This window comes from Magnolia sinica, chromosome 15 (genome assembly GCF_029962835.1).
Source record: "Magnolia sinica isolate HGM2019 chromosome 15, MsV1, whole genome shotgun sequence".
Classification (NCBI taxonomy): Eukaryota; Viridiplantae; Streptophyta; class Magnoliopsida; order Magnoliales; family Magnoliaceae; genus Magnolia; species Magnolia sinica.
Genome location: NC_080587.1, coordinates 28105274 through 28177362, shown reverse-complemented (window position 1 = coordinate 28177362; position 72089 = coordinate 28105274). Strand labels below are relative to the sequence as shown.

General features: G+C 37.5%; 1 protein-coding gene across 12 annotated transcripts; it reads right to left on the bottom strand.

Annotated features, from left to right (window-relative positions):
- Positions 1-27955: 27955 nt before the first annotated feature.
- LOC131227910 (uncharacterized) lies at positions 27956-59781 on the bottom strand. Of its 12 annotated transcripts, XR_009162591.1 has the most exons (10): positions 59614-59776; positions 49705-49814; positions 44858-44963; positions 38802-38981; positions 33930-34403; positions 32947-33024; positions 32793-32876; positions 29704-29959; positions 28659-28967; positions 27956-28374 (listed from the first exon to the last, which is right to left on the bottom strand). XR_009162591.1 is itself a non-coding variant. In XM_058223743.1 (8 exons), the coding sequence occupies exons 2-7, from the start codon at positions 49750-49752 to the stop codon at positions 32809-32811; spliced, it is 954 nt and encodes a 317-aa protein (XP_058079726.1). In that variant the 5' UTR covers positions 49753-49814; positions 59614-59776; the 3' UTR covers positions 27956-28374; positions 32793-32808. The 12 variants fall into 12 exon arrangements, 2 of the variants coding, with proteins under 2 accessions (XP_058079726.1, XP_058079728.1); XR_009162590.1 differs by lacking the exon at positions 28659-28967; XR_009162594.1 differs by lacking the exon at positions 28659-28967 and having other exon boundaries at positions 29704-29803.
- Between the last annotated feature and the right edge of the window lie 12308 nt (positions 59782-72089).

The window sequence follows — 72089 nt, the reverse complement described above, 5'->3', positions numbered from 1 at the left end:
CCATGTTCAACGTGAACATATGGCCTGGCCTGCCTGATGGACGGTCCTGATTTTCATGCATACTCATTAACAGGCGGGCGACAATGTAAGAATTCACAAATGGATGGCCCGTAGATGGGTTACCAAGACGTTTTTTAAAAAAGAAAAAAAAAGGAATACCTAAGGGTCGTGACCCATGATGGTTGGATCACGACATGTAAACGGTGTTGTATTTTGTTTTAAAATAGCATTAAAATTTGAATTTTCAAATTTTCGGTAATTTCCCTCTAATTTTGAAAAGTTGTAGTATTTTTTTGTTGTGGGTTTTGTCCCACATCGGATTTGAAAAGGTAAACTATCTTATATATAAGATAGTATTTTTGCTTAGGGCTTGAGCCCCTTTCAGGGGGCATGTGAATTTGGTCCTGTGGGGGGGCTATGCCAATAGCTCTAATCTATGCCATTGACCACACACGCGCGCGCGCGCCGAGCCGAGCCGGGTCCGTGTGCGCGTGCACGACGCGACGGGACGGGCTGGGCTGGGCGCGGGTGCGGGTGCGGTGTGTGTATACTCGCGTGGGTGTGTGTATGGGTACTCGCAGGACTGTATGTGCGGGAGTGTACTCGCACTTGCGCCTTTTCGTTTTAAACCAGAGAGATGCGTCCCTTCCGGTTGGTCGCACCTGTTGAGTTTAAACCCAACGGACCTAACCTTTTGTAAAGGGTGCTTATGCACCACTTCGGAGTCTATATAAAGACTACCGATTCCGGTTTTAATACACGAAAAATTCTTCTCTTATAAAACGCTCTCTGATATTCGGTTTTAAGCATTTTCTACTGAGTTCATCGCTGAGTCAACTCAGCACTTTCGGATTAAACTGCAAGTGGTTCGAGCCCGTGTACAGTGAGACCATCGGGACCGGGTCATAGTCGTTGTATCCTGGAGGTCGATTGCTCTGGGAACCTGTTGCACTTGGGACGCTGTCCAAGGGGAGCAAATTCGATTTCAAGCCGAGTGACTCAGTCACGCCTCGACTCATTCAATAAGTTCTTCTTTCTCAAAATTTATTTTCCTTTTTTGATTCTCGATTTTTAATAGTCTATTTAATTCAACTAAATATTCCAACAATCTTGAAATCGAAAATTGTTGAATTACATAGACTATGGCTACAGTAACAGTAAATGCTTCTACTGAGTTAGCCAAAATCGAACCGTTCGCTGGACAATCATTTAAACGGTGGAAACAGAAACTGATGTTCGCTCTGACCACCCTGAAAGTTTCATACATTTTATCTGAATCATTTACTATAGATCCAGCAAATCAAACTGAAGTAACAGATGAAAATAATTGTAAAAATTATATTCTAAACTCTTTATCCAACGAACTATATGACGTGTATGCTTCTTACGTGTCTGCCAAAGACATATGGACTGCTTTGGAAAAGAAATACACATTAGAAGATGCAGGCGCTAAGAAACATGCAATTGCCAATTTCCTTCATTATGAAATGACAGACGATATACCTGTCACAAATCAGATTCATGATTTTCAAAGTCTAGTTCATGAACTATCAACAGAAGGAATTAAGTTGGATGAAGTGTTTCTGTCAGGAGCATTAATAGAAAAGTTACCGCCCTCCTGGAAAGAATATAAGAATAGAATGAAACATAAAAAGAACGGTGTTTCTTTGGAAACCACTATCGTACACATACGAATAGAGGAGGCCAATAGAATCAGAGACCAAAAAGAAAATAAAAATGAGATAGATTCAAAGGCGAATCTTGTGGAATCAAGTCGAGCAAATAATAAGAAAAAGGGCAACTGTCATAACTGTGGCAAACCTGGACATTATGCAAATGAATGCAGGCTCAAAAAGAAGAATGCAAATAATCAATTCAAGAAAAAGGGAAACTGCTACAACTGTAGAAAGTCTGGGCATCATGTCAAAACCTGCAGGCTTAAGAAAAACAAAGATAAGCCGCAAGCTAATCTTACAGAAACAGGCAATGAGTCTGACATGATAGTAGCTGTGGTGTCAGAAGTCTTCCTTGTAAACAACTTGGAGTGGGTACTAGACACTGGTGCAACTAGGCACGTGTGCAAGGATCGTAGCATGTTTACCTCCTATCAAGTATCAGGAGATGATGAACAGGTGTTCATGGGTAATGCTAGAACGTCTCCAGTTGTAGGGAAAGGAAAAGTACTTCTGAAACTCACTTCTGGAAAGACTCTGATGTTGAATGATGTCCTACATGTGCCCGACATTAGAAGAAACTTGGTCTCTGGTTCACTCCTCAATAAGGCTGGTATTAAGTTAGTATTTGATTCAGATAAGCTTGTAATGACAAAGAATGAAACTTTTGTTGGTAAGGGGTACTGTAGCGATGGCTTATTCATTATAAATGTATCCAATGATAATAATAAGAAGACATTCAGTTCTGTTTATACCGTTAAACCTTGTTATCTATGGCATAGTAGATTAGGTCATGTGAATATAACATCTTTGAAGAAAATGAAAAGATTAGGTTTATTACCTAATATATCTAATGAAGAATTTGACAAATGTGAAACATGTGTCGAATCAAAATTCATTAGAAAACCCTTTAAACAAATAGAAAGATCATCTGTTCTATTAGAGTTAATACACAGTGACTTAGGTGATTTTAGAAATCACATGTCTAGAGGTGGAAAAAGATATTACATAACTTTTGTAGATGATTACTCTAGGTTCACTAGAGTCTATCTATTAAGAAACAAAGACGAAGCTTTAGATGCTTTTTCTAAATACAAAATTGAAGTTGAAAATCAGTTAAATATAAAAATTAAAAGACTTAGAACAGATAGAGGAGGTGAATATGAATCTTCTCAATTTAGAGAATTATGTGAAAAGAATGGAATAGTTCACGAAACTACAGCTCCTTATACACCAGAACAGAATGGAATAGCAGAACGTAAGAATAGAACTTTAAAAGAAATGATGAATGCTATGTTAAATAGTTCAGGCTTACCCTCAAATATGTGGGGAGAAGCAATTCTATCTGCCTGTTATATTCTAAATAGAATTCCTTCTAAATCTTTTGAACAAACACCATATGAACTTTGGAAGAATCATGTTCCTAGTTACAAATATATTAAAGTGTGGGGGTGTCTTGCTAAAGTAGGATTACCTGAAACTAAGAAAAGAAAGTTAGGTCCTAAAACAACCGACTGTGTATTTATAGGTTACGCACAAAATAGTGCGGCCTACAGGTTTCTAGTTTTAAAAACTAAGGATAATATTCTAGATCCTAATACAATTATAGAAGCTAGGGATGCAGAGTTCTTTGAGAACGTATTCCCTATGAAATCTAAATCTATAAGAATAGAGGAAGTCAAAGATTCAGATATTGCATCTACTAGTAAAAATGCATACGAGAAAGTAGTAGAAGAGATACAACCAAGAAAAAGTACTAGGTTTAGAAGAGAAATTAACCTAGGAGATGGTTTTTTCACTTTCTTAGTAGAAGATAATCCTACAACCTATATAGAAGCAATTAACTCTCCAGATGCAACCTTTTGGAAGGAAGCAATAAATGATGAGTTAGAATCTATTATATCTAATAACACTTGGGAAATTGTAGACCTATCACCTGGAAATAAATCAATAGGTTGTAAATGGGTGTTTAGAAAGAAACTAAAACCAGATGGGACTATTGATAAGTTTAAGGCTAGGTTGGTAGCAAAAGGCTTTAAACAAAAAGAAGGAATAGATTACTTTGATACATACTCTTCTGTAACTAGAATTACAACTATCAGGGTCTTAATAGCGATAGCCTCCATATATAAACTGGTGGTACACCAGATGGACGTAAAGACAGCTTTCCTAAATGGAGACTTAGAAGAAGAAATATATATGGAACAACCTGAGGGTTATAAGATATCAGGAAAAGAAAATAAAGTATGTAGACTAATTAAATCATTATATGGTTTAAAACAGGCTCCTAAACAATGGCATGAAAAATTTGATGGTGTTTTAAAATCAAATGGTTATCATATAAATGATGTAGATAGATGTGTATATAGTAAAATTTCTGAAAATGATTATGTTATTATATGCCTTTATGTTGATAACATGCTTATTTTTGGAACTAATATTAAATTAGTTAATACAACTAAGAAATTCTTGTCATCTAAATTTGACATGAAAGACTTAGGAGAGGCTAGTGTAATCTTGGGTATTGAAGTAAATAGGAAAAATGGTGTTATTATATTATCACAATCTCATTACATTGAGAAGATATTGAGAAAGTTTAACCATTTTGACTGTTTACCTGTCAATACTCCTTATGATTATAGTGTGACTCTCATGAAGAATACAGAAAATAGTGTGTCTCAATTAGAGTATTCCAGAATAATTGGTAGCCTTATGTATCTAATAAACTGTACTAGACCAGACATAGCTTTTGCAGTAGGAAGGCTAAGTAGATATACACATAACCCTGGAAAAGAACATTGGAATGCTTTGTTTAGGATTTTGAGATACCTAAAAGGCAGTATAGCCTATGGTTTACATTATAATGGTTTTCCTGCTGTATTAGAAGGATACAGTGATGCTAACTGGATTAGTGATTCAGATGAGACAAAATCCACGAGTGGATATGTCTTCACTTTAGGTGGAGGAGCAGTCTCTTGGAAGTCTACCAAGCAGACATGTATCGCTCGGTCTACTATGGAATCCGAGTTTATTGCCTTAGAAAAGGCTGGAACAGAAGCCGAGTGGCTTAGAAATCTCTTAGCTGATATACCATTGTGGCCAAAGCCTGTATCGGCCGTATCTATTCATTGTAACTGTCAAGCAGCTATAGCGAAAGCAAAGAGTAAAATATATAATGGAAAGAGCAGACATATTAGACTCAGACACAATATAGTGAAACATATGTTGCGTGATGGAGTCATATCTATTGACTTTGTGAGGTCAGAAAAGAATCTAGCAGATCCTCTGACCAAAGGACTATCTAAAAGGTTAGTCAATGATACATCGAAGGGAATATGGCTGAGCCTAATATATGAGCTGCCAGTGTCGGCAACCCAACCTATACAAGTGGAGATCCCATGAAATAGGTTCAATGGGTAAACAACAAGACACGAGGTAGACGATTGCACTGAGTTGTATGAGTCCCTTCTATGGTGTACAGTGCGAGCAGCAACGCAGAAGGATGAGTTGTTAGAACTCTTAATGAATCCATAGCCATATATTTGGTGGTGTATACAGTTGCTGCATACACTTGATGGAATTCACCTATATGGGTGTGGAGGTGGAGGCCGCTTCCTATGAGAATCTAGGCGAATTCTCTAGAGCACTCATGAAATCCAGGTAATGGTGTATGGCCGAAACGCACCGAACCGCAGAATCACTTGCAGAGGAAGAGTTGTGTGAGTGACATGTACTTGCGATCTACATTAAAAGGATTCAGGTTCAAGACTATGGTGTCACCTGATTCCTGTAGACCTGTCTTGCTTACTCTAATGTCGGTTCAAGTCTATGGTGACACCGGCACCATTGCACAACTATTACGCTTTAATCCGAAAAGGTTTATTTTAAAACATGTGGGGGATTGTTGTATTTTGTTTTAAAATAGCATTAAAATTTGAATTTTCAAATTTTCGGTAATTTCCCTCCAATTTTGAAAAGTTGTAGTATTTTTTTGTTGTGGATTTTGTCCCACATCGGATTTGAAAAGGTAAACTATCTTGTATATAAGATAGTCTCTTTGCCTAGGGCTTGAGCCCCTTTCAGGGGGTATGTGAATTTGGTCCTGTGGGGGGGCTATGCCAATAGCTCTAATCTATGCCATTGACCACACACGCGCGCGCGCGCCCAGCCGTGCCATGCCGTGCCGTACCGAGCCGGTCCGAGTCCGAGTCTGTGTCCATGTGCGTGTGCGCGTGCGCATACGCGACGCGACGCGAAGGACTGTATGTGCGGGAGTGTACTCGCACTTGCGCCTTTTCGTTTTAAACCAGAGAGATGCGTCCCTTCCGGTTGGTCACACCTGTTGGGTTTAAACCCAACGGACCTAACCTTTTGTAAAGGGTGCTTATGCACCACTTCAGAGTCTATATAAAGGCTACCGATTCCGGTTTTAATACACGAAAAATTCTTCTCTTATAAAACGCTCTCTGATATTCGGTTTTAAGCATTTTCTACTGAGTTCATCGCTGAGTCAACTCAGCACTTTCGGATTAAACTGCAAGTGGTTCGAGCCCGTATACAGTGAGTGCACCGCTGGGACCGGGTCATAGTCGTTGTATCCTGGAGGTCGATTGCTCTGGGAACCTGTTGCACTTGGGACGCTGTCCAAGGGGAGCAAATTCGATTTCAAGCCGAGTGACTCAGTCACGCCTCGACTCATTCAATAAGTTCTTCTTTCTCAAAATTTATTTTCCTTTTTTGGTTCTCGATTTTTAATAGTCTATTTAATTCAACTAAATATTCCAACAAACGGTCCCAGCTGATGTACTGCTTGGATGTTTTGCACAAGTGAGCCTTAAATAAGGACTTGGGTCTAAGTAATCTCAGGATGTTGTGTGTGGCTGGCAATGTGCTGCTCCCTGTCCGATGGGCCTTAGCCGTTCATTTGTCTTTTAAATCGGCAGATCTGATAGTTGGCCGTGTGCCCTGATGTGTGGATTAGCCGTATCACATCAACTCTGTCCCAGCAGATGGACAGCTATGATCTTCCACACAGCTGGGCCTTCTAACAATTGGGTTGTTTCCTTCCCAGAATGAGTGGGCCAACCATGCGTGCGCCATGCCATCAAGGCATATGGACCTGGCTTTAAAAGCTCCTCATGCATATTAAAGGTGGGCCCCACCACCTTCACGTGTTTGTCAGCCAACATATGTGGCAGATGAGTCAGCTGATGATGATATTAAAGGTAGCCTTTTCCATAGAGGGAAGAGGGAGATGATACATAGAGCCAGAAGAACCGGAAGATGGCAACTGAAAAGTGAACAGTGGATTCCCACCCTTCAAACTTTTCTGATCTTCACTAATGATTATATGCATTTCAAATCCAAACCATTCATAAAGCAACAACCCAATTGTTCATAAGGTCATTCTCAACGGATTAACTAAAAAGAACAAAAATATTAGAACGACAACAGTGGGCATACAATCTCTACTGTTTTTCTTGTGTGGCCCACTTGAGCTTTGGATCTACCTCATTTTTGTAGTCATGCCATAAAATGAGTTGTCAAAACATAGAACGGGTTGGATTTCTCACAAACACCATATGGTGGCCCCAACTAGTTTCGGACCATTTCACACGACAATCCCCTCTCCCATGTTAACGTGTGCAATCAGCACCGTATACTGACTATAAGTTATATCAATAGCGGTGCAAAATGGTGAGTGGATTACTATAAATATTTTAACAGCAGTAGTTCATATGAAAAAAGCCCAAAAGGCAGGCGGTTAATTGTCTAAAAAATATAAGGGACAAGATTATCTCATGGTTTTTATTTTTAAAATGCAAGCCATCAATGTGCTAGTACAAGGGTGGACCTGTTCGATACAATACACTGCCATGTGTCCTGTGGAGAGGGAGACGGATTGGCTACTCCCCCTGACACCAGCCCCGTGGCTGATGGTCGGTGCTCTGTGGCCCCCACCATGATGTATGTGTTTCATCCATTCCGTTCATCCATTTTTACAGATCATTTCATGGATTGTTAGAAAAAATGATAGGGATATAAATCTTAGGTGGACCACACCACAGGAACAATAATGATTGGATATCCACCATTAAAATCCTCCTAAGGCCCACTGTACTGATTATTTGACATCCAATCTGTTGATTAGGTCATAAAGATCCAGACAAAGGGAAAAAATAAATATCAGCTTGATCTAAAACTTTTATGGCCCCCAAAACGTTTTTAATGGTCAACGTTCATTCAACACTGTTTCCTGTCATGTGGTCCACTTGAGATTGAGATATACCTCTTTTTTTCTTTCATAACATAAAATGATTGATAAAAATAGATGGACGGCATGGATGAAACACATACATCATGGTGGGGCCCACAGAGCACCAACCACCAGCCAATGGCTGGTGGTAGGGGGAGTAGCCAATCCGTTTCCTATGGGGAGATGGCTCTGTCTTGTCAGGCAATCAGAAATTCTACGGTAGGGATGCAAGTATCTTTAAATAAACCTTCCACGTCGTGGGCTTCTTTTAGATAAATCAAAAGCTAAAATTGACATAGATTAAGCTTCCTAGATAGACCATTGGCTTACATTTAGCAGATGGTTGTATAGGATCTTTCGACTCAAAAAAAGAAAAAAGAAAAAAGAAAAACAGTTCACTAATCATATGTAGGATCGTTCACGCAATTTGAACTATTTGATTTGAGTTAATGTATGCCACATGGGATCATTTTTGAGTGCCTGCATCAACCATCACACCTTGCTAGAGTGTCAAATCTCTTCCTATGTAAATAGTGCACATTTATTGGGTTGGTTGCAACTTGGCCCAATATCAGGCCCAATAATATTCAGCCATCCAATTGTTTGTCGGCAATTTGATGGCCCAAAGAAGCCAACCAAATCTTCAGTCGAGTGCTTACTTTTTATTACATTCAGTCGAGTGCTTCATATACTTGTTCATCTCTACTTTTGCCAATGCCACAAGAGCCAATCAAGAGAGATTGTTTGTAATCAGGAGGGAGTTGCATGGTGTATTTGAAAATCTTCATAAATATACCAAGGGAGTTGCGTGGTGGCATGACATATATGAAAATCTTCAAAGATAGATGGAGATGATTTTACGGTAATATATCTAGTATTTATGGAGCAACGCCGCATCATCCATTAAGAAAAAGTGGTCGAGTAAAGAGTGGTCATGCTGAAGTGATTATCAGGACATATGACAAGTTTAGAAGTAAGGAAAGCAAGTAGTGTTGAAATGGTTATAGTAACTGTCAAAATGTGAAAAGTATCTAGATGAACGATCTAATATTATAAATAATGAAGGAAGTCAATAGAAGAAATTGTCTCGTACCAACCAAACTAAACCAAACCAATTCTATCTTTCAATTATCCTTTTAATTATCTCATTTACGTTCCTTAGTATAATCCTTATCTTTATTGGTCATTCACATTCCATAGTGCAACCCTTTACTTTTACCTGCCATTTACATTCCTCAGTGTAATGCATAACAGTAATCAAAGTAGTTGTTAACTTTACCTGTAATCCGAGTCTACGCTTATACGCTAAATTCAGTTCGAGTATCAAGCACAGTTCTCATCCAGAGAGGTGTTATGCAATTGTTCTCTATGACTGATTGTAAGAATTTTTCTTTTGCTTTGTCTGTATTGAAGAAAAAAAAGCCCATTCGTATGAAAGGGAGAGGTGTGACCCATTTTCAGAGGATAAACACCACTATCTGACTATTACTTGATCATCTTAAATAACATCGTGCAAGTGGCTGAATAGGTGATTGATCTTATTAGAACTCGGTCATATACAGTCGATTTCCAATGTATCTGCTTATCTTGATACTTAGGGTTGTAGTTGTTCGGTTTAAAGTGAGCCGCACATTCAATTTTGGCATGCCTGCACTAATCTCGTGACCAAATTTGATATCGAAAGCTTGGCACGCCCAGTGGGACCTTCGTTTTTGTTTACTTATCGGTGCAACATTACGATTTGATTAATTAAAAATATGAATAGAAGAACAATAGTCCAACACTCAGTCTTGTGAACTAGGAGGGGGTAGCGACCTCTTGGATTGCATCTCTTGAAGAGATAACAGTTGGACTTCGGGATATGCAAATGAGTATTCAACACGTTCAAGAATATGAGATAACTCATGCAGAGTTGGTACATGCTCAAGCCGAGCAATTCTGTTTTCAAAATATGACTGTGAACATATGAATGGCTATCCAGACCGAGGCCATGTACCAATTGATGGCTATAATCACCAAAAGAGCATCTACGACAATATAATATAATGTCAAAGGAAGTTCTGTCAGTAACATGGTTCAGCCGCCACTGATGTCTCCCCTATAGCGGAACTCACCTCCTGTCCCAATCCTAGATGAGAGAAATGCTTCATTGCATGCCAAGTTTGGGCGACCTGAGTGGGAGGTCAAGAATTTTGTTCCTAAATTTCGGAATCAGGGTATGTTGGGAGGACATCTCTTCCAACAATTTTCTAAAAATTCATTGTTTCATAAGGGACAAAACATGTTAGGTCCTGATCCGCTGCACATGGTTGAACCACAATGGATAGATTGTGGCCAGATCATGTAAATGGTTCAAGAGGTTGCAGGCTAAGTCATTGGCCGCAATACCATCTGGGTCTACCATAAGCCTTATCCCGAATGGATTGACTAACAACACCCATTGCCAAGGAACTATTGATAAGATTTTGCCCTATTCTCGAGAGATCCTGGTCAATCGACTATCGAGCATGTTAGTTGATTTACTATGCAGTGTGGTGAACTGACTAACAATGAATATCATAAGTTGCAACTATTTGATCATTCATTGATGGAAGCTGCCTTTATATGATACTCCAACTTACTGTTAAATTCAATCCATACTTGTTAGGAGATGGAGGAGAAGTTCCATGCCCAATTCTTTTTCAAGGACAGGGAGATGACCATGGCTGATCTCGCATGTTTTTGACAATTGCCTGAAAAATCTTGTGAGAGTTACATCACTCAGTTTAAAAGAGCAAAAAGCTAGTGTAAGGTTGTCACGACTGAGGTTGAATTTGTGTAATTTGCAGAAGATGGCCTGGAATACAAACTCTGAAATAAATTCATTGGAACAGAGTTTGCGGATTTGTATGATTTAACTAGGAAAGTCTTTGGGTATGAAGAACTTCTTCAGGAAGGAGCTAGGTAAAAGAACTCAACTGTTGGAACATATTATCATAATTCCAACTATGAGGCTGCGATTACTGAGGTAGTGCTAAAAAAACCCATTCATTTGTTCAGTGTTGGTCAAGGCGGAAACAACTGTGTCAATTACACAAAAGGCTAAGAAGATATATACATTTGATATCACCTGGGCCGATGAGATATTCGAGATACTGTTAGCAGGAAAGTTTATTAAAGTTTCCATTAATCACAAAATACCCATGGTCGATGAATTAAAAAAGGTTGAATATTGTAAATGGTATGTGATGCATTCTCATTCTACTAACAAGTATGTTGTGTTCAGGAACGTCGTACAAGATAATATCGATCGCGAATTATTGAAATTCTCAAAAAAAGAAAAAAAGAAAAAAAAGAAAAAGAGAGAAGAAGCAATGCTGATAGATATTGACCCATTCTCGCCTAATCTGGACATCAACATGGTATAGTGAACCTGCGGAGATTGGATCGACCGAGGCTATAGTTGGTGCGACCGAAGTGTAACAAAGGTGTGTAAAATTGAAGTCGGTTTCAAATCGGTGTGAATTTTTTCTGTTTAAAGGGGTATTCCAAGCCATTCTAAGCACGAATGAGTGTAGAAGATAAAGAGCAAGGAGTTGCGAGCTTTTATAGAGTCCTTTAATCCTTCAATTCTTCTTCGCTGTTTATGTTTTTTTTTTTTTTTTCTTTTAATTTTAGTTCAATCATGTCTATGGTTGACTAATATCTTAGCTAGGACTAAGAGGTGAATCTTGTAGTTATTTTTTATATCTTAGTTTACTTTGATTCAAGTAATTAGCTTAATTGTTGAACAATTCATTGATATTTGGTTTGAATGAAAATTTATTTTTCGTTTACTTTAATGCATTGTCGATTCCTAGCACATTGGATGCTTACGAAAGCTAGAAATATTTTTTTATATGTTTTACAAAGGATTGATTTGTAAAATTTATTGATCTATCATTGACTAAGGGCACGATAAATGTTTTGAATTCCTTACGATCAATAGTTTGATGCTTTATGAGGGAACCAATTCAATTAAAGTTCAAATATATGTGGGATTACTAAATCGCAGCCCTGCACTTAGGGTTTGCATCAGCAAGTTTTTTGCGTCGTTGTCGGGGACTTCGGTTCCATATTTTTGAAATACCTTAGTATTAGAATTAGTATAAGATTAGGATTAGTATTTGATGTGTTTTCATATTAGAATTTTTTGAGATTTTTCAAGATACTAACATCATATCCTTTGTTTTGTAGAATCTAACCTAGAATCACCAATCGGGTACTATCCTTCCAACCCTCTTGCTTTTAGTTATTTCAAATTTCTTATTTTGCTGAAGTATTTATTTTAGAATTCGGGTTGAGACTAGTTCATGCCCAAGTGGGTTCGTAATAACACTTTCAATCTCTTAAGTGAAGGAGGATTAGTTGAAGAATTATATATCCATCACTGGATTAGGCAACACCTGGGATCCTCTAAATTAGCTGAGAATATGGCTGAGAATAAACCTCAACATTGTGTTGTTTTGCAACAAGATGAGAACGAAGTGCAAAACGTCCCACCAGCTAGTATTCTATATGATTATTTGCAACTAGATAGGACGAGCACACATTCTTTCATGATCTTTCTATATAATGTAGGAAACGTGGATTTTAAACCGGGAGTGATCCAACTACTTACAAAATTCCATGGACTAGATTTTGAGAGTCCATACCTACATCTTAAATAGTTTGACGAGATTATAACGACCTTGCATTTCAACAATATGTTAGATGACACCCTTAGACTAAAATTGTTTCCTTTCTCATTAAAGGAGAAAGCCAAGTCTTAGCTTCACTTTTTAAGACCAAGATTGATTGGGACATGGATTGAGATGACCCGGGAGTTTCTTAAAAAGTTCTTCCTAGCTCATAAGACCAATATCCTTAGAAGGGCTATTATCAATTTCTCACAAAACGAGGAAAAATATTCTTCGAATGCTAGGAGAGGTTTAAAGACCTCTTAAGTGCTTGCCCACATCATGGCTACGAAGTTTGACGAGTCATAAGCTTTTTCTATGATGGACCGACTTCGTTCATATGTCAATTCGTAGAGATGGTGTGCAATGGGGGATTCATGAACAAAGATCTCGATAACATGTGGGACTAGTTTGATATGCTTGCTGAAAATACATAGTCATAGGATGCTTCATCCAAACCCACCAATCCCAAGTCGATTCAGTCCAAAGAGAATGAAAGAATATACGTCTTAAGGGAAGAAGACGACGTCAGTGCTAGGGTGGTTAACCTTATGAGAAAGGTCAAGGCCATGGAATTGAAGAAAGTAGAAACGGTCATACTCGAGGAGACTGTTGAAACTATTTGCGGTATGTGCGCAAGTAATATACACTTGACACAATAGTGTCCTATAATTCTTGTGTTCGAAAGAGTTGTTACATGAGCAATCCAATGTCATAAACAATTATCAAAGGCCGTTCGATACTCTCATATTAAATATGTACAATTCTAGTTGGTGGAACCACCTGAATTTTAGTTGGAGGAATGGACCATCGGCTAATGCAGACAAAAATCTTCAAGGGTTCCTTCCTTGAACTTCATTCCGCTATTAACTCAGAAAAGACCCCAAGATAATCTGGTTCAAAGATTCATGCACAATCAAGAGCAGTTCAATCAGAGTACTTTGTAAGCATTTTAGGATATTAAAACATCATTGGTAGTTTTTGCATCACGATTCAAAGATTAGAGTCACACTGACTGTTAGGGAAAAGGGGACTCTTCTAGCCTAACCTCTACCTAACCCAAAGCCATAATGTGAGATAAGTGACCCAAGCTCTTTAACTCAGCACGTGAAACAAGCAAAGTCCATCACCACTCTTAGAAGTGGAAAAATAATTGACAAACACATCCAGACGAGGGTTGAGAAGCCTAAGGACTTGAAAATTTTAAAAGAGATTATGGGCCTAACGACATCAGACTTGGGAAAGAATCAGAAAAAGAATACAAGCCAGTTGCTCCATTCCGACAAAGGTTGATATCACCAAAACCTCTACCCAACAATCATGATCTGTTAGTTGTTCTAAAATAGGTGAAAAATCAGCATACTTTTGTTGGATGCCATAAAACAAATTCCATTATATGCCAAATTCCTAAAGATCTTTGTGCGGCCAAGAGGCAACACAATGTCCAGAAAAAGTTTTTTTTTTTAATAGAAAAAGTGAGTGCCATCATTAAATAAGATGGGCCTCAAAAATACAAAGATCCTGGTAGCCCAACCATCTAATGCATGATTGGGATCACCGGATTAAGCATTCACTACTTAATTTGGGAGTGAGTATGAATTTGATCCCCTACTCGGTCTATGAATAGCTTGGCCTAGGTGAATTAAAACCCATCAAGACAACACTCCAACTTGTTAATCGTTTTATTCGTATACCGAGAGGGATGATAGAGGACGTGCTAGTCTAAGTCGATAAATTCTACTACCCAGTAGATTTTGTTATTTTAGATACACTGCCGATTATTGATGTTAGCACTCAGATTCCTGTCATCCTTGGCTAACCATTCCTATCTATATCAAACACAATAATCAATTGTAGGAATGGAATTACAAAACTATCATTTGAGAATATAATACTTGAGTTGAAAGTGTTCAACATGTGCAAACAATAGGAGGATGGTGATGATGTCCATAAGATTAACTTAGTCAATTCATTTGTGAAAGATAAAGTCACTTTTGAATTTATACTCTGACACTTTAAAGATGTTCTTAGCCTACTCCATTAATTTAGATGATGACATGATTAAGGAGATGGATGCCTTACTTGATACTATGCCAGTACTTGAAACTAATCGATGGAGACTTGAATTTGAAAGATTACCTTTAACTGACTTAAAGCCTCTACCGTCTAGTATCAAGGCACCAAAGCTTGACCTAAAATTGTTGCTTGTTGATCTTAAATATGCTTATTTGGGTCAAGATAATATATATCGAGTAGTGATTTCTTCCCACTTGGATGAGGAATAAGAGAGTATGATATTTTCTACTCTTAAATAACATAAAGGAGCCCTTGGATGGACAATTGTAGACCTCAAGGAAATCAACCTTCTGATTTGTATTCACTACATTCACTGTAAAAATAATGCAAAAATATCTACATAAGCGCAGTGCCGTCTAAATACAAATATGAAGAAAGCGTTTAAGGTCGAGGTGCTAAAGCTATTGGATGTGGGTATTATATACCCTATATCTGATAGTCAATGGGTGAGTCCAACTCAAGTAGTACCCAAAAAGTCCAGGATTACCATTGTATCCAATGTGGATAATGAACTCGTGCCAACCAAAGTCAATACTGGTTGGAGAATGTGCATTGACTACTGTTACAAAGAAGGATCACTTTCCTTTACCATTTATTGATCATATTTTAAAAATGTTAGCGGGTCATTCCTACTACTGATTCTTTGACGAAAATTTGGGCTACAACTAGATAGAGATAGCCCTAGAGGATCAGGAAAAGACCACATTCACATGTCCTTTGGGCACTTTCGCCTACCGAATGATGTCATTCGGATTATGTAATGCTCTTGCCATATTTCAACGATGCATGTTGGGTATTTTTTTTGACATGGTGGGGCAATTTTTAGAGGTCTTCATGGACGACTTCTCTGTCTTTGGTTCATCCTTTAGCAAGTGCCTTGAGCACTTAAAATTGGTGCTGAAGAGATGTGAACAAAAGAACCTTGTGTTAAGTTGGAAGAAATGTCATTTAATGATTCAGAATGGAATAGTCTTTGGACATATTATATCGTCAAATGGAATTGAGGTAGCTAAAACAAAAATTGACCTAATCTCTATCTTATAACCACTCAAGAGCATACGTGATGTGTGATCCTTCTTAGGACATGCCAGATTTTATCGAAGGTTCATAAATGACTTCAGTCTCATCTCTCGTCCTTTATGCATTCTTCAAAAGGAAACTCCCTTCGAGTGGAGCGAGGATTGCTAAAAAACTTTTACCGAGCTTAAAGGCATGTTGACTACCTAATTGGAGTATACCTTTTGAAATCATGTGCCATGCAAGCGACGATGCAATTGGGGCGGTGTTAAGCCAAAGAAAAGAAAAGAAGCCCTATGTTATATACTATACATGTAAAACTCTAAACTCTAGCTAAGTGAACTACTATACAATGGAACAGGAACTCCTAGTTCTAGTGTTTGCTTTGGACAAGTTTAGGTCCTACTTGATAGGATCCAAGATCATCATATTTATTGAACATGCGGTGTTGAAGTATTTTCTTTCTAAGAAGGATGTTAAGTCTTGTTTGCTAAGATGGATCCTTCTACTACAAGAGTTTGACCATAAAATCCGAGATAAGAAATGAGTTAAAAAACGTAGTGGTTAACCATCTTTTTCGGCTTGTCCTATCTAATTCCTGATTAACAACTCTTTAAAGCCTCACAGTTACCTTGGCAAATTGACATTGTTAATTATCTTACCACAGGTACAATTCCTACTTATTGGACTGAGCAAGATAAGAAAAAAATTCTTTACCAAAGTACACAAGTTCTTCTGGGACGATCCTTATCTTTTCAAATATTCTTTAGATCAAATCATTAGGAAATGTGTGCTTGACCATGAACAAAATAGTGTCATCTCTTTTTACCATTCATATACTTGTGGTGGTCACTTTTCGGCTAAGAAGACCACCATGAAAATTCTGGAGTGCGGCTTTTATTGGCTCCCTATGTTCAAGGATACAAATAAACTTTGTAAAGCATGTGAGCGATGTAAAAAATTGAGAGGATTATCTCATCAAAATACGATGCCGCTGAACCCCATTCTAATCATAGAAGCAGTCGATTGCAGGAGCATCGATATTATGGGACCATTCTTCCCATCTTTTGAAAATCTTTATATTCTTCTTGTCATAGATTATGTTTTCAAATGAGTTGAGACAATTTCGTGGCAACATAATGATCATCGTACAATTATTAAGTTTTTGAAAGAAAATATTTTATCTAGATTCAGAACACATTGAGATATCATAAGTGATAGAGGATTTCACTTTTGCAATAAACCATTCAAATCATTAATGAAAAATATGATATTTCACATAAAGTGAGCACCCCCTATCACCCTCAAACAAGCGGTCAAGATGAAATATCAAATACAAAGATTAAACAAATTCTAGAGAAAACAGTTAACCCGAATAGAATTGATTTATCACTTCAACTAACCAATGTATTATGGGCTTACCGTATGGTATATAAAACCCCTATTGGTATGTGACCATATAGACTTGTCTATAGGAAGGCTTACCACTTGCCTGTATAATTGGAATATAAGGAGTATTGTGGTATAAAGAATTTCAACTTCTATCTTGACAAAGCCAGTTTGCTGTGTAAGTAACAATTTAATGAACTTGAAGAAATTCGGAACAAGGCTTACAAGAACTCTCGGATATACAAGGACATGATGAAAGTATTCCATGACAGGAACATTCTTTGGAAAACCTTTGAGCCAAACCAAAAAGTCCTTCTATATAACTCAAGAATTCATATTTTTCCTGGTAAACTAAGACCTTGTTGGACCAACCCCTTTAAAGTCAAAACGGTTTATTCTTATGGGTCTGTTAAGATAGAAAATCTGGCGAATGCTAACATTTTCAAAGTGAACGGTCACCACCTTAAACAATTCATTAATAAATTTGATTAAGAGGATATGCCCATCCCTCTGAATGATCTTACCTATCAGGACTAACCTTCTAGTTTAATGGAGGTTCATCTATCAATTTACTGCTTTCTTAGGATTATGTAAACAAGTTTAGTTTAGTTTTAGTTTGTGGAAACCTTTTTAGATGGTGGAGACTTCATGCCATCCTAATGATCTTTTTCAGGTACTCTTTCTCTTATACATTCCTTTTTTAAAATAAAATAAAATAAAATAAAATAAATTTGTTGTCTCATGTTATAATGCTTTGTATATCTTTTTACATTGAGGACAATATAAATTTTAGGCTTGGGGTTAATATTAGATATAACTAATCAATATTTTTTTAGTTTTTGAGGATTTATTTTTATTTTATTTTATTATTATTTTTTTAATTTTCAATTTTTAGATTTCAAAATTCTTTTTGAAGATTGATTTTGTGTGTATCTAAATATATTTGACTGTAAAATGATAAAATATAAATTAATTTTTAAAAGTTTAGAATCTACTTAATTAGTAGATTTTTTAATAAAGTTCTTTTAATGAATTGATTGATAGGAAAATTTAAACATCAATTGAGCTTAGTTCACAATTTACATCTAACTCATATTCTATAAAGTTAACTTGAACCCATAGTTTTAACTTGATGATTACTTAAGAGTTTTAGAAACCAAGTCTGGAGATTCTTATCTACCTTAGTATGAAAAAAAAGAAAAATGACTAGCTAAAAAACAGTTAGAATTGAAAATGGCTACTTATTGTATGTGCCTATATGAGAAACTAATAAAGAAAAGAAAAAAGATAGAAGAGACAATAGTGTGAAAGCCGTCGATGAAAACAATAAAATGCTAGAAAAATAAATGAAAAAAGAGATGGGTTCGGAATCAGTAACTTGTGTTGATCTAATCACTTTAAAATAATCATCATAGTTAACATTATGGAGAGAAGGCTATTTCTTATGGATTATAAGTTGAAATTCACTAAGCACACTAGGAACTTGATATTTGAATGCATTCAATTAATTGATTGATGATGGAGAATTTAGTTTAATGATTTAATAGTGATATTAGGTTATAGACTAAGGTTATTTCATTATTGTATCTTTGAATTATACTTATATATGTATGAGATTAAACAGAAAGTATTTTTCAGAAAGAGGTTTGAAATTTGGGTTTCGAAGATTAGTTTATTTCACATGTTTTGCTCGGTACTAGCAAAATGTTAGTTGAGTGTGTTTGAATGTGAAATATTATATATTTTTCCTTTATTATGCATTGGTTTTATAAGCATAAATGAGTTTAATTGATCTATTTAAGTTTGTTTTGTTATGCAAGGTGATTTGGAGAGCTAAGATGAAAAAAACGATTAAATAGAAGATTTGATGCTCAAAGAATGATTAAATAAATATTTAGAGATTTGGAGGTGATTAATGAAGATTTCAAGTGCTAAAGATCTAAGAAAACCAAGTGCAAAAGAGAGAGAGAAAAGACTGGAAGAATCGCAAAGTTCATTAACAAAAATAACAAACTATTCGGTCCCACCTGAGGTTGGTTTGGTCTGACCGAATGTGCATAGAATAGTCCAGCAAGAAATTATGATTTTCAGAGTTAATTTAGCTCGACATTTAGGTGTGATCGAAGTCATATTCAGTGCCACCGAAGGAGAGTTCGGTGCGACCTGAGGGAGACAGACTTCAAATCTATTTTGGAGAAATTCAGCTACAACTGAGAAACTAATTCGGTGCCACCGAAGGTATATTCGGCTGCGACTGAAGATTACAATTGGTATGACCAAAGCATAATAAAAGTGCATAAAATTAAAGTTGGTTTCAAGTCGCTGCGAATTTTTCTTATTTAAAGGGGTGTTCTAAGGCATTCTAAACATGAATGGGGGTAGAAGAGAAAAAACTATTGAGTTATAGTGCTCCTACGGTGTCCTTCTCTAATCCTTCGATTTTTCTTCGCTTTTTATGTTTTTTTTTTTTCTTTTGAGTTTAGTTCAATCATGTCTATGGTTGGCTAATATCTTAACTAGGGCTAAGAGGTGAAGCTTGTAGTTATTTGTAATGTCTTAGTTTACTTTAATTTAAATAATTAGTTTGATTGTTGAACAATTCATTAATGTTTGGTTTGAATGAAGATTTATTTTTAGTTTACTTTGTTCTTGACGATGTGGATATTACATAATACATATACATGAATTCAAGCTGTTTCCTATGGTTTGTTCGAACTTGAATGGTTTGGCTCGGCTCGGCTCAGATATTTGAACCAAACCAAATGAAGCTTAAGCTCATATAATCTGGAACAAACCAAGCTCAAGTAAAAAAGATAGGCTCGAAGCTCAGTTCGTGCAAAGCTCGAACAGGGATGTCACATAAACAAGCCAAACCAAACTTGGGTCAAACTCTGCCCAACTTGGCTCATGCACAACTCTACCCACAGGACCCATAAACGCTTTCTTAAATTGTGATGCCTTTTTTTTAATTCTCTTTTCGTCATTGGCTAAATGTCACTAGGTGCGCACTTTATGTCTTACCCAACCTTTTGAGTCTCTCTTCCTCATGAGCACATTGAGATATCAATTCGTTTAATATTCATTTTTCTTTTTGGATGTTGTAATTGATTTGGAATTGACCAAACTGGGGATATAAGGAGTTTAGAACTAACAAAATTAAGAGTTCATTTTCAATCCTAAGGCCCAAAGCATGAATTTTAGTAACCACCTTGAACAATTCATCGATGTACTTCCTAATATTTCCCCGACCATTATAATTGGCTTGAGTCAGCTTCTGCGGAAGCAAACTTGGCTCATTTTTTTTTTTTCGACTTCTAGAATCATTTCCCTATTTTAGTTAGGAACTCTTGGGCTTTCTCGGTGTTGGGCATGACACCTTGCATGGTCTCAGAGATCAAATTCTTCATGATTTTGAGACATCTTGTTTGACTTGGTCCAAAAGCCTTGTACTACGCCTTTTCTGATTTCAAATTGGAGTCAAATGGTGTGAGAGGCTCTACTTCTTCTATGGCTAGGTCCAAGTCCATGCAACCTGGGACTATTTCAACATATGATTTTCATTTAGAATAGTTTGACTTAGTAAGCAAATGTATGGCATTGAATTGGTTTGGAACATTAGAAAGATTCATAACTAGACAAATAAAGCATAATACTCACATTAGAGAATAAACAAGTCCCACTTAACTTTACATGGACGTAAAGCAAATATCATGCATGTACTGACATTCAATTGATTGGAGCTTTCAATCAAATGGTCCAGAATAATGATCAGCCATAATCATTAATTTCAGTAAGAACTCGAAGTATCATCGTAATTCTTCATTAGGGCAAAATTGCAACATACAAGAAAGAGGCTTTATTGAATATGAAGTTAACCAATGCTAATGAAATAAATCTAAGATGCCTATCACATTTGGGTGAAATTGATTTCTCAAACTCATATCACCAATCACTTTACCCCGCTCGCATCCTGCCAAATGATGATACCTCTTTGTTCTGACCACCATCCGCAATGGACACAAACGTAACTTAATGTAATCCATAATGAAGAATTACTAAATTCGATTTACAAAAGTCTAGAAACAAAGATCTTCGCTGATTAAGGTCACTTTCGTGGCTTCCATCCCCACATCCAGACTCAAGGATATCTATAGTCCTGCCCTTAATGACCATTCCGAAAGAGGTCTAATTCAACCCAAAACACGGTTGATGTTGACTGCTCATAGGCTCAAAACATCTTTCACAAAATAACAGTTGAATTAATTATGAATTGTCAATTCTAAATGTCTACCAGAAAACATGGGTAATGGCCCTATTTCGAGCCAAATCAGAACTATATATCATTATACCATATATACTAAATTACTTGAGCTGTCTAATAAGTGAAACCTATCCACCATCAATATATATATATATATATATATATATATATATATATATATATATATATATATATATATATATATATATATATATATATATATATTACTTGAACTGAAATGGTCCAAGCGAAATTAAAAGGAATCCTTGGATAAGGCTTAATCAAGCTCAAAACTAGGCCCACCATTTTTTTTTTGGTTAGCACATTAGTATACATGCCCTACTGTTAGCCACACTTCATTTGGGAATCGATGCCAAGTCCTCATGTTGAAACGAGGTTATCTTCACCCAAAAGATCCTTAAATGAATTCGTCAACTTAAATTGATTGGATTGACGCATTAACTGTAATATAATGGTGAAATTAATGGATCGTCTATACATCAATAATGGAGATTACTAGAAGCTTAAATGTGTACCTATGTTCATACCTACGTGGGAAGACATTCCCCATGTCGTGATGTCATCGAGAAGAGGCTTGATGCTCCACACCTTGTGATCCTCCACACCTTGTACCCTTACGAAAACTTTTTAATGAGACTGATTTTTTTATCTGTATTGATGAGAGGACCAAGATTTGTAATTTATAGAAGAGAGGAGGCTAGAAAAGTTTACTGATCACAATTCTCTCCTTTAGAGTCTAGGTTTCCATATTTGCCTTAATAATTGTGTATAAGAACCATGGTTCAAGCGTCTCATCCCAAGACATCTATATCGATCACAACTGCAGCTCGACCTACCCAAGACCTATATATATATCAATCACAACTGTAGCCAGGCTTATTGGATCGCTTTATCCGAATAATCCAACGGACATCAAAACTTATTATCATGTGTGGCCCACCTAATACGGCCACCTAACATATGTGCAAGTAAACTATCTTCGAATAGGAGGACTATAACACTCATAGCCCTTTTACATTCTAGAATAACCTAAGAAAAATAGAATATGAGGACTAACACTTATAGCCCTTTTACATTCTAAAATACTTAAGAAAAATAGATTTAATTGTTCTAGGATCTAATTTCATTGTGACTCAACTCAATCGATGAACAAAATATACACACCCAAGAACCTTTGGGGGCAAAGAGATCAATGGAACACTTGAACACAAAATTGCATAAGGCAACCAACCCATTAAAATAATAGAGTCACTTCGATTGATCAGATAGCATGTTGTCAAAACTATATCACTCGAAAAACTTTAGAATTTTTTTTTCAAACATTCATATGAATCAATAAGAATAGAGTCAATTCGATTCATCAGATAGCATGCTGTCAAAACTGTATCACTCCAAAAACTTTAGATTTTTTTATTATTATTATTATTTTTTTTTTTTGAACATTCATATGAATCAACAAGGTATGTATCACCTCAAGCAAATAATGATTTTTGATATTCTGCGACATCGTTTTGTTGTGAAATGTAGGCGAACAATATTTAACGTGAAATACCATTTCCAATAATAGAAACCATTAGATTCATCAAATAGTATGCTGTCAAAATTACATCACTCCAAAAACTTTTTGGAATGTTTTTTATGAGCATTCAGATAAATCAACAAGGTATGTGTCACCTCAAGCAAATGAAGACCATTTTTTTTGTGAAATGTAGGCGCACAATGTTTAACGCCAAATACCATTTTCGGATAAATACAAGCTAAACAGATTAGATACATATTATTTGAACAAAACACACTTTGTGGTTAAATTGGTTCTTTACTCCTATATGAAAGATCTTAAAAATAGAAAACAATTTGTATATCTTTCATTAAATAAAGCCAAGTCAATTTTTCAAAAAATCATCAACAAAATTAACAAAAAACTTATACCCTAATAAACTCGAGACTTGAACAGGTCCTCAAACACCTAAATGAACTAAAGTAAATACACTTGAGTTTGAAAGCAAGAAGGAGGCACCAGACATAATGAGTAGGTTCCCTCTCTCTATTACATTATTAAAAAAAAATGTTGAAAAACTGTTCTACTCCTATTAGAGTAACTATCCATATGTTCTACTCCTAGAGTGACAATCCGTCTTATTTCTTTTTAATATGTGGGTGGTAGAGATTTCTTATTTGATCCATCCGTATTCTGCTCCATGAAGTGCATCAAGTCGTTATGTTCCATCTCTAACTTAATGTGAGGACCAACTCTGTTGCAATTGTTTAGATCCCTACCTGATGGGGACATCTCGCGCATACGTGCACGCACGCCGCCTCACCTACGCACGTACGCATGGAGTAGGAGGGCCCCACCATCGATCTGTCTCGATGACGATATCCAGGGAGGGCCTCCTACCTAGAAGACGAAGTTTGGTTCAAAAGATTGGGCCCGATAATCAAGAAAAGCCCATCATGGGATCTCATGATCGTGGCCTACTCGTCGGATTGATTTCATATTTTAGGTTTTGCTTATTGTTATTATTTAGAACATTGTGAACACTTTATATTTCTCTGTTTGGTTTTTATTTTAGTTTACTTCATCGCCAAGTAAGGTTGCACACATAGTGCGAGTTTTGTGGTATAGGATTTTTCCTATAAATAGGCACCCCTTGTAGCTCTTTTGATTCATTGAAGTTAATAAAAAAAATTCCTGCTTTATTTTTTTGCCTTCTTCTTAAGTTGTAGAAGAATTCAAAAGCATGTGCGAAGCAATCCCTTTTCGAAGGGTTAACTATCGTGGTGCGAAGCCACATCAATCCCGATTCACCCCATCATCCATCATCTTTTTTTCCATCTTCCCCCACCATCCGTACTTCAAATTCTTCTCTTTTGTTGCATCAGATTTCTTCATTACAGTAGGTTTTCAGATTTCAGCCCGCAGGTGAGCTGAAACTTTGACGGAGCACCACACTCAGACTTGAGCTTGGATTGATGTCAGATTTGGGGGTTTTGCAGCCCAAGCCTGGTCGATCAAGGCCTGAGAATCCGTTTCTAGATTCTGTCCCCCACCACATGTGCGGCCAGCCTCAGGCGCACGTGCGCCTGCACCTGGCTCGCTGTCCACACGCAGGGATTGTCTCGAGTTCAGGTTTCCTCCTATTTTCCTCTCTTTTACACATAATTTCATAAATCCTGACCCTAGATTACATTTTCCCTAATTGATTTGCCCCTTTTTTCATCCTAGGGTTTTGAGATTGGGGAATCCCTTGGATTAGGGACTAATTTCTATTTCCCTTTGAGTATTGTTTGGTTCATAACTTTCATTGATCCAGCCCTAACGTGTGTAGGCCTGAATCCACATATATTCCCCTTAATTGAATGTTTGGACTTTCATGTGGGATATGGAATTTGTGTAATTGTTTCTGAACTAACATGATCTTAAGCCTGAAATCTCGCATATCATATTTAATTTTCATGTCCTGCATCAAATTTGGTATCAGAGCCTAGGGTTCTTATAGGGGAAATTCACCACATATTTAGGGTTTAGTTAGTTTGAGTCATTCATGCATCCAGTCCATCATATATAGCTACTAGAAAACCGTAGTCCCTGATATATATAGCTGATTTTCGTAACGGTGTGTAGTCTCCTTCATATAGAGTTTCGTAGGGTCATTTAGTTTTTAGACGCATATAATCGTCATAGAAAGTCCTTAGGTTGAGTTAGCCAGTGTATGCCCACACGTACGAGTCATGATTTTGGCTTGCACCCTACACTAAACATGGAGCAACTGCTAGAGTCAATGAACAAGATGTCGCAACAAATCGAGTATTTGGGTAAGTGCTATGAATAATATATAGACCAATGCTTTGATCAATTTGATGCGCGCATTACCCAACTAAAGGCCTCCGCCAGAATAAATCCCAGCATTGGGGTAGATGTCCAATCTCAGGCAGGTGGCCAGGAGGATAGACAAATGAATGGAGGTGGCCAAGGAATCAATCATGGGCATACACCCGTGCACCCACTCCAACAGGGGCATCAAGACCACTATTTTGAGTGACACAACACGTACAGCCTTGTGGCTAGAGAGAGTACCCTAGAGGCTAGTATAGAGTTACCCACTGAAGTCATTCCGGTAGTAGATGAATTTCGTGATGTCTTTCCTGATGATCTATCGGATGAATCTCCCCCTAGGAGGGATATAGAGCACACCAGAACATGGGACACCGTGATACCTACAACCGAGTTTGCTTTTAATAGTTCTGTCGATAGGTCCACAGGTCTCAGTCCTTATGAAGTCGTCACTGGTTATAAACCTGAGAAACCTATTGATCTTGTCCCTATGTGACTGTCCCATAAGCCGTCAGATCCTGCAGAGTCTTTTGTGCATCACATTCATTCATGACATCAAAAAATCAGGCAGAAGATCACTACTAGTAATGAACATTACAAATTTTCTGCAAACCAACATAAATGTTTCAAAGAATTCAATGTAAGAGACTCTGTGATGGTCCGCATCAGGCCCGAGCGGTATCCTCCGGGGGCCGTTTGTAAGTTACACGCGCGTAGTGCTGGACCCGTCAAAATTATAAAACGAAACGGTCTCAATGCGTATGTGGCAAATCTTCCACCCTCTATAGGAATTAGTTCCACATACAATATAGAGGATCTAATTGCATTTCAAGGGGCCATTGATGCATTGTCTAGCCTTTCGCCTAACCATCCTGATTCATCAGACCTTTCCATTGATACATGGCCCCCTCCCGACCCATTTTTCCAGCCTCTACCTCTCATACCTATCCGTCCCGACCCATCTTCCCAGTTACTACGTCCCATATATACCCCTCCTGACCCATTTTTCCAACATCTACCTCCCATACCTATCCGTCCCGACCTATTTTTTCAGCCTCTACCTCTCATACCTACTTGTCCTGACCCATCTTCTCAGCTTCTACGTCCTATACCTATCCTTCCCGACCCATTTTTTCAGCCTCTACGTCCCATACCTACCCGTCCAACCCATTTTCCCAGCCTCTACCTCCCATACCTACTCGTCCCAACTCATTTTCTCAGCCTCTACCTCCCATGTCTATTCTTCCTGACATTTCTTTTCAGTCACTCCCTCCTATACCTAACCTTCACACACCCAGAGAGAAAATAGAGAATATCCTGGACCATCAAATAGTTTTAACGTTAGACAGAAAGTTTCAGAAGTACCTAGTCAAGTAAAAGTCATGCCCAGCTTCAGACAGCATGTGGCTCACTGCGAAGGAGCTTCAGAGACTTGATCTTAATGTCCTGGAGTGGTTCAGGAGTTTTATTTCGCCAGTGCCGAAATCTTCGCAGCCGAGGAGAATTGATGGGGACATCTCCCGCATACGTGCACGCACGCTGCCTCACCTATGCACATACCCACGGAGTAGGAGGGCCCCACTATCGATCTGTCTCGGTGACGACGTCCAGGGAGCGCCTCTTACCTAAAAGATGAAGTTTGGTTCAAAAGATTGGGCCTGATAATCAAGAAAAGCCTATCATGAGATCTCATGATCGTGGCCCACTCGTCGGATTGATTTCATATTTTAGGTTTTGCTTATTGCTATTATTTAGAACATTGTGAACACTTTATATTTCTCTGTTTGGTTTTTATTTTAGTTTACTTCATCGCCAAGTAATAGGTTGCACACATGATGCGAGTTTTGGGGTATAGAATTTTTCCTATAAATAGGCACCCCTTGTAGTTCTTTTGATTCATTGAAGTTAATAAAAAAATTCTTGATTTATTTTTCTGCTCTCTTCGTAAGTTGTGAAAGAATTTAAAAGTGGGTGCAAAGCCCTCCCTTTTAGAAGAGCTAACTACCGTCGTGCGAAGCCACATCGATCCCGATTCACCCCCATCTTCCATCATCTTTTTTCTATCTTCCCCCACTATCCGTACTTCAAATTCGTCCCTTTTGTTGCATTAGATTTCTTCATTACAACAGGTTTCCAGATTTCGGCCTGCAGGCGAGCTGAAACTTCGACGGAACACCACACTCAAACCAAAGCTCGGATCGACATCAGATTTGGGGGTTCTGCAACCCAAGCCTGGCCAACCAAGGCCTAGGAATCTGTTTCTGGATTCCTTCACCCACCACACGTGCGGTCAGCCTCAGCCACACGTGCGCCCGCACTTGGCTCGCTGTCTACACGCAGGGATTATCTCAGGTTCAGATTTCCTCCTATTTTCCTCTCCTTTATACATGATTTCATAAATCCTGACCCTAGATTACATTATCCCTAATTGATTTGCCCCTTTTCTCATCCTAGAGTTCCTTGAAATGGGATTGGGGAATCCCTTGGATTAGGGACTGATTCTTATGCATGTGTGGTTGATTTCTATTTTCCTTTGAGTATTGTTTGGTTCATAATTTTCATTGATCCAGCCCTAACGTGTGTAGGACTGTATCCGCATAGATTCCCCTTAATTGAATGTTTGGACTTTCATGTGGGATATGGAATTTGTGTAATTATTTCTGAACTAACGTGATCTTAAGCCTGAAATCTCGCATATCATATTTAATTTTCATGTCTTGCATCACTATCTATAAATTATGTACAAACCATATTTCTTATCTCGAGTAATAGGCCAGTTCAACATACAATTTGAACAAGGAACTTCAATTTACAAGTCTGCCTTTCTCTGTGTGATTGAGATGGCTCTAAAGAGCGAAAACAACGATTGTGTGATTGGCATGCTTCTAACGTAGAACCAGGCTATGGTTTTTCACACATGAAAAAGTGACTCAATGATGGTTACTTAACTCACAGACTTCACATTCTAAAGCTGACACAAGCGATAATGAAGAAGCAACACTTTTGAGAATCTTCAAGAACGGGTGACCAAGACAACAAGAGTAGTGGTAAGGAGAGATGTTTTGTGCTACTGCTCCAATTGCTTCAGGGTCAAAATAGTAAAGCTCACTATATTTATGTCCACCAGTCTTCTTTTCTGGCTTTAGATCCTGAAAAACACAGTGAGGGATAGAAAGTCACAGAGCAGTCAACTGATTTTGAAAATTTACTAGCAGACATGAAGCTAGGAAATTTAGGTATTAAAATAAAAATAAATAAATTAAAAATAAAAAAAATTAAAAAAAAAATCCTTGAATGAATAGTACCAATGCCACACATTTTGGAAATGGTACCATCTGCCAAAGTGACCGAGTTTTGGAAATGGTACCATCTGCCAAAGTGACCGATGAACTCGACGACAAGATATCAATAGAGGAGAAGGCACTAAACTCACCTGTTATATGATCAGAGGCACCAAAATGGATAATCCCATGGGGCAGAGGACTTGGATCATAAACAAATAATACTTGATTTCATGAATGTGGCTGTAGAAGTGGAAGCCAAGAGGTAGGTTTAATTATTCAACAAATTAGAATACTCATCTTTCCAAGGCGTGATTATATCACCTGATGTACTTGGCTATTGAGTTGTAGGAGTAGAACTAGTAGAACAATACCCAAGCTGGTTTCTCATAGATATCCCATCATTTCTCAAAAGTATGATTTGTGTCTACAGTGAGTACACAACTTAGGTCCATAACCTCCTGCATCACCATAACCACCTTGATTATCTTAGCCACCACGACTACCACCTTTGGCTTGTCCAACAAATGATGCTAGAGCACAATGATCACTAACTCCACATGTAGAGCTAAAAGATACACGTCAAAGTAGAACATAAGACTTCATTAAGAGATGGAACATCCTTGCCACCCAAGATCCATGCATGCAATGGCTCATATTATGGTTTTAAGCCAAACAGGAATTTAGCCACACGAAACTCCCCATGTTGCTGATGTCGTTTCTCCAAATCACTAGTAGTTAATACACAGGCTACAAATAATATTTACCAAGAGACTTATCCCCTTCTTGGAATATAAAAATCTTTTCAAACAACTGATACGTACAAGATATATTTCTATCAGATAAACACATCCAACATCTTTGCAGTATCTAAAAATATCACATTCCCACTAACAGACGTTTTAATATTATTCTACAACCACATCATGATCTAAGCATTTTCCTGAATTAAATAATCGTAGTGCTATCACTTCCGTCTATCTTCTCTACAATCAAATACTTCAATTTACCTTTGTCAATAAAAAACACTTAGATCAATTTAGATCACTAGAGATAATTAGCTCCATTAAGTTCTATAGAGGTTATTTAAACCCTAGAAAAATTATATGGATTTAGAAACACAGACTGATCACCCTTCCTCTCCATTAGAAGAAGAATTATATAAAAATTAAAAAAAAAAAATACCACAAGGCTTACACAAATGAGGGTTCTCTTCCATATATAAGAATGCTCCCATTGCATGCTCCACACGACATACACATCACACTTGAAGAAACAATCAGCCCACATGTTCCAACTGAATATGAGAGGAGCGATGATCACATACACAGCATTCACCCTCTCAGACATCACACTTGAAGAAACAATCAGCCCACATGTCCCAACTGAATATGAGAGGAGGGATGATCACATACATGGCATTCACCCTCTCACACACGACCATTGCAAAAGCCTGGCACAAAATAAAGAAGAAGAAGAAGAAGAAAAAGAAGAAACCCTATATTTCTTAGAGAACCTTCAGCATAAGGGAGACGAAGAACAAAGACGTAAAGAAAAAGATGAATTTATGAGACGGAAGAGAAGAAGGATGTGTAGAACAAAATGGAATCCGTTCTGATACTATAATTCACTATATAGAATTATGCAGAAGTGAAAATAGAAAAGAAATGAAAAAGAGATTAACAAAAGAAAAAGAAAATAGAGAGAGTATCGCAAGCTCTAAACCACACTTGACGAAAAAATCAGCATTGAACATGAGAGGAGTACACAACGTTCACCCTCTCATACGCGGAAAGCCCAACACACACACACACACACACACACACACACACAAAAAGAAGAAGAAGAAGAAATGCTAGGTTTCTTAGAGAAACTTAAGCACAAGAAGGCTTTATTAAAGTTTTCAAAATACCAGCAATACCCTTTGCAAATTCCCTTTCTCCCTCTCTCGTTACATCTCATTACGGGCTTCTCCTCTCTGTCTCAACTTCTCCTCTTCCTCTCTCGGCTTCTCTCGCTCGTCCTCACTCCCACCCTCACAAGCATCTACGTTATTCATGGCGGGTACACTTCTCTTCCCTCTCTCTCTCTCTCTCATATGAATCAGTGGTGGTTTTCTTCTCTCTTATACAAATCATCCGTGGCGGTTTTCCTCTCTCCCTCTCTCTCTCTCTCATACAAATCATCCCTGGTAGGTTTTCCAAAGTATAACAATAGTTAGCATGGTTAGGGTTTGTTGAAGTGAAGAAAATTAGGATTAAAATATTGAAAAATTAGGGTTTGGAAATTTGTAAAAATTTTGGGCACCTCTAATGGTTTTCCAAGGTGTAGCAATGACCGTCATGGTCAGGGTTTGAAAAAGAGAGGAAATTTGGGATTAAAATAGTGGGAAATTAGGGTTTGGAAAATTGGAAATTTTTGGGGGTTCGAAAAATTGGGAAAAATTGGATGCATAGAAATATCTATTTTGGGCCTTGGTTAGCTCCACGTTAAGCACTATTTCCTCCATTTTGGGCTTTGAAAAATTGGATGGATAAATATTTAGGAGTTTTGTTATTAACCATATGAGCATTATTTTAATTACAAGCTCAATAGTTGGAAAGTTTCCCAAGTCAATATTCATTGACATAGAACTTCCGTATAAGTCATGGATAACAGACCATTTACCATGAGCTCCACAAGACAATGGTCTTAGGAGAAATGATTTAAATGATGAAAGTGATAAAGAAAATTCTCTCTCTCTCTCTCTCTCTCTCTCTCTCTCTCTCTCTCTCTATATATATATATATATATATATATATATATATATATATAATTTCCTCCATTTTAGTAAGGGCCATCATAGAAAAGATTTGCTAAAAAGTTGAAAATTTGAGGAAGTTCATCTCTTGTTTGTGGAGAGGTGTGTGGATGTTGCAACTCTTTGAACGTGTGAGATCCACCAAATAAATTATATGGATAGCTCTTATAATAGAATTGTTGTAATTTTTTTAAAATGACATCAAATGCCCCTATAGAAGCTCTTATTTGAATGTTTTATCAAACATGCTTATTTTAAACAAGAGCTTTTTTTTTTCTTTTTTTTCTTCTGAAAAAGTGATTTTACCAAACGAGCTTATTGTAAACAGGAGCTTTTCCAATAAGAGCTTATTAGAGTAGCTCTTATTGGATTACATTAGAGATACCAAATGGGACCTAAATAAAGGGATAGGAACAGAACTAAAGACTAGGTGTGCCATCCTATTATACAGCCCCTTATTACATTCATCCAAGTGGGTGTCTGACCCACATCCACAGTCATTCACAAAACCAAAAACTAAATCCCTAATCCTCTCATTTGGATGGGATGTTCAGTAAACTAGGGCTTTGCTGCTTCTCCTAGAGAGGGAGGGAGGGAGAACAAGACCAAGAGTGGGAGAAAAATATCAAGTCTAGAGAGGGAGGGAGGGAAAGCAAGAACGAGAGCGAGATCAAAATATCAAGTCTAGGTTCATGTATTGAACCCCATGCAACACAGAAGTTTTCAAGCAGAAAGGTAACTAGTTTATAAAGGGATCTTTACTCAAATGTTGCAAAACTATAATGACATGCCTGGCTGGTTTTGAAGAGGCATTTTCCAATACATTATGTTGTGATCTTCGAGCCCCATATACAGACACTGAAGTCATGGAAATCATCCAATGCTGGTATGAAGTGCAGAGGACCAGTATGATGGGACACTGCAAAGCATTTGCATGAAAATAAACTAGCAGACTCCAACACCAACTTATTGAAAGAGTCCAGCAGCCAGCAGCTTTCTACCAATTTTTATAACATTTGATACATGTGCATGCCTTTGCATCATGCACCTAGTATACAAGTGAAACCATGCTTCAGTGATCTAGACTGTTGATCTGAGACATCCCATTTTAGAAGTGGAATGCCCCAAAAGCCTCCAGGTTAGAAGAACCAAGCCATCTGTTATTTGGCCTTTTCTCCCAAACCGTTACTGCATTTCTTTTTCTTAACTGTCTATTTATTGCCACTGATCAAAGGGGTTAGAATCTTTGAGACAGGGAAACATTTGGAGCAACTGTTGGTCCAGTGGGACCCACCAGTTCAAAATATGGATCACCAAACCACAGATTCCACTTGTGTGGACAACACAAATCAAGACACAACACACCCTGATGTATCAGGCCCAATAATTCCTCTGAAAAAGATGGCCAGATCCTTGACCCTGAGTCCATGATTCTGATAAGGAGTGATATCTATCTTCAAAATGGTCACAACAGAAGGGAGCATACCGATTTGACCATTCGATCAATCACTCCCAAAATCTTCATAACTCAAGCTTTCTGATATGGTGTCAAGCCGCTTATTTTCTCCTGCTAAACCAAGACTCAAACATCAGAAACTGAAGCAGCTGTGGCACAACTCAGCAAAATGAAAGAACCTCACCTTGGCATTCCCTTCCAGGGGAATCAGGGAAGTCATCGGCATCTAGGAAAGGGGACCTCGAGTAATTCTCCATTATATCTTTAAAGAATGAGCAGCAAAATAGATGGTTAGTCCTGAGCATTAAGATACAATAAAAAGTTTTCATAACATCCAGTACATTGATGAACTATGTTAACTTTCAGCAGAATATTGATTCATCCATCCAGACCATCTAATATGTAGTTGACCTCTTGGATAAAATTTAGAATGACATTTATGCCAGTTAAATCCCAAAACTTCTGAGCAATTAAGCTTTTGGGGACCCTTGTTGAACATCCAGAAGCTGCAATCAATGAAACAGCTGGAATAATCCAACTGGTGAATTTTGGGATAGAATCCATTCAAAAGGTGGTCTACAGTTGGACAGTCCAGATTGGGTATGCATTCATTTAATACCATGATATGTTGCAGCCCAGTGTTTATAGAGTAGTGGAGTGTGCCATCCAACCCCACATTCTGTACATGTGCTCATCAGTTTGGACCACTCAACCAATGTCCTTCCTCTTGCATGGTTCATATTACAAAATTGACATTGATACAGCCATTCTTGTTGTTAAGCATACCATTCTTGTTGTCAAGTATACATGGACTCTTAACAATGATTTTTTTTTAAAAAAAAGAAGAAAAAAGTAGGCCACTGATAGGCTGCTATGATCTTCCATCTGGTTAGAATTCCAACGTGTAGCCATCCACAGGTGTCCTACCTACTAAAGAGTCTGGACCATCAAGTTTGTGCATCGACTTTGTTAAGTGAAATCAACTTAACAAACATGGTGGATGTTAGAGAAACCCAACAATAAAATACAGGTCAGAGTGGGGGAGATGGTGCTCACCGGAACTATGACAAAAGTCAGCTGTCAAGTCACAAAGACTTAACAAACATGGTGGATGTTATAGAAAGCCAACAATAAAATACAGGTCAGAATGGGGGAGATGGTGCTCACCAGAACTCTGACAGAAGTCGGCTGTCAAGTCAGAAAGACTGAAAGTGCGAGGAATCTGGCGTAGGAATCCAAAATTAGCATCCAGGGACGATTCATTCAAGGTCTGTGAGTTAGACTCAGTGCTGCTAAAAGATGTGATGGATGCCTCTCCAATTGTTGAGTGTGTTTCCAGGACATTCCCATCGGTAGCACCATATACGAAAGATGAACTGTTCGAGTATCCAGGTTCCGATTTGATTGCCATCCCATTCATTGCTTGTAGCATTCCCATCTCCGAATTCTGAGTCAAAAGCATGTTTACAGAGAGATCCATGCTTCCATCATGGGCAGAGGCATCGTCAGCAGTATGCGTACTCCGAAGCATGGAAGGCCTACCATTTCTGAGAGCACTTGAGGGATCTACTGAATGGTGCATGTCGTCCAGTCTTGAACGAGTCACTCTTTGTTCCTCCACATAGTGTGGATTTTGGTGGACTGTCATAAAAAGAGGCATCAGAATTCAAGGTCTGCAACTCAGTTTTGATGTACCATATCGATCACCACTGATACATGGTCATGTTGCCCCCATATCAGGCTGTTTTAAGCCGATATGGGCCAAGACAACTGTATTGTTCATGGGCAATACTGGCATGTAATGGGTGATAACAGTTTCGGACAATACAGCAAACCATGCTTCAGATGTGATGTTCGATGATTAGCAATGCCAGAGAGAATGCATAGAGAAAAATAAAATAAAATCTATTTGACAAAGTTGCATGAGAGAGAAATCAAATGCCATGCTACATGAAATTGAAAGGTAATTCGAAGCTGCTAGAAACAACAGAGAAACTATTCATTCACTCTATACCTAGAGTTGTACACCAGTTCAACCAAGTCAAGCTTGGCACAGCTCGGCTCGGCCAACAGCCAACCCTAGCTCGAACTCGGCTCGACTCGGTCCTCGAGCCTGACTGGCCAGCTCGGCTCGGTTCGGTCAGCAGCTCGGGCCAACTTGAGCTGAGTTTGAGCATGTACAACATTTTCTCAAACAAATAGATTGCATCTTCAATCTTCCACATTTTGAATGCAAATCAGTAAGAATGTTTTGCAGGCATTTTATCAAACACTCGACGAATAACATCAAAATCAAGATATGAGGGCAGTCCTACAATGTAAAGTTCTTTTTTTTTTTTTTTTTTTTGTTTTTGTTTTGGGAGGGTGTTTCTTTAATCTTTACTTGAATACCTATTTCGAGAATATCCTGATACGAGGGCAGTCCAAGGAACAACACTTCATTGAGGCATTTCATCAAACACTCGGCAAGCAGCATTAAGATCAAAATGACCAAGTCACCGTGCCAATTCGACCCTGAGTCAATTTGAGTTGAGGTTCGATTTGAGCTTGGGTAAGATCGAACTCGGCTCGAAATTTTTTCGAGCTCCAAAAACCAAATCGACTCGATCTGAATCCAGTTTCGAGCCGAGCCGAGTCGAGCTTTTCCAAGTCAAGTCGAGCGAGCTGACCAAGCTAACTCGACTTGTGTACAGCTCTATCTATACCCCTGTTGGCAGGCCACCATGCAACAATCGCACCAATCAAATGACACTTGAAACAAAGCTGCTAGACACAATGGAGAAACTATTCATTCACAGCATACCCCTGTTGGCAAGCCACAATGCAACAATCACGCCAATCAAATGACACTAAGGATAGAACTAAGAGCAAGGTCATTTGAAGCAACCTAGCAGCCCAGTAAGAGAGAAGATGAGGAAGAGCAGATTCAGAGCCAGGTGCAGTGAAGGCCGGAGATGACACACAAGGGAACATTGACTAGGGATGAATGGCCTGAAAAGAGGTTGAGAAGAAAACCTAAAAGGGCTTTGGTCAAGGTGGTGAGAAGGGTGAGGAAGACTTGTTCACTTAGGGCTTGTTTGGATTCGCGTATTAGGGTGTATTGTATTGTAATCGGGTACTGTTCATGTATAGGTTGGATGATTTTCAGAATACATCCAAATCAATATGCTATTAATCAATGTTTGGATAGGAGGTATTGTTTGAGCAAATATACAATATCTTGTACAGATCAATGTTTGGATACGACGTATTAGGCCTGCGTATTGTACAATCGTACAACATACAATAGCTTTTATACGGATTTTTTTTTTTAAAAAAAATAAATTCTCGTCCATTTCATAGGAGGTGGTGCCCACCATCAGTTGATATTATTCATCTGATCCGTCCAACATGTAAGAGCTTGAATTGAACTCTCCCTTCAGGAACAAACTTCCCTAATGCCCACTTAACTACAGATTTGCAGTTGTTTTTTCCATTGATAGCCACTGCAACCGTTGAAACTGAAGGAGGTTGCAAAGAACGTCCCTCTACTTCACGAACTCCCATTTCCTTCCGTAGTCTTTGCTTCCAATGCTTACAGGCTGGTCTTGTCTCAACCAAGAAAAGGAGCTGTCCCTTTTTCAAAGGACCCAAAACTGGTTTTAAGGATTGAAATCATAAAAACCTTCTATGTGACGGTGGAAAATCTGTAACTACACGATCGCTGCTCTCGAACAGGAACAAAAATAGAGAAGAAAACATGGTTTTCAGAATTTAGAACATGAAGCTAAGTAAATATAAAACATTCCAAAAATGAAGAAACGAGTTGTGGAAAACATTAAGATAAATTCAACGGTTTCGACTCTCCCTTATCGGAATTCGGCAAAACAGCAAATGTTTTGAGCCTCTTCCAAGGAATTTAAGTCAGAAGCCTAAGAAAGGAACATTACCCAGGCGAAGGAGATGCCATGAATCCCGAGTGGAAAGGAAGAAGCCAAGCTAGGAGAGGTCCGGATTCGGATTGGAGAAGGAGATGGGGGAGACGTTGAGCTCCAGGCGGCCTATATTGGTGAATCTCCGAACTCATCGAAGGGGATAATGGATCAGCCATCAGATCGGATCTCGGAGAAGTAGATCTTAGCTCTGGAGAGGGAGATGGAGAGGAGGAAGACGAGGAGGACAACGAGGAGATGGATCCGAGGCGAAGAGATCGCCATGGCGATTGCAGATCTTTCTCTCTTGATCTCGAGATCTGCACAGCGAGGCTTTGGAGACTGAGAGGAAGGGTTTTTGGAGAGAAATGGATTTCTGAATTCTTTCGCAGCCGAACACAGTACATTGAAGAGAGAGTATTGACAGCAGCAGAGCCGTCTGACAACCGTTTACAGTTGCTTCGAAAATTTGGCTGGAGTATGTATTCGCGTGCATGGTTTTCCACGCATATACACTCCAAACCAAACACCGCAAACGTCAAATCAAACCCTCTAATACCACACAATACCGCCTAATACACGAATCCAAACAGGCCCTTATTGAGGATAAGGGCTCATGAATGATCGGTGAAACACAATCCAAAAAAACAACCTTTGATAGCTGCCGTAAAGCTATAATGACAAGATGATGATGATGATGAATGGCATTCTTGTGAATATTTTTTGCTTTAATATAAGAACAGTCCAAGAAGCACTCCCAAGAAAATAACACCTCCCAATAACGCATGACAAGCACTTGCTTAGGCCAGCTAATCACAGCAAGGACGAACTTCAATGATAAGGTCAAATCGACAAACTAAATAGTCAGTGGAAGCCTAATCTTCTGGATTCTGAACAATGAAATCAGCCGATGCGTTAACAACAAGACTATTCCATCCATATTCATCATTTTTATTTTTTTTTGACAGGAAAACTAGGACGGCACCACAAGTACAAGTTGTGGTACACTGCATCATCAATTATATTCCCTTCAACACGTTAAAAATTTTTTTAAAAATAAAAATTAAAAAAAATTAAAAAAAGAAGAAGAAGAAGATATCCTTTGATCCCTATATCTAACACCATCACTCTAGGAGTATGGAAAAATAAGGCTTCTGCAATAAGCATCACAAAAGGATGTCTAAACCATAGTTCAAAAGCCCAAAACTTGACTGGACTTGACAGCCAGATGGGTCAAGTCGATTCGATCAGTTGACTATCTTTTTTTCGATTGGACTCCATACTAAATAAATCAATTAAAAGATATTTAGAGTAATCACAGATTTAAAATACGTAAAATGGATAAAAAATGGTCAGTGCACAGTGCTTGGTGTCTTGGTAGAGATGGGTTCAGTACCCTTCCATGAGGTTGTGGGTTCAAATCTCATCCCCTCACTTTTACTTATTTTGAAAAAAAAGATACTCGCCTGCTAGAGACTCAATTAAAATCACGACGGTTACATCGAGTCAACAAAGTTGTCAGGCCGACTTGACAAGACTTGCCAAGTCAAAACTGAGTCACAGTCATGTGCGAGTTTCCTCATGACTCGGTTCGAAACCTAGTCAAGTTGGGATGACCGGGGCAACTTCAAGTCGATGAGTTTTAGATTCTAAACTCCTGCTACATGCATACTCAGTACATTACATGTTTATAACTAGACAAGTAAATGCATATTATCACATTTATCAAGGAAACTGAAAAGTCCACATTTCAAGAGTGACAAATTCCAAACTTACGATAACTAGACAAGCTTATAAATCTATACGGCTATGTGCATACTCAGTTGAAACTGAGTCACAGTCATGTGCGAGTTTCCTCATGACTTGGTTTGAAATCTAGTCGAGTTGACCTGGACAAGTTTGAGTCAAGTCAATGAGTTTTAGATTCTAAACTTCTTCATGCATACTCAGTACAATTACATGTTTATAACTAGGCAAGTAAATGTGTATTATCACATCCATCAAGGAAACTGAAAAATCCACATTTCAAGAGAATGACAAATTCTAAACTTTCGATAAGAAACAGCACATGGATGATAAATCAAGCACAATAAAAAGAAGCGCTAAAGAAAAATTCTGGTGGCAGTACATGTTGAGGCATGTGATCCATTAGAAACAGGTAAAGAAACCCCAGCTGGGTTCTTCTTTCGCATGAGTTCAACCTGTTGCTCGAGCAACTTATTGAAAATCATAATCTGGTTCTTTAACATCAGTCTAACATGGTATGCCTTGAAAAAATCTCGATTCTCTTCTTCAAGCTTTTGCCAAACTGTAAAAAACCAAGAGTGCAACCAATAAAGAATATGAGGAAATCTCATAAAAACTGTTCAACATAATATAAGAGAAGCTTCTAGACGATTAGACAAGGGAAGTGATAAAGTGCAGAAGCAAGCTCCACGAACTAATCTGATCAGGGAAGTGAGTTGACAATCTACCTGATCAGTGAATTAGATTTCACAAACTGTCCGAATAGATCACATGTGTGGCCTGATCAAGAAACTGTGTACAGATTTTTATATACAACTGAATATGTATTTTAGGGGTGCATAGCCAGTCAACAAAAAAAAAAAAAAAAAAACCTAGTCCACACAGTTTGCAGAATCCATATAGGGTTAGATTTCACTTATTTCCTGCTAAAGACTAGTATTCATGCAATAGGGTTATGTAGCTGCAGTAACCGAGCAAATAGTAGCCAGTTGGTATTTATATGCATATATTCCAATATAGATTCCAAGTCCCTCTGTGACCAACCATAGGATATCATAAAGAATAAAAGAGGAAGTAAAATGATGCAAAAACACTAAACACTGAATAAGGGTTGAGATCCCTAGAGTCCACTGAAGTCCACTTGGGAACGAATCTTTTGAATTTGTGGCCCTCTGCTAATGATGCATGACTTGGATGCATCAACCAGTTGCACAATCAAGCATCAAAGCTGAAGATCTTGCCATGGAAACTACATGTGCAAAGATTACATGGTTTCAACTTCTCTAAGAGAGGTTTTATCATTGGAGCAAGCTCTTTGCTTGTGACAATCAAAGAGCTTTCAAGATCTAGCAGAATCCTCATTTTCATGATTGAACTAAGCATATTGAGCTTGATCATCACTTTATCCACGAGAAAATAGAACATTGGAAAGTTCAAACCATCCATACCAGTTCTACTGATCAGTTAGCTTGCATTCTCACAAAAGGTCACTCCGATGCTCTCATCAATGATCTCATTACAGCTTTGGATAATAGTCTCTTCAGCTCTTCTTATTTCTTATATGATAACTATTTGACCACTTGTGCCATATAGGGTAGAGCAGTGGGCAGTTCAAAGGCAACATTAGCAGTGTTGTGGAGATGAGGATGTTGAGATGGATGTGTAAGGGAAGACCAGGAAGGATAGAATTTAGGAATAGGTCATATGAACCAGCCAAGTAGTAGTCTGAATATCAGAAGACACAATGGAGGGGAGATTGATATGACCTAGCCATGTGCAATGAGAACTGAAAATGGCTCCTATGAGGAGAACGTTGGTTTGGATTGGAGGACCCGAAAGTGGATGCAAGGGAGTCTTAAAATGGCTTGGATCAGGGTGGTGAAAAGTTATGCGAAGGTTTGTTCACTTACCAAGCACAGGGCCCTAGTTAGAACCAACAGCTTCAGTATCGGTATCGACTGATGTATCTCACCCTAGGGACACAAAAACACATTGGGTATCGCATGGGAAATATTGGATGTATCATTGTTTTTTGGAAACATTGGGAAATTAGTCGAATTTTTCAATGAAACTTTAGGGATATTAAAAAAGACAACATTACACACTTAGAAATTAAAAGATCACAAAGAAAAAAATGCACATAACAAGTTTTCTTTGTATAGGGTCCTAAACTATGCGGTCTAACACAAGTAATTTAACTATATTCAAAATCAGTTCATATCATTTATAAATCTAAGAAGACATGTATGACAACACAAACGATTAATTCAAAAGCCAAAGAGGTAGAAATATACATGTAATGTGCCCTCAATGCACATGTGTGCTGTCTTTTAAAAAAAAAATTAAATTAAATTTTGTCCCTAAAAGTCCAAAACCTTTCATCAATATGGAGATCGGCCAACAACATGTCCAATATGATTTTTCCATACTCTAATTGCAATTTAAATGGGTGGAATGGGGAAATTTTTGGAATTTTCCCAATTTTCACAAATTCAAAAATTAAAGTGTAACTGATATTAGGCTCAGCCAACACTCATAAACACTTGCAAATAAAAGGTTAAATAAATGTTGATCAATATGGACATTTTGAAAAAGAAATATATTTTTATTATTTTTTATATTTTTATTTTTTAATTTTTTTCCAAAAACATCGATCTGTTGTAGATCAGCCTCCAACATGCCTAATGTGATTTTCTCTTCTTTTTCTTTTTCTTTGTTTTTGAAAGGGAATGATTTTATTCAAAAGCCGCAAAAAGCAAAAAAGAAAACAAAGCAAAACAAAAAAGGAAAAGTAGACAGAGATTACACCCCCAGCAGGGCAATGAAGACACAATCATCCAAATCCTTACTGCTAGTGGCCCACTTGAGCACCCAATAAATAGCTTCACTTGATCACTTCGATAGGAGCTGCCAAGTTTTCAAAGCACCGCCTATTCCTTTCTCCCCAAATGGCATAGAGGCATGCCATAGCCGCCAACTGCCAAACCTACTTCCCTTCCTTCCCCGCTCCACCTTCACGCCATGACGCTAAGAAGGAATGCATGGACATAGGCATGACCCAAGAGACGGTGAGGGTTGCAAAAATAGATTCCCACACGTTTCTAGCAAAAGGACAGTGAATGAATAGGTGATCCACTGATTCCGCATCCTACTAATGTGATTTTCTCATACTCTGATTGCAATTTAAAAGGGTGAAAATTTTCCCCATTTTCACTAAATCTCCAAATCAGAGGTTGAAATCAATGATTGAGGATGCAAAATCATGGATTTCCATCTTAATATTCCAGTGATTCCAAGTGTTTTGCAGCAAAAAAAAAAAAAGGATTAAAATTGAAAATTTTCTCACCGTTTGAAAATCAAACCCACTCACTATCTGATCTCGATTTCTGCACAAAAATCCAGTTGTCTCTCAAAAAAAAAAGAAAAAAGGTCGGTCGGAATTACCTCAGGAATGGATTACAAGCAAAAGATTCAAGGAAAAATGGGATTTTTTTTTTGAGAAAAAAAAAAAAGAAAGGGAGCAGTCGGTTGGGAAAGTATCAATAATAATATCAAATGTATCATTGACACCAAGTAGTATATAACATGCGATATTTCATATCACATTGTGTCAACATATCGCTGATACAATGTGATATTTTACAATATTTTGTGCGACATCCGGAAGTCTATAAATTTCGGGGCTGTTTCGTATTGGCTAGCCACTACCGATAGTATCAGTGATTTGTAAACACTAGTTAGAAATGATTGGCAGAAATAAGATTCGTAAAGCTCATAGGTAGTTGGCACAAGGCTATGATGATGATCATGATCATCATAAAAGGGATGATACTCATGCACCCACTCAATGAAAAATTCTCCCTGAGACTAGTCTTATTCTCCATAACTATTCATATCACATTAACAAGGTACTAGGTAGTGCTTTTCCATCAGTTACTGCATCATGATCATGACCATGATCATGATTACAGCATATGGAATGCCCCTCATGTTATTCATTCACTCTCCAATGCGCAAACTTTTTCTCCCTAACTAATCATGATCTTCTCTCCTTCACTATATATCTCATAACAAGGCGGTGGTTTTCCTTCGGTTACAAACCATATCCTAAATAATAGGATGTGCAAATTCTGTATGACGCATAGTCATGCCATCATTGATATCATCGTTGTAGCCTAGTCTAAGTACTTGCGATCATCTTTACAATATATTGTAAAGCATTACAATTTTTCAGTTTAATATGCACAAATTCTAATTGTTGTATTGTCATCATAGACATCACTATCGGATGAGCTCCTTTTCACTTTAGTTTGCAGAAATCATGCTCAAACCTTGTCTTTTGATCTCCAAAACAAGCCTAGATATGGTAAAAAGAAATACTTATTAGCCTTCTCCTAAGCTTGAAATGAGAAAATTACACACAAAATGTGAGAAAAAGTGAAATAGGCCTCTTATAAGCATAACAGCCGCATCATGATATGCAGGGGCTGTATTGGTACCGATACTGGCCGATACGTACTGATCCATGCATCAGCACACACGAGACGCTAATACATCCCCATCAACGTATCAAGGCCAGCCAATATGGATACAAAATGGTTGTATCAGACACGTAATGGAATTTCACAACCTTGGTGTAGGTGCATGTGTGCATCCTCCAATTCTGGAGAGTGCAAGTGTGTATGTGTGATGTATAGGTTGACGTTTATGTGTGCGGGTATGGTCATGTGCAGCATTTGCAGTATCGATAGTCGGCGATACAAAATTGCACGAAGTATTACAACTTCCATGTATCGATTGATATCTTGTGAAATATCGCAATGTAACAGGGAAATATCGATGCATTGTGATATTCTCATTATATTGCAGTTATATTCTTTCATGTATTGATGATATCATCAATAAATTCCAGCCAACACCCCCTTTTCAAAAAATTTGAAAACAAATCCCAAAAAAAAAAAAAAAAACCTCTATTTCACATTCTCTCAAATCTTTTACTGCTAATCCCTTCGTAACTAGAAATCGACCAACCCTTTACGAATTTTTTGAGGGAAGAGGCAGTTTTGGTGCGTAAATTGATATCGGATTTGCAAACTATGAGATTTTTTCAACTGAGATCAGAGAGCGGGTATGCCAGATTTGCAAACAGTGAGATTTTTTCAATTTCAATCAATCTTTCTTCTATAAATCACTTGGAATCACTACAACAAAGATGAAAATCCATGAATTTGCATGTTTTGCATGGTCAATCATGGATTTCAACCTTCCATTTGCAAATTTGGAGAAGGTAGGAAAAATACAAAATCTCCCATTTCACTCATTTAACTTGCAATTAGAGAGAGGAAAAAAAATGCATTAGAGTGTTTGGAGGCTGATCTGATTAACAGAAGTTTTTCGAATTTTTGAAAAAATATTTTTAAATTTTTTCAGAGACAATTTTTTAATTAAAAATATTAAAAAAAGAAAAAAAAAAAGAAAAGAAAAGAAAAAAAAAAGATCAGCGGTTATTTAGCCTTAAAATTCATGTGTTTATGAGAGTTGGATGCTAAAAAAATATCAATTACATTCCAATTCTCAAATTTGGGGAAATTGAGGAAATTGGTTGGGGGGGGATCTGAAATTCTCACCATTTCACCAATTTAACCTGCAATAAGAGTGGAAAAATCACATAAGAGCGGTTAAAAGCTGATCTATAGATTGATGGAAGTTTTTGGAATTTTTGAATGTATTGCTTGTGTTTTCATAGATCTTAGATTTATTAATGATATGAAGTGATTTTGAATAGAGTTGTATCACTTCTGCCAGATAGCGCATTGTTTAGGACCCTATTCAACGGTAACTTATTCTATGAACTTGTTTTTTTATGATCTTTTGATTTCCATGTAATGATGTCTTTTTTAACATCCTGAAGTTCCATTGGAAAATTTGACCAATTTCCCAATGTTTCCCAAAAAACAGAGATACATTACGTGATACATTCGATATTTCTCATGCGATACCTAATATGTTTTCGCACCACAAGGGTATGATACATCCATCGATACCAATACTGAAAACATTGGTCATGTAAGGTGTCCAATTGAGGGAACATCCAACCTGCCCCTACTTCCAAGGAAATAAAAAATCAATATTCAAACTACGGGGATCCTAGTGTTCCAAGATATAACCCATGTGATGCTCCATACTTTCATTTGTCATTCACCTTAAATTAATAATCAAATCCAAAATAATAGGACTGGAATTAATCAAGGACTTGACACCTAAATGGAAAAATAAATGAAATCCTAAATTGTAGTGCTATGGATCCTTCAACCAAGGATCCCTACATATACGGACTAACAGTAAGAATGAAATGCAAAATTGGACCAACGCATAGAATATCCTATGCTTTTTATGAGAGTTATGCAGAAACAATGGAGAGATATCGTTGATGAATACCAAGTTCAGTAAAGCCAGGCTCTATTCTTGCCTGAACCAAAAGAGTGTCCACAACTTCTTTCTGGTTCATGTATAGTTGAAGGCATCGTTCTATAAGATTTTGAACCTGTGAACATAGAAAAAGAGAAATGAAGAACTTGACAGAGTATTATTTAAAAATGTAACTCTTCTATGATATTAAGAAAAGGGACATCTCAATTACTGCAGGAAATAAGAGATCCCCTGGAGTAAACTGTCTTTCTATATATCTATATATATAGACACACACACACACACACACACACACACACACACATAGATGAACAACGACCAAGATGATTTGTACATAATATAGACATTTTTCATTAGGAAGACCAATGTAGAAAATGCTAGAAGTTTTCGTTAGAAAGGCAAATATGGAATATGCCAGAAGAATTGACAGCCCATACTTACCTAACAAAGAAAAATAAATAAATCACAGCAATGTATGTTAATTATATATATATATATATATATATATATATATATATATATATATATATATATATATATAAAAGGAAAATACGAAGTTGAACATCTCAGCCATCGACAACAAAACACCTGAGCAATAATACAAGAAACAATTGGCAAGTTTAAGGGCACAAATGATGTTACGGAAATTACCCAAGTAATTTCATTGCTCATAGAAAGAAAGTAGCGGAAGTCCAAGCGTGACACCTGAAACTTTGTATACCCAAGGTGACTAAAACTCTAGTTTAGGGTACTCAATTACAAAATAATCATATGCTATATCAAAGCACCTTTCCTGGTGGAGATTGCCAAGCATATTGTAACATATTGTAAGCTAATTTCATGTGGCAGATGATGTATATATTAATTATTTATGTCCACATACAGAGACAGGATGTGCAAGACATTGTCACATGTAAATATATAAGCCATTAGGCCTCTCATTAGTGATTTTTTTTTTTTTTTTTAATCTATTTAGTCTCTCGTTAATGATAGACGCTTCACTTTCCAAATTTGTTTCTCAAGTTTTCACAGGTACAAAGCTAGGTTTTCTAGCTTTATAGGATTTTTAGCATTGCTAGAGGGATTGAAATTGAATATTTAATTAGGGACGCCTTGGAAAAAACTTAGTTGAGCTTCTTGACAAAGATAGTGTTGGATCTTATGATCCATGGTCCAGATTGATTGTGATGTATGTGTGGCCCACCTCGATATCTGTACATACTCATACAACACATTTCCTTTTATCTTTTGTTCATAGTCCCTTAGTCTTATTTTGTACACCTTCTATGTACTTACCAAATTGTAACAAGTGGGGCATATTCAGTATTTTTTGGTTTTTTTTATCACTTTCAGTAAAATATAAGCAAGGGGGAAGCTCCAGAGGTGCAGAGATTGTTGGCCATCAGATATGGAATTGCAGAAAACAGGTGGGACATCAATGCAGCTTTGCACAGGGATGGATTCGGCAATTTGGAGGACAGTCTCATGGGCTCAAAGATTCAGAAAAGGTTTTGCTGGTCTCAAGGTCAGCGATGGAAACAAGATCAGGTTCTGGGAGGATATATGATGCTCATGTATCCAGTTATTCACAGAGTTAAAGGATTTGTATGTAATCGCTGCATCAAGAAAGCTTAAGGTTGAACATATGTTTCAGAAGATGGGCAAGAAAATAGTGTGGTGTCCAAGGTTTTGGAACAATCTCAAAGATTCAGAAATCACTAGCATTGCAAAGCTTCTGGAGTTGTTAAACAGGGTATATCTTCCCCTCAATGTACGAGCCAGAAGGATAGGGAGCCTGCAAGATAATGGGTTATTCTCTGTGAGGTCCCTTGCCAATATTATCAGTGATCCACGAAGTACCCTCCCCTTTTAGGTAGGAAATCTGTGGGCCCTTAAGATTCCACTGAAGGTAAAAGCTGTTGCGTGGTTGGCTTTTCTAGGGAAAATTCTAACAATAGATCAACTTTGGAGGAACAGGATGATGCTGCCCAGTAGGTGTATCATGTATTGTGTCGTGGAAGAGATGGCAAATCATCTCCTGTTTCATTGCTGTGAAGCAAGTGCAACCTGGTTTGCAGTGTTTAGCAAGAGTTGGGTGCTCCCAGATGTGGTTTCCAAGATTTATGGAAGCTGGACAAGACGCTTGGGATGGAATTGGTAAGTGGCTGTAGCAGGGAGCTTTTTTCACAACTACATGGGGCCTTTGGATCTGTCGTATAAAGAAATAAATATTTCAAGGGATGCAAGAACCAGTTAATATTATTCTTAACAGGATTAGCAGGCTCCTCCTTGACTGGGCTAGGGCTACTAGGGGGTACTCAAGGGCACTGGTTTTGCAAAATTGGGAAGTGAGTCTGCATTGCCTGCAAGGGTTCTAGTTTTGCTGGGACCGTGGGCCCATTCTTCAGGCGTGTGATCTCGCCTTTCTGTGAAGGTTGTTTGCTGTAATGGTTCTGGGAATGGTTATGGGATGCTGAAATTGCTCATGTTTTGGCCTGTGCGTTGTTGTATTATTAGTTTTCTTTTTCAATAAACGATCTTTTTAAAGGCTTTTCAATAAATGATTATTATCCATTTTTTTTAAAAAAGAATATAAGCAAGGGGGGTGCAGATGGACAATGTCCTGCTTCTCCACCCTCTTCTTCTCTTCTTCTTTCTTCTTTCTTTCTTCAATCTCTAAGCAAATCCACAGTGCTAAGGAGAAGAATGAGTCTTGATCGCTTTGTGTGTGGGTAATCATGTACCAGTGGGGTTCCTTGCTATTCTTTCAGCCAACTACATGAGCATGACCATCCTCTCCATGACTTTGCTTGCTTATCCACTAGGGTGTGCATGTAACAGCTGGGTTAGGGGTCAATAGTGGGTGGGCCATGTTAGCATGTGAATGGTGTGAATATGAGCTTCTTAAATGCTCAGTTCCAAGAGTCCAGACAAAGGAAGAAGGTTGATGTACAGCAGGCAGCTGATCGTAAAATTTCTACCAATCCAACAAATTAGAAGCCAGCCCCAAATTATTGGGAGAGAAACTAGGATGATGATGAACACATTGAATTCAATGTAGATATAAATTGAGATTTTAGAGATTATTTTTGATCGATGGAACAGTAAGCATGCCACAAAATAATATGCGCGCAAGATCTACATTAATAATATCCACCATTTCATGTACAAATGACAACATCGATTTTTGCATATAACAAATTGCATATACTAAGTAGTCTGAATTTGAGCAACCCACATGATCTGACCCATAGTGTAGGGTGTATTGGAAATACTGGAGAAAGTAGCATACCGAGTACAGGTTCCAGTACCGCATACCAAAGTTATCATGATTAATGTAACCTTATGTTGAGTGCATATGGAGGACAGCAAAAGGCATGAAGTGCTTCCTTTTCTTAAGGAAGACATGGAGTTGGTTTGTTGGCAAATTTAGGCAACTACAGGGGGTACTTGCAATGGGAGACGTGGCACATTCTAATAGGGTCAAGATCAAGAAGGATTAGAATATTGGATCAGTTAGAAAAAGATTGGGATTTTAAAAGGTGAAGAAGTTTGTTAAAACAGGGTATTGGCTTGGGGAAATCAGATTTTGGCACGTTTTGATACAGAACTGTTAGTGCTTAAAAGAATTCGATGGGGGCAGGGCACCAGCTCTAGCAAGGCTGGGTTCCACACTGCTTATCACTTTCACGGTACTTCAAGGGCTCTAAGGAGGCTCTGCCAGATGTGCTTAGGGTGATGGGTTGGTCCTAATTGAGGCTAATCCTGGCAATGTCAGAACCTGGAGTCAAGACCCTCCTTAATTCAATTAAACTAAATGATTCGGACAGTTAATATTAGGTGGGGTATCTACACATGTACACCATAAATTTCTTTGAAAATGTGTTCCCGTTCCTGTTTATGAGCATATGCTGCGTTTGAAATTTTAACCTTCCCATTTTACCAGTAGACTGTACAAAAGCACATAGTTGAATGAAAGCAAACTTACCTTTCTACTTGCAATAATGTAATGGTGCTGTTCCATGTTGTGCCTATTTTCATAGTGCGAATTGCGTAACTGTATATTCCTTTATGTTGCATTCAGATGTAGTATGTAATTGGATTGCAATTCTAAGCTCAGTAACATGGAATAGAGTAGATTGTGATTAGAATTCTTTACTATGTATATCTAGGGACAAAATTCAAATTTCAAACGCATTACTCCTAAGATGGACTGAACTGAATGCAGCTGCAGTTTGAAGGCCACTTAATATCAATTATAGGAAACATCATTACAATTGGGTCACTTAATCTTGATTAAACTAAATTATCAATTTGATTCGGTTGTGCATCCAAGCATCCGTAATAATTGTCTTTGTGAATTCTTAGCGTCTATGATACCTGAACAAATCAGTAAAAAGAAGGCTTGAAACTTGAAATCGTAGGAACAAAAACAGGATTTTTAGCTTGTGGATTCAAGTAGATTTCCCTCGGATAAAAGAGAAGTCTAAAGCTAAAAAGGACATCCAAATCTCATAGACATTAGACAGACACCTCATATGCTAGTTGATCAAGTGTGTGTCCATTCTACATTATTTATGCAAAACCAGACGCACTTACAATTTCACAAGAAAAAAAAAAAGTTTTGTACACCACAAATAAGAGAAGCAAAATAACTGAAATGACATGTCTAGACAAGGATATCATAGAGAACATAAGCACAATAATTTATGATACATCATTCAAACCAGACAGCAGAACAGAAAGGTAGAGATAAAAAAATAAATAAATAAATAAATAAATAAAAATAAATAACAGACAACAGGATGAAACATAATTTCATTAAAAATAACAGAACACATGCAACATATCCGTACCAGTTGTATATCTTGACGTGAGACCCTTCTGACCTCTCCACTGGACATTTTGAGGTTGTACAATTGAACTAAACTTTAGATGAGAACCTATAGTAAATATTAGGTAGTGCCTGGAGACATGATTCAAGATGATTTCAACAATGACCTGATATCAAAAATAAATCAGGAGAAATATCATGAAATAAGGTGTCGGAAGCATATGAGTAGTAGTTTGGAGCTAAGGTGGAAATTCCAATGTTAATTCACTAGAATCAAACTACAAGACTCTCTGCAACATGTGAACATAATATACATTTTATGCTCCCAAACTGAAACCCAGCTATTGAACTAAAGGTGTCAGTGAAGACTACTTGTGGATGGATTTTAAACTAAGAGATTCCAGCATTAGCAAAACTTTTAGAGTTGCATGACAACATATGAACATAATATACATTTTATGCTCCCAAACTGAAACCCATCTATTGAAGTAAAGGTGTCAGTGAAGACTACTTGTGGATGAATTTTAAACTAAGAGATTCCAGCATTAGCAAAATCTTCTAAAGCTGCATGGCAACATACAAACATAATATACATTTTATGCTCCCAAACTGAAACCCAGCTATTGAAGTAAAGGTGTCAGTGAAGACTACTTGTGGATGGATTTTAAACTAAGAGATTCCAGCATTAGCAAAATCTTTTAAAGTTGCATGATAAACAGGCAAGAAGGAAGACAAATTCAGCATGCAATAATGGAGTGGAGTAGAGAAACTGCACCACCCAAACAAAAAAAGAAAAAACCACTGTTAAAAGGCAAAGGCGTGAGGTACAGACCACGCAGAATGTCTTCCTAATTTCCTTCACTTCTTTTTTTCTCCTCTTTTTTATGGATATTATCAAAATTTTATTAAAACAGAAGAGAGACAAAATAAAGCAGCTCACTAAAACCATATCATAACAAAAGATAAAGACATCTTAGATCCTCACAAACATGAATTCCATCAACTAAGATTTCAAGGTCCCCTTAAGAATGTGCTCCCTTGACACCCCCAATTTTCCAAGCCCATCTTCTGAGTTTGCCTCCACTTTGAGGGATAGATATGTGATTCAGCCCATTTAATAGCATTTGCAGAAATAATATTCAACAATGAGGAGCCAAAATTGATGATCTCAGTCAATTCTAGCTCCCTGAAGAAGAGCTGCTGCATCCGCAACATTAAAACCACATTCAACCCAAGGGCCAGAGAATCTAAAAGGCGCACACAAGTGAGATCAAAACAACCCCTGGATTCCAGCAAGACCCAGGTTGCCCATTGAATAACGATCACAGTTTAATTTAAACCACCACCCAATTCCTTCTCTTTATTTAGAAAAATATGAAAATAGAGAAAACTAAAAATCAATTATTTTCCAGTCTTCTCTGCAAGCGGGCCTTTTATAAAATTTTCATTAATCTTTTTTAAAAAATTAATGAATTATATAAAAACTTGCACTTGACATACTCAATAGTTCATATGAATTGTAATACTTAAATTAGCATAACAATTAAATGTTATGCTAATTATGACATATGATTATTTAAAAGAAATGCATAACCAGAAAATGATAACCTATAAAAGAAAATGTTATGGAAGATGTCCATGCTCTATTGGAATTCTTAGAAGAAAAGGTACGATTATCTCTCTCTCTCTCTCAAAAAAAAGAAAAAAAAAGAAGAAGAATAAGAAGAAGAAGGTAAGATCCAAACAGGACACAAGTGCCCAACAACCTCTGACAAGAAACAGTGTGTTAAACCTCAGCTCATTAGTGAATTATCAGAAGGCGAGTGGAGGTTCAAAGAAGATGTCATTTACATTCATAGTCTGATTTGGTGTTGCCAAGCTCTCAGAGATTCAGAGTTAGATGGAGCAACTGTCCTCTCAGATATTCAGAATTAGATGGAGCAACTGTGGCAGGAGCTGGTCACAGTAAGAATGAGGTGGAATGAGCCTTTGATAGTGTAGGGGATATTAACGACATTCGGTTTTCCTATGAGAAGAGGGGATGTAGAGCATCTTCAACCATGAGATGGTTCTTGAATTGGCTAGAAAAGCTGAGTTGTTATATCTTCCAATGGGGAGAATTAATTTTATGTGATCCAACAATAATCTAATGTGGTCCAGCAAAGAGGGTATCCTAATACATGAAGACAGGCAGGTTCTAGGTATCAGTTAACTGAGAGGATCATTTCCTGACAGTTTACTAGCATGGGCTTCCGAGAGCCATGATGGACCATTGTCCTACAATGTTGGAATGTGATGGTGAATAGTGAATCATGGGAGCTGAGACCATTCCAGTTTGAGCTGATGTGGCTAGAAGATGAGTGCTTCAAGAAAAGGTAATGGGTTGGTGGAGGAAAGCTAGGGTGGAGGGGCAGGCAGGTCACAAGTTGATGACCAAGCTTAAAAGAGAGAAGAACAAGTGAACAGGAGACGAGCACCTTAGGTCAGTTGCAGATTGAAAGTTAAGACCATTGGAAAAAATTCATTGAATAGACAAGGGAGAAACAGCGACTCTAACAATGCAGAAATGCAAGAGTGGATTGATCTAAGACTGGAGTTTAAAAGAAAACATAAAGAGGAGTCAATGTAGAGAGATATTGTAGAGAGTGTTTATGTATGCATGCATTTTCTCTTATATTCCTGAGGAGTTTCTTACTCCTTTCTTTTTTCCGTTGATGGCAAGGAACAAACAGCGACTCTACCAATGCAGAAAAGCAAGAGTGGATTGATCTAAAACTGGAGTTTAAAATAAAATTTAAAGAGTAATTATAGAGATATAATGTAGAGAGAGCCTTTATGTATGCACGCATATTCTCCCGTATTCCTGAGGAGTATCTTACTCCTTTCTTTATGTCATTATGTAAAACATGTGTTAGTCCTTGGACTAACACACCTATCCTACCCAAACTCCCTCACTAGCGGCCAGGCCAACTTGGAAGTAAGCTACAGAAAGCTTCTAGTGACTCGCTTCTTTTTCTGTAGCATTGCTTCTATGATCAAAGGAGCATTGGCCACCATGGCCCAAACAAAAGTCAAAACCTCCCTCCCTCCCTCCCTCCTCCTTTCTTTTTCTGTCTTTTCTCCTCTCTTTTTTCTACTAGTGATAGAATTGAAGATAAGTGTGAAAATTCTAAGGAGATTGTTGACTTTTATATTGATCTCTTAACGGATGACGGATGGATTAGGACTACGCTAAATAACCTTCAATCTTAGATTCCTGAGCGAATTTCGGGTGGAAGCCCATGTAATGAGAAGTCGTGGGGCCCACTGCGATGCCCATGTGGGTCATCCACTATCTATTCGTTTCTCAAACTCAAGTTATGACATGAGCTCAAATATTAGGCAGATCCAAAACTCAAGTGGGTGACACCACATGAAAAGGTGGGGATGGAAAGCCCACCATCGAAACCTTCCTGGGGGCCACAATGATGTTTATATGCCACCCAACCTGTTCATAATGTCATTCCCACAATATGAAGGGAAAACACAAATGTCTGCATGATACGAAGCTTTTGTGGGCCCCAAGAAGGTTTCAATGGTGGGTGTGGGAAGTCCCACTGTTTCCTGTGGTGTGGCCCACTTGAGTTTTGAACCTACATTATTTTGAGCTCATGTCCTAACATGAGCTGGCACAATGGATGGACAAAGTGGATATAACATAGAGATCCTAGTGGCCCCCCAAGAGTTTTTTGTTACACGGGCTCCTGGTGACATAGGAAATTCACAAGCAAACGATCTGGTACTGCCAAGATAACCACGCTCACCACTCTACACATCTTTCCCCTTGAATCATATATATATAGGAAATCCAATCTGTCCAAAAGGTTGGGCTCATCATGGATACCATTTTTTGTGGAAATAGAACGATTGAAACAAACATCTTTCCCCTTATATCATATATATGTAGGAAATCCAATCCGTCCAAAAGGTTGGGCTCATCATGGATACCATTTTTTGTGGAAATAGAACGATTGAAACAAAAAGTTGAGAGATAGGGGGTGATTGGGCCCAACTCATCAGGGTTGACTCGACTCATGATAGAGCAAGTCATCCAAGTTACCGAGTCTTTCAACCATGCTAATAGGTGGCCCATATAGATTTCTAAAATCCATTCTCGAAACTAAGGAAAGTGCAATGTGCAAAACACAACAGGCTTTTCTGTATGGGAGAAATCTTAAACAGGATTCTTATTGCTCATGAATGCATTGACTACAGATATAATAGAGGAAGGCCAGGAATTATTTCCAACCTGGAACTGGAAAAGCCTATGACAATGTAGATCGGTAGTTTTTGGCTACTTGTTTGGAAGAATGGGATTTGGGTTGGATGGAGTTAGATCTAGCAAAATGTATTAGATTGGTCGACTTCTCTGTGTTGGTGATTGGGTCACCTGAAAGCTTTTTCGAAGAATCAAAGAGATTACACCGAGGAGATCCCTTATTACCATTCCTTTTCATTCTGATAGTTGAAGCCCTCAGTAGAATGATGGAGATGGCAGGCTTGGAAGGTTGCATAAGGGGTTTTTGGGTGGAATGAATTACTTTTCAGGTCCTATGCCTCAATCTGCAGATGGTACAATATCATTTTGTGAGGCTAATTGCACTAAAGTCTTGAATATGAGGAGCATTATGAGATGCTATAAGTGGAGGTCAAACTTTGTAAGTACAGATTAGGAAGGAGTCAAGGAGTGAGTGGGAGCTTTTGGGCGTACAGTAGAAGATTGACATCCACTTATTCAGTAATACCTCTATGTAGGGGCGGCAGTGGGTCCGGCAGCCTGCACCTGTAGATTAATGACAGACAGCCTGTGCTTGGGCTTGATTGCTCGATGCTTGGGCTGCAACCGGGCCAGGGACACTAGCCAAGGGTTCAATATACACCTCCCATATCAACCGAAAACCCTTATTTTATTTGATTTGCCTTTTTAGCATCCATTTGAAGGCACCAATCACACGCATCGTATGGTCTGATCTAAATCGATGTTTCACCGTGGGCAGTTGGATTTAGTAGGCTTGTGGTCTGATCTACTATTTACTATGCCATTTACGGTCAAAGTGGTATGCTACAATATTACTGCAGAGACGAATCTACTGTATAATTTCTGAAAAGATCACTCACATAAGTCTTTTCTTCCTTTCAACTTTGAGACATTTGGTGAGAGCAGACTATTTTTCTTTCCTTCCAACTTCTGTTAGTCGTATGGCATTTGAGAGCTGTTAAGTCCACATATTAGAGTTAGGTCCCCATTTCATACTGGTCTTAGGGGCATGGTTCTTAAACCAAACCATTGATTCATGGCCCCACCCATCCCTGTGGGGCCAACACCTTTTCAAACTGATTAGGGCCAGGTTCAAGGCTTAGAGGCTTGGGGTTGAGCTAGGACCAACCCTGGCCTAGCCCGCTGCCCACCCCTACCTCGGTGAGTGGGAAGCCGGTGAAACAACCATGCAATCTGATTTTTAGGAGGGTTGATAGGAAACTTCTAGCATGGATAGTAGGCACTTATCTCTTGGAGATTGGCTAGCTCTAATTAAAGCATAGCTAGCCAATTTGCTTTATGTCGATCATTCAATGTCTAACAAGCATTATCAACAGATTAGAGACATTGCAAAGGGAGTTCTCATCATAGGGTAGAGAGGAGAAGCGTAAATTTCATCTTGTTGATTGGGAACATGTATGTAGGCCAAAGTCCCAACGAGTAGCAGCAATAAAAAGAAGTTATGAACCAAGCTTTAAGAGCCCGTTTGATTTTCATTTCCCACTGTAAATAGGACAAGATGACTAATTACAGCCGTTTGATTTTCGGTGAATTATGGTCGTTGATTTCCTTCCGATTGCAAGGGAAATAGTCGGTAGCTTCCTTGGGAAGTGAAGAAATCCCCTGCCTCTCAGAATCGTAAATAGCCAGATTAGGTATAAAAACGTCTGCCACCTGAAAGACAATTGAAAATGTTATGCTGGTTCGAGGGACTAACATTTCATATACATGTCTCCATGAAATCTTTATAAGAGGGATTTCTCCAGTGAGATTGAAACCATCCCAGCTCCATCTCCGGCCTCAACTAACAGCTAAAACCTTTCAACGTTGTTGTAGATGGCTCCCTTCCGGCTTCCGTTATCACCGGTCAGATGACGTTTTCGTTCCATAATACCCAGCAGTAAGCCAACTTTGCATTTATGATCGAGTGCAGAGTTTGAAGGACCACGAATAAGAAAGAGTCTAGTGGACCCCACGACAGTTCACAGTGGGGACAGTGATCCCTATCGTTGAAACCTACTTACAGCCCACCATGACATCTATACTATAATCTGAAAAGTTGAGATAAATTCACACAGACAACGACCTAGGAATACCAGCTTGATCGAAAACAGCTGTTGGCCCCCAAGAAGTATTTTATGGACAGCGTACAATCCTCACTGATTTTTTGTTCAGTGGTCCACTTGACATACGGATATGCCTCAGATATGGGATCATGGCATAAAACAGTCCGTTAAAATAGATGGACGGTGTGGATAAGTCACATACATTACGGTGTGCCTGCACCATCATCCGGTAGCAAGTCTCTCATGGCAGAATCAGCAGGCACTATGTGGCCCTTAATCAACGTGCTGAACCACCGAAAGGAGTAGATGTTCGTTTCATTGAAAATAAACAAACAGCGGTATAATATCATCATTACATATTTTATGAATTTTCAAAAGTTTTCAAACACAGAAATAGAAATGATGACATCTGACATTGCATGTTATTTACAGGATGTAAATAATAAATGCTAGTAGACTCTTAGGAGTTTCAACACCCGGTCAAGGGTTCGAGTATCCATAGGTGGTGAAATTCCACTAGCGTGAGTGTGTGGGGTGTGTGTGTGCGTGTGTTAAAAAATAATAATAATAATAATAAATGCTATTTACATTACATTTACACCGAAATTAAGAAATCAAACAGGCCCTAATTGTAAAGTAGCTGTGGAGGTTTAGGGAATATGAAGAGAAATAAGTTATTTCTCATAAATATGTATGTGGGAAGGAAGGTGTTCACCGGAGCAATGTTGCATTATAGACTTCAGGTATTTGGAGAGCGGTTTTCAATGGAAAATGATTTCTTGAATGGAATCATTCTCCAAGTAGGGGATGGGTACCGCGTCAGATTTTGGAGGGATGAATTGTGTGGAGAAAGACCCTTACACAAAGAATTTACCAAGTTGTGCAACCTTGCAACTTTGATGGGGGCAATAATTGCACAATGCTACAACATGTCAGGAGGTGTGGTTGTCCAGAATCAGGCATTCCAAAGAAGATTTAGAGATGATGAAGTTGAGGAATTTATGCTCCTTCAAAAATGTCTTCTCAAATCAAGTTTGTGGATGTTGAGAAAGTTGACCCTTAATTCTTGAAATTTGAATCTAATGGTAAGTTTACAATGAAATCATTTTTATAATTTTGTGAGGGTAGTGTTGTGCAGATGTCTTGGATTTTGCTCAGTCTAGAAGATGCAACAAGGCTCTGTCAATTTGACCGACAGAGTGCCGGTCCGACCTACAAAGTGCAGGTTTTCTCAAGAGCAGAGTAGGACCTTGTTGGTCTAACTGACAGTAAGTGTTAGTCTGACCGAAGGTGTGTTCGGTCCGACCGACGGACTTCGATTTAGTTACGCGGTTTTGCGTAAGTCAGGGTATTTAAGTCCTAATTCGATTAGGGCTTGAAAGGACGAGTGTTTTCTCTCATATGGCAAGGGTTTTGCAGGGTGAAAGGATTTTCTACACTTGTAAGGGCTTGGGCAATGTTTTAAATATTGATGATATCGGGCGATATACCCACGATATATCTTGTATCCCACCTGTGCAATACGAAATGCACAAGTAGTGCCGATATATCCCACATGTTCAATTCGGTGAACATTTTCAATTTTCTATCCCTTTTTTTTTGTTGAAATTATGTTAAATCAGTATCAATTGGTTATAAATTAATTGGTTCTTCATGTTTTCATGTAAAATCATGGAGTTAAAGCTTTGATTTCGATGTCCATTGGTTCTTCATGTTCTCTATGTTTTTTTTTTTTTTTTTTCAAAATTTTCCTTCAATCAGCTATAAATTGAGACTAAATTTGAAGTATTTAGGAGTATATAATGAAATGATCAAGGTGGTCCGATTTGGAAAAATTAAGGAAATTTTGAAATTTCCCAAATTACATGCAATGTTGCACTCCAAACATGAAATCAAACATGTATGAGAGTTAATCTACTGATTTGTTAAGTCTTGTCAATTTTCAAAAAATAAAAATTATATTTTAATATAAATTTTTTTTTTTTTTGGAAATTTTCCTTCAACCAGCTATCAATTGAGACTAATTTCAAAGTATTTATGAGTGTTTGATGAAATGATCATCCCATACACTCTAAATGTTATGCATTCAATTTGAATATAATTGCATTAGTTCGGTCATATAGCGCATAGCTTAGGACACTGAACAAAGGAAACTTATTATGTGCACTTCTTTTTTGAGATGTTATGATTTAAAAGTGTGTATTGAGGTATTTTTTGACAATCTCTAAAGTTTCATTGAAAATTTCAACTATTTTTCCAATGTTTTCTTATGTTTCTTAAAAAGTGAGATAAATTACCTGATACAAACGATATATTCTGTACGATAACCGATGCATATTTATATCTCAAGGATGTGATACATAACACGATACTGTTATTTCGAATATTGGGCTTGGGAAGGGATTTTTCTCAAGGGCTAGAGGTTTTCCTAGGGTGTGCATTGCAAGGAGAGATCGGGTTGCTTCTGTAATCGAAGAAGCTGAGTAGTGTAACTCTAAGGTTTCAATTATAGTGGAGATATTTGTCGCTTTGTGTCATGGTTTTTTCCTGCAAGGGTTTACCACATAAAACCGAGTGTTTGTGATTGTTTGATTGGTTGTTTCTATTGTTATTGTCCTATCTTCGATGAACATGCTTCCGCAAAGCATAGGATTGATAGTGATATTAGATCCAAATTTCTAATATCTAGGGTTGATCCGGATTTATTGTGGGCTTGGAATTACAACAGGTAGACTAGGGCTTGGAATTACAACAGGTAGGTTGGGAGACAGCTTAGAAACTCCAACAACAAGACAAAAGTCCTCATTTAGGCCACCTTGGAATATAGAAACAAGAATATGATAATTGTTGGAGATCCATAAATCAACAACGATGAAACTTTGAGAAGGTTGACGGAATTATTTGAGGGAACAAGATGAAACTTTGAGAAATTGACTTACAGACGAATGGTAGAGGAACCCCAAAAGTTTTTAGCCCAAAAATAAAAATAAAAAATAAAAAAATAAAATTCCTATGACGATGATGACAAACTCATTCACTGCAATACAGAAGATGAATAGTTTCAATTACCAACTATTGTGCCACATACCGATGTACTGTGTGCTACTGATCATGATCTCCCACAAAAATTGTACAGTTGTTCCAAAAACAAACAAATCAAAATGCCCACTAGTTTTCTGCCATCTATTTCGATCACAAAGATTGAATAGTTTAAAGATCATCAAATCCTTGGATCACCCTTTAATCGATGATCCCGCCAGATGAACGGCACAGATCGCCAGACTGATTCAACCTGCGTATCTAGTTTTGGTGTGGACTGACAGTATTACTCCAACCAACATCGGAGAATTACAAATTAAATTCATGCTCTAACGCGGTGCAATTCACCTCCTAATCAATGGTTGCATGAGAATATCTTCTGAAAAAAATAAAGAAAGAAAAGATCTCTTTCATCAAATTCATCCAATTCCAAATATAGAAAGATGCAATAAGAAAAAAAAAAAAAATCATAAACCGAAATCACATAAGAAACCCAAAATCCTAAGGGAATTGCATCGTAAAGAGATACCTGATCAAAGGCGATTGAAGAAGCAAGAGACTGAGAGAGAGAGAGAGAGAGAGAGAGAGAGAGAGACGTGTCTGAGTATCAGCTTTCGTTCTCATAAGTGTTGCTGCTGCAGAGCGACACCTGAAAGCTCGGCTCCCATGACTTCATTTTGTTTTGCTTCTCGGTTTCCGTCATTTCCCATATAGGGAAAATTGATACTCTGGTAGTGTGTGACGGATGATACGCAGGCAGTTAAAATTACTGAGAAGTTGCTGGACTCGCATACGTTAATTCAAAATGAACCGTCCAAAATAGGGGTAAATTTAGATGTTTAGTGCCTGCGTATCAAGCGTCGTACGAGAGCGGAGTACCTAATAACTCTCGAGAAAATGACCACTGTAGACAAAACCTTTTACCCAGCGGTTTTTATGAAGGAATACAAACTTAAGTTACCAACTTAGACTAGCACGTGCGGACAGCGACTTTGAGGACGAAAATACCCCCCTTCCTTTCGTAGACGAGCGCTGACGCTCCTCCAACCGAGAGTTGTACGAACGGCTCAAAAGATATCAAAGTTACATGGCCCCACAGCTATGTATTTAGTATATCCACAACGTTCATCCATATTTCGATATCATTTCGAGCGTCATCCAAAAAAAAAAAAATCATAACCAAAGATCAACTGGACCACACCACAAAGAGCAGCGGGAAAACTGATTTTCACCGTTAAAAAATTTGTAGGGCCCACCGTAACATTTATTTCCATCCAATCTATTCATAAGGTCAAAAAGGCCTGGATGAAGAGGAAAAAAAAATTTCATAATGATCCAAAACTTCTGTAACCCCTAAAAGGGTTTCAATGGTAGACGTTCAATTCCTCACTGCCTTTTACAGTGTGGTCCACTTGATAGTTAGATCTGTCTTATTTTACATCTCAAGCTTGATATGAGCTCGCCAAATAGATGGACGGTTTGGATATAACACAGACCTCATGATGGGACCCACAAAAGGGGATGGGGATTACAACAGCAAAAAAAAAAAAAAAACCCAAAATCCATGGCTACCGTTTACCAATAGCTACGAATCATAACCGTAGCTATATCCGTAGCCCCTGCTTTTTAGATAACCGTAGCTCGGCGATCAATCGCGGGAGCCGCAATTCCACTGCAAGTTACTGTCCCGGTCGGCAATCAGTCACAGATTCCACGATTCCACCCCCGATCTATGGCTACGGATTATAACCGTAGCTATAACCGTATCCCTATCCTTTTTTATTTTTTATTTTTTATTTTTATTTTTTTAATTTTTTTACATTCTACCTACATTTTTCTTTAACACATATTTATATAAATATGCATATATAAGCATTAAAAATAAAAAATAAAAAATTATCTCTTTTTTTCATTTCTTTCTTTATTCATATAACAAGAATATCTTCTAAACCAAAATTAGCTGCTTAACGTACCATATATGATTTTAGGGCTGAAAGTTGGGCGGGCTCAACCCGACCAACCTGTGACCAACCCGACATTAGGTTGGGCTTGGGAAGGATGTATCAAGTTTGGTCTTAGGGTTGGGTCATACAAACACCAACCCGATAAAACTTGGGTTGGGCTCAGATTGCCAAACCCAACACAAACCCGATTAGGATATAAGTTCCTTATAAATTAATTATAATTGAGTGCAGATCATTTATGTTGAAGGCAAAGGAAATTTCAATGCCTCCCCTCAAGCTAACAAGATATGTTGGATTTCCCTCTCCCAAATAAATTGCTTGATACAAAATACGACTTGTAACGGAGTAGTTGTCCTATATTTTAGCTTGTTTGTTTAGAAAAAAATGTATGGAGATGATTGTGAAGTGAAGGGAATTGACCGTGAAATGAAATGGAATCGCTAGAATTGACCGTGAAATGCATGGAAATGACCATGAAGTGAAGGGAAATAACCGTGAAATGAAACAGAATCGCCAGAATTGACCGTGAAATGCATGGTAATGACCGTGAAGTGAAGCGAATTGACCGTGAAATGTATGGAAATGACCGTGAAGTGAAGCAAATTGACCGTGAAATGTGTGGAAATGACCGTGAAGTGAAGGGAATTGACCGTGAATCAACACGGAATGGCCGAGAATGACCATGAAATGCATGAAAATGACCGTGAAGTGAAGCGAATTGACTGTGAAATGCGTGAAAATGATCGTGAAGTGAAGGGGAATTAAATGTGAAATGCTTGAAAATAGCCAATGATTCCAACATTCTCTAACTTGGGATAATCATGATATTCTTCAATATGCAATGTATTATATGGTAATTCATTGATCGAGATTCTACTAGATATTTTAATGGATCTTATAAAGTATCCTGAATTATTTGGTCGATTGGAACTATCGACACTAGACCAACCAACCTAGTTATTTTCTAAGATTCCATCGGGTCGATTGTCATGCCCCGAAATTCGAGTACCCGAATAAGTCTTCGGGACCCGAATCTCAAGGTGTGAATTATAATATAATGACATTAATTACAATCCAGTTGATTTAATTAAATTCAATCAACACTCAACATCATCTAAAAGGAAATACAACTGAAATGTTTATTTAATTCAACCCTTTTGATAGTTTTTCCTTTCTACATCGAAATTTGAACATAAACTAAACCTAATAACAAAATGATTTGAATTAAAACTAAACCTAATTAAAAAATAAAAATAAATAAAATAAAAATAAAGCTAATAGTAGAGGCCCGCCTGCTCGTAATATTCCAGCTCTGCACCTGTGCATTTGTTTTAGTAGGATGAGCATAACAGCCCAGTAGGGTTGTTTCTTACCCAAAATTTAACATGTTCAGATAATATCAATTTTATAAAAAAAAAAAAAAAGGAATAGAAAACAGATAATGGAATTTAACAACAGAATTGTGAAATGCAATACATGTGATATTTCCATGAATACTCCTAACATTTGTATTATTTCTTACAACACCGTATCCAAGTGGATGGTCACATTGCATTAATGCCCACGCACTGGTACCTCATGGTGAGGGACCCATTTATACGTTAGCTGGTCAGACTACTACTCTAGTTGTACTCCTGACGTATGTCCACGCACACAATTGTACTCATACGCCGTACACAAAGGAGACTCCAAAGGATCTAGTGGGTTCTAGGGTCTTTCACCCAAGGGACACGATCGCCCTACTTGCTAATACAACCATATATATATATATATATATTACAATTTAAATAATCAATAGATAAGCATGAATAACATGAACAATTCTAATATCAACAAAAATAAATGATTAATAATTTAATAAATTCAATTTCTACACTATAATGCAAGTTCTATATGAGGTGCATAAATTTGTTAAAATATCAGGTTCTATACGAGCTCCACCCTTGAGTAATAAATCTTACATTGAGTGGCTGGGCCTACTAAAATTCATGGTTACTTTGGCATTCTCAGCTCAAATATTTTTATTTTTTTATTTTTTATTTTTGTGGTCCACCATCAAAAGTTGGTTCGGCAATTTGGACGGTCTGATTACCGTACCAACATTTCATGGTGGACGGTTGAGGAGTCACCACCATATTAAAAATGGCAGTAAACTATCATGATATTGTTATTTAACAAAGAGGTAGATTGTGAAAATAAATCCATACAACAAACCGAGTAAATGGTGTAACCCAAAGTAATAATTAAAATGCAGGTATATGATGAATGTATACACTACAGAGCCGAAGGGGTCATGGCCACTTGCACAAATCCAGAGCCGTTGGTTGATTTCTAGAATCCATGCAGCAACTCCAATGCCCCACCATTTAATTCTTCATGGAAAATGGGAAAGCTACTCACGCGAGTAAGATTTGAATCATACTTGTGTGTCATGTGTCACACAAGACACGTGTGTGATATCTATTCCGTTCATTTGAGATGTCATGTTTTCTATGTTCATATTACTGAAAATTTAGCAGTTAAACTAAATAGGTGGACCGTACTTGTAAGTTGAATAAGGAACATTGTTAGCTTTCATTCATTCATGGTGCCCAAGAAAATAGACAGACCGTGCTCTTTTTATTTATTTATTTATTTATTATATTTATCTGGGCACGTCGAAGATATGGATTGCATGGTAGATTTCTCAGACTTACACACGTGTGCTATGTTCCGCATGTGGAGACGAGTAAGATTGTAGTCATACTCGCCTATCTCGCACTAGCAAAGTTCCATTATAATAAGAAGATCTCCAGTTCAACTGGTTGGAAACATTACGGTCCATCAAGTAAATAACTTCTAACCTTTAATATACAAGTAAAATCTAACCCATTCAATAGGTTTATTATACTATTAGGATCACTTACAAGAAAACACTTACATTCACTCATTAAATGGATAATACTATTTATCAACAGTTATAAGTTATTTTCTATTTTTGGTGGATATCCTAACTAGTATATAGGAATGATTTTTTTTTTTTTTCATATAAATGATCTTCATGTTGTTTTAAACGTATTGGGAGGGCTGGATGTTGTATGAACTTAGTATGTCATAAATCTATTGCTAGGTGGACCGTAACTTGTGGTCCAGCTTGATGGACTTGAAACCTTCCCCGTTAAAGTAGTTTCTCGTGGTACATCTCCTAACTTTTCATGAGGAGTTATTTGATACTCTGGTAGAGTACGACGGTTGACATGCACGCACCCTGAAATTGCAAATGTGGCATATGATAACACAAATATTTTTATATATAAAATTTATAAATCAAAATATAAACTTAGATAATTGGTTTATTTTATCCTATAAATTTATTTTATTATTATTATATATATATAATTATTTCAACATTAAATATCAGAAAAATAAAAAATATATATAAATTCATAAATAAATAGGATTCCCTACATAAAAATCAACTGACAATAATATTCCTATCAAAATTTTGGAATAATAAGCATAATAATGAACTGAAAATACTAAATCTCAAGATAAGATCACCTACCTTAAAAGTCTGATGATCCGCCTCCGCTCTAATCTCCCTCTCTCTTGATCTACAGAGCTTTCTCTTTCCCTCTCTCTCTTGATCTACGCAGTTTGCTCTCTACCTTTATAATACGATTGAAACTTTGTTTATATCTTTCCTTCCTTTTTAATGGATATGAGGAACGAGGCGGAAGAGTGGGGGATGTGGGAAGTTTCATTTCGTGGGAGGGTTCGGCGGCCATTACCGAACAAAAAGGAAGGAAAGTGGAGAAAGTGGTTTAGTCGTGCGGAAGATTTTATTTTTATTTATTTATTTATTTTTAATTTATTTAAGATATGGTGGGTCCCACTAACAATAATAAAAATCTACTCCGTCCATCATCTCGGCCTGGCCAAGAGAAGATATAAGGCAAAAAATGAGGCTGATCTGAAACTCAGGTGGGCCACACGTAAACGGACGGTGGGGTTAGTTCCCACAAAAAAAATGGGTTGTTACATCGATGGTGGAAAATCCATTTGAGCAGGGCAAAATGAATTTCAGCAGGGCAAACATGAAATTGAGCAGGACAAACTGGAAATTGAGCAGGCCAAACTGGAAATTGAGGAGTGCCAAACTGGAAATTGAGCGGGACAAACCAGAAATTGAGCGGGCCAAACCGAAAATTGAGCGGGACAAACTGAAAATTGAGCAGGCCAAACTAGAAATTGAGCGGAACAAATTGGAAATTGAGCGGCCCAAACTGGAAATTGAGCGGGACAAATTGGAAATTGAGCGGGCCAAACCGAAAATTGAGCCGGACAAACTGAAAATTAAGTGGGACAAATTGAAAATTGAGCGGGACAAACTGAAAATTGAGCAGGCCAAACCAATACAATGACATTATATTAGTGAATCATTAAGCAACGAAAGCTTGCCATAAGACAAAACTCGATTAAATAATAGATGACCGAGTACTCACGTTCCATAATAGATGACGATGATACAGAGCTTAAGGAAATAAAGAGTAAGCAATGCGTTAAATTTTTTAAATAAACAAGAAGAGCTTATATGGATTACAAATTTAGAGATACGAATGATTTCATGTGATGCTTGTTAAATTCAGCGACGCTATCTATCATGGAATATCCATATAGTCTTCTATTTTAACAAGGGACAATTCTATCATGGCCTAGTACACTTTCAAAAAAAAAATATACGAACCTAACATTTCTACATGAGGATTTGGGTTTAAAATATGTTAAACTTACATCAATTTTCAAAGCTAGTCTCAACAAGAAGAGTCTAGGGTTGAAATTTCACCTAAATTTTCACTATTAATTATTTCTAATTGTTGAAACATACGAGAGATGTTGTTTCTGATCAACGAGATGCATTTGGGGATTCAAAATACAAAATCCTAGTCTCAATATGCTCCATTTAGAGCTGAAATTTTTTCTCAAACCTTTATAAATTCGCTTCTAGTTAGTGCTAATTACTAAAAGTTATGAGAAATATCATCTCTAACTAATGATATTTCTTAGCGAATTTTCATTTTTAACTCCTAGTGCGGGTTTTAAGTTTAGGGAGTACTTAAATTTGATCTAATGTACAATGTAATGGGTAAGGAACTGCTTACAATGCCTAAACTCGTTTCACCTACTGTCTACCGAGTGTCTTCACAATGTCATTTCAACTAAGGAAAATTATAGGAAAATTCAAATCCTAAGTTACAAAAAAGTTCATTGGAGGTCAAGTTCAAGGAACATTCTTGTTTAATCTAATATACATCATAGCAGTTTATTTGTTCTCCCATAATTCCTAAGTTTGGTTCTAAGTTCAAACGATCATTCTAAAAGTTTTTAATGGGGACCTAGGTTTTGTACCTAGGTTTCATGGTTATGCAGGCAATCTCCTAGAGAACTTAAAATATTGAGTCTCTATCTTCTCAAATGTCATAATTCTTATAACAAGAATATCTTATAAACCAAAATTAGTTACTTGACGTACCATATTTGATTTCAGGGCTTAGGCAGGATGTATCAGGTTTGGTTTTGGGATTGGGCCATACAAACACCAACCCGATAAAACTTGGGTTGGGCTCGGGTTGAGTTCTCGGGTTGCCTAACCTAACACGAACCCGATTAATATATAAGTACCTTATAAATTAATTATAATTGAGTGCAGATCATTTGTGTTGAAAGCAACGAAAATTCCAAATGCTAACTGCTTTTATTGGTCCACATTATTTTCGATGACTCCTCTCACATGCAGACTCTTTCATGTCAACATCACATCAGGGGACAATATATACATTGACTTCCCAGATGGAAATGATGGTTGTGGAAGATATAAATAGAGGGTTTGGAAGTTGAGAACTTAGAAAAATAGAGGGTTTGGAAATTGAGAGGGCCAAACTGGAAATTGAGTGGGCCTAACTGGAAATTAAGCGGGCCTAACTGGAAATTGAGCAGGACAAACTGGAAATTGAGCGGGCCTAACTGGAAATTGAGCAGGCCAAACTGGAAATTGAGTAGGACAAACTGAAAATTGACCGGGCCAAACTGGAAATTGAGCGGGACAAACTGGAAATTGACCGGGCCAAACTGAAAATTGAGTGGGACAAACTGGAAATTGGGAAATTAAGCGAGACTAACTAGAAATTGAGCATCATTCAAAGCATTCCTCAGAAGATCAATAAAGTATTCTTTTGGGACACCTCCATAGTTTAGTAGTGAAATTAAAGTCTTGTTTACGTACGTTTTCCTTGGTTGGGTGCTAAAAAGGGAAGACAAGTAATTTGGATCAACTCTTCACATCACATTTGCAAATAACCCATAACCGTTACATACAAGCACTAAAAGCAAACAAGGTATTGTACTATTATTCACACAACCAATTCGAAAACGGAGAACCCCAACCAATTCGGGAAAAGAATACATTAAACCAATGGGGGTAGGCATTGATAGCTAGCCTTATATAAGATGGAAATAAGAATACATCAAGCTAAAGGGGGGCTTAATCCTTACCCTTGGCCCGCTCAATTTCCAGTTTGTCCTGCTCAATTTTCAATTTAGCTCGCTGAAATTCTAGTTTGTCCCGCTCATTTCCACGTTTGTCCGCTCAATTTCCAGTTTGTCCCACTCAATTTCCAGTTTGTCCCGCTCAATTTTCAGTTTGGCCCGCTCAATTTTCAGTTTGTCTTGCTCATTTCCATGTTTGCCCACTCAATTTCCAGTTTGGCCCGCTTATTATGAGCTTAACACAATAGCCCATAATGATGTGTTCTTGTCGTGGGTCCTATAATGTTCTGATTTTTTGTTTCTTATCCAAAATTCCAAGATTTTCAATGTCCCATCATGTTTAGATTTTTAAAATAACTCCTAGTTTAAAGATTTTCAAGGTCATTTCTATGCATTTCACGATCAATCCCGGCAATTCTGTTTCTCATTTCACTCTAGAATGGGAAGTCAATGTATATATTGTCTCCAGATGTGATATTGACATGTAGGAGTCTACATGTGAGATGAGTCGCCGAAAATGATGTGGACCATTAAGAGCAGTCGGCATTGAGATTTCCTTTACCTTCATCCTGTCCAAGCCCAACCAAGTCCCAGCCCAACTCAAGTTTTATCGGGTTGGTGTTTGTATGTCCCAACTGCAAGACCAACTCCCATAACATCCTGTCCAAGCCCAACCTAATGTCGGGTCGATCACATGTTGGTCGGGTTGAACCCGCCCAACTTTCAGCCATAAAATCATATATGATATGTCAAGTAACTAATTTTGGTTTAGAAGATATTCTTGTTATATGATTAAAGAAAGAAATGAAGAAAAAAGAGATAAATTTATCACAAATAAAAACAATATTCCTGAGATTTTTTTTTTAAAAAAATGCAGAAAATAAACCTTTCCACCCAGAACATTTCTTGCCTCCAATAATATGGGCTGATGTCCTGCATCCGCAAGATATTTTACCGTTGACAGTCCAGCCAAACCTACCATTATGTGAGAAAATCATATAATTAATACAAGAGGTTAAAAAAATGGCACCATGAGAGGCACAAAAAAATGGTGTAACAAACTCAACCACATTATTAAAAGAAAATTCATAAGGTACTAAGTTGATCATACATTTAGTTGCATTCCTCAGTGATGGTTATGCATATGAGAAGCATAGACATGGAAGATCCTCTGATGGGTTTCTTTGAGTTGCCAACTCCGAAAACACTTAATTCAAATATTGTACTCCCCCACTTTCAACTTCAACCTACTCCAATTTAATTCACATTCGAAAGTAGAGATTCAGAAGAAAAGGGGAAAAAAACTGTTCAACAACAACTAGTTTACTGCAGAAAATTCACTAAAAACAGTATCTGTGCTGAATTCTCAACAAACATTTTGATTGAAAACCCACACTGCTATATAAATAAAATAAAAAAAAATTAAAATAAATTAAAATAATAATAATAATTATAAAAGAAGAAGAAGAAGAAGAAGAAGAAGAAGAAGAAGAAACACACATCTCCAAAAACCACTCCACTAAAAACCTCATTGTCAATTTCTAATCATTCACAAAAATGAATTTAAAATTTGTCCGTATCCAAAATAAGAAAATTCCAAAAGATTTTCCATAAACAACCAACCACACCGCTAAAAGCATCCAATAACTAAAATCACTACAACCCAACTTAAGAATCACTAAATTAAATGCCCCACCATCAGTTCCAAATTCCTCAAAATAAGTTACTTCCATATTTTTTCTCCCACTCAATACCAGAAATTTCAAGGGGAAGATTTTTTATTTTTTATTTTTTTTTAAAATTCCAACCATTTGAGCATGAAATTTTTTGCTCTAAAAAAATAATTAAAAATTTAAAAAAAAGGACAATAACTCAATCACTAACAGATATTTCATCTAATCATTCTGATTACATGGTAAACTTAATTGCCTCCACTGTATCCTGAACAAATAAGCTACTTCACTAGCAGTTCTTGTATAAAAAGGAACTAAGAGAGGTATGTCTCAAACCACTCTTAAGGCATTTTCTGCCAAGTACTCCGTATTCTTGAGATGTATATGAATGATGAAAGAAATTTAATCTGCTCTAGTAAAAGTCCTTTTGGGGAAGAAAGGGCCCAATAAAATATGAAAGTTTCATTCTAGTGGATACAATCCAAGCACACTACATGAAAAATAAGTGATGAGGGCAGTTTTAGACTAGAATCTGCATGGGCATATACATGTTGTTAATGGATGATAATGCAAACTCCAATAACCAGATTGGAATTCAATTCGAACTCCAATGAAGGGAAGCAGGGATTGAAGCTGTTACCATTGCAAATAACATCCTACTACACAAACAGTACTATACTAGTGCTCATGTACTTACAATTTACAGCAACATTATCCCAACTTCCATGCAACCTAGCATATTGGAATATGGTGAAACCTCGATCGATTAGTTCATACATGAGTCAGATAGAGATAGGAAGACTTTATTTGATGTCTCATTACCTTATTTTTCAATGGATTATTGACCAAATCATATGCAATCTCATCATATTTTGCATGAATCATAACTTATGAGTAAGTGCATTCCATGCAATCTCCTATTACAGAGTTCGGCACAAGAGTCCTTCATCACAGAATGCGCAGATTGACTGTTTCTACAGTGTGCTTGTGTATATATGATTGGATTGGCATGATGAATGGCCCAAATTTCACTTACACATAGCCAGAACATTTCTCCTCTTCAATGAAAGAATTTACGAACTTAGTAGGATAATGGAAGTGACCCAGCTACTTTTCAAGCAATGGCCCACTAGATGAGCGGTTTGCATATGGCTAAAATAATGCAGTGCAAAATAGAAAGCAAAATTTATCTAGAAGTACTATCAACCCACACCATTAATAACATGAAGAAAATGAGATTTCATTTTCATTGCATAACGGGAAGCTAAACTTAGGCAATACATATCGTGAACTCCCTGTAGGGAGAAGATGACACCATGCTAGGGATGGGGCCACAAAAAGGGGTGGCATGAGGGCCTACTGGTCATCAGAGTTAGGCGAAAGAGGGGGTGCTCCCTCTTTCTGTACATAGCATAGGACCGCTGTTGTGCTTCTCCACTCCACCCTTCACCTTGTCAAACCACCATGTTAGTGTACACCTAGATGTTGGATTAGAGAATACGGCTTAATAATTGTCGCCTGGAGAGAAGAATTGACAAACATATCAAACATAAAATTCGCAAGATAAACATAATGGACAAAATCAGACATAATTGAAAACAATGTATGTATGATCTTATGAAAAGGTTTGATAACAAACAAACAAGTTATCCCAAGGAGCATGTTATCCATGTTAACACAATGACCATGTTGATGTATTATTGACATCCTTATACATTGGTGATCTAATATTCACAGACAACGATAGTGTTATGGTTGATGAGTTTATAAAGGCTACTTCGTATATTTGAAATGACAAATATGAGTCTTATGGCATATTATCTTGAATCAGGATAAACTAAATAGATGATGTAATTTTTACATTTGAGAACATTTATATTCATGAAACTCTAAAAATCTTTGAGATAAAAATTCTAAATTAGTATGCATACTCATGGAAATTACATTGAAATTGAGCAACGACAAGAAAAATAATCTAATAGATCCTAAAGGGCTTCAAGTTGTCGATTAGAAGTTTTAAATACTTGACTCATACTAGCCTAAACATCTTGTATATTGTGGAATTACTTAACTACCACATGAAATTTCTAAGTTATATTCATCTACAAGTAGGGAAAAAGATTTTGCATCATTTGAAAGGTATACTTGATCATAATGTTTATATGTGTGTTAAAGAATATAGACTCTTTTTTTCTTCACAAATAGTGATTAGGTAGGCCAATTTATATAGACAATAAAAAAGTACGTTAGGCTACTTATTTTATGTTCGAAGTGGTTCATTCACATAATTCTTAAAAAAGTAAGATGTGATAACAAACAAACATCATTGTTGGGCCCACTATGGTTTCAATGGTGAAAATCATTATGCCCACTGTTTCCCGTGGTATGATCCACTTGATCTTTTGATATGCTTCAATTTGGGGCTAAACCGCTTAAATTAGATGGAAGAACGGATGGACGACGTGGATATACTACGGGCCAAACTGGAAATTGAGCGGGCCAAACTGGAAATTGAGCGGGACAAACTGAAAATTGAGCGGGCCCAACTGAAAATTGAGCGGGACAAATTGAAAATAGAGCAGGACAAACTGAAAATTGAACGGGCCAAACTGGAAATTGAGCAGGACAAACTGGAAATTGAGCTGGCCAAACTGAAAATTGAGCGGGACAAACTGGAAATTGAGCGGTACAAACTGAAAATTGATATGTCGAATTTCCCTCTCCCAAATAAATTGCTTGATACAAAATACGACTTGTAATGGAGTAGTTGTCCTATATTTTAGCTTGTTTGTTTAGAAAAAATGCATGAAAATGATCGTGAAGTGAAAGGAATTGACCGTGAA

What these genes read in the sequence shown, in the direction of transcription:
- LOC131227910 (XM_058223743.1), bottom strand. Translation starts at nt 49,752, where the DNA reads ATGTCCAGTGGAGAGGTCAGAAGGGTCTCACGTCAAGATATACAACTG. An exon ending in TGGATCACATGCCTCAACAT is followed by an intron (nt 34,404 to 38,801) that starts GTACTGCCACCA and finishes TTTTTATGACAG; the next exon opens with TCCACCAAAATCCACACTAT. An exon ending in CCCTGGAAGGGAATGCCAAG is followed by an intron (nt 32,877 to 32,946) that starts GTGAGGTTCTTT and finishes GTCTTGGTTTAG; the next exon opens with CAGGAGAAAATAAGCGGCTT.